The sequence below is a fragment of the Gossypium arboreum genome, chromosome 3 (assembly GCF_025698485.1).
Source record: "Gossypium arboreum isolate Shixiya-1 chromosome 3, ASM2569848v2, whole genome shotgun sequence".
NCBI classification, from domain to species: Eukaryota; Viridiplantae; Streptophyta; class Magnoliopsida; order Malvales; family Malvaceae; genus Gossypium; species Gossypium arboreum.
Genome location: NC_069072.1, coordinates 16,847,703 through 16,919,791, shown reverse-complemented (window position 1 = coordinate 16,919,791; position 72,089 = coordinate 16,847,703). Strand labels below are relative to the sequence as shown.

The 72,089-nt window shown below is 39.0% G+C and overlaps 1 protein-coding gene, 1 long non-coding RNA gene and 2 other non-coding genes across 4 annotated transcripts; 3 read left to right on the top strand and 1 right to left on the bottom strand.

The window, feature by feature from the left end:
- Window positions 1-13,399: 13,399 nt before the first annotated feature.
- Window positions 13,400-13,506, top strand: LOC128291317 (small nucleolar RNA R71). Its single transcript, XR_008281093.1, has one exon. It is a non-coding gene; the product is annotated as a small nucleolar RNA R71 (small nucleolar RNA).
- Window positions 13,507-38,670: 25,164 nt separating this feature from the next.
- Window positions 38,671-40,214, bottom strand: LOC128290350 (uncharacterized). Its single transcript, XR_008280103.1, has 2 exons — window positions 40,166-40,214; window positions 38,671-38,911 (listed from the first exon to the last, which is right to left on the bottom strand). It is a non-coding gene; the product is annotated as an uncharacterized LOC128290350 (long non-coding RNA).
- A 21,779-nt stretch (window positions 40,215-61,993) lies between these two features.
- Window positions 61,994-62,100, top strand: LOC128291312 (small nucleolar RNA R71). The gene has a single exon (XR_008281088.1). It is a non-coding gene; the product is annotated as a small nucleolar RNA R71 (small nucleolar RNA).
- Window positions 62,101-67,483: 5,383 nt separating this feature from the next.
- On the top strand, window positions 67,484-69,019 carry LOC108478480 (uncharacterized). Its single transcript, XM_017780943.1, has 3 exons — window positions 67,484-67,556; window positions 68,070-68,410; window positions 68,648-69,019. Exons 1-3 carry the CDS (start codon window positions 67,484-67,486, stop codon window positions 69,017-69,019), a joined length of 786 nt encoding a protein of 261 aa, XP_017636432.1.
- Window positions 69,020-72,089: the final 3,070 nt, after the last annotated feature.

The following is a 72,089-nucleotide window of genomic DNA, read 5'->3' as shown; positions in this document are numbered from 1 at the left end:
ATGCCGTTTGTTTCTATAGAAACTAGACTCAGAGAGGAATCTACACATATATGGAATGACTCCTAATTATCTCTGGTTAATTTACAATGATTTTCCAAAGTTGGAACAGGGGATCCAGAAACCGTTCTGGCCCTATTTCACAAGAACTTTAAAATCTGTTAACTTATAACTCATATGACCATTTCGTTTCTTCCATATGAAAGTAGATTCATCAAGGTACACTTACATAATTTATTTGCTATTTAATACCATTCCTACTATTTTTAGTGATTTTTCACATCCACGTCACTGCTGCTGTCAGCATCTGCCTTTAGTAGGCTTTACCTATTTCATACTTTCCATGATTCAATTGGCCCTTTTTACATACATAGCACAAAGCGTGATCATGATTAACCATTCCAATGGCTAATCGTTTCAAAATAATTCCATACCTCATAAGGGTCAACATACAAGCGATTATAGTTCTATGCTAAAAGCATTATATAAGCCATTTTCGCATGGCTATCCAAGTTTACACAAGCCGGAAGGTACATGACCTTCAACAAAGGATGGTCCTATACATGCCATTTCAAAGTTCAACCAAAATTTGTACCAAAATGGGGCTTCGATAGTGTGGATGACTTGACTTCTTTGATCCCGAATCCGATAGCTAACGAGCGAAACCTATAAAACAGAGAGCCAAAGCAGCGGGGTAAGCATTTTAATGCTTAGTAAGTCTCAAGCAATGAAATCAGCTTTGACTAAGGTATTTTATTCACATGGCTAATTAAACCACTTTACTAATTCACATTCCCATACTCATACTTATTTCACATCACCGACCCTTATGTTCATACACAAAAGAACAACTTAGCCCAAGGCGGTAGCTCGTTTATCAACTTAGCGCATACTTACTTGTAAGAATTCAATTAGTACAAGCACATACAAACATACCTCATTGCTGGAATTTTCACAAGTGTATAAGCTGAAATTTTCACAGCAAGATTGCTCACTTCGAATCACATACTTTCGGATTTAACGGATATAGCGACTCGCATGATTGCCTTGGTCATAACCGGTTGGTGACTTGCACAAAGGCCTTGGTCTTAGCAGGATATATCAACTTCATACGAATGCCTTGGTCTTAGCGGATATATCAACTCGCATACGAATGCCTTGGTCTTAGCCGGATATATCAACTTCATACGAATGCCTTGGTCTTAGCCGGATATATTTCAATGTTCACTTACATATATATCAATATTCAAGACCGTCCATAGTTCATTTTCGTTACTAAAGCTCTAACACAAAATATCTATCAACCTTTACTATTTGGCTCAATGGCCACACAAACAAGGAGCATAATTTTGATATAATTCAAGTAGGGTCATCACTCGAAGACTTACCTTGGATGTTGTCGGCGATTTAATGGCTATTCAACTACTTTTCCTTCCCTTTATCGGATTTAGCTCCCTTTGCTCTTGAGCTAATTTACACAAATTTAACTTATTAAAATCTCATCATGATAGCTTATGGCGAATATGACAAGGAGTGTAAATGGTCATATGGCCATCCTTTAGCTCAAATACACAATGGTCATGCACATTTTACATCACAACAAGCAATTCAATACATTCAAACATCAACGTGAAGTTCAAAGTACTTGGCCCTTATATACATTAGGCATCAAAGTTGTATATATACGAAATCATAAATCGAACTCAACACATTAGTTAATATTCCTCTTAGCGAATTTTCTAAGCCAAGAATAGGCATCAATATGCTTGCCTCAAACCGAATGCATGCACACTAATTACCCCTCATGTGGCGAATATACACTTAATACCACACAAAAAAACAGCATACATTTTACTACTAACACATTACATATCGTAATTCATTGCACATCTCTTATTTACTTCATAATCAACACATCATCACAAGCAAATATACACTTTGAATTAGTATATATGTCATACCAATCCATCATGTGCAAACATATATTCATGTAGGTGCAAGGGCGAATTCTCAAGTGGCTTATATCCAAATATATACACATTTCCAAAGCTTAAATCTTACTTACCATGCAACATGCATGAATTATACTTATGGATATATCATGGCGAATACCACAACACCACACCATTTCAATTTGGTCATGGTGAAACAAAGAACTTAGTATCTCATTCAAAAAAATGCTAAAAGAAAATCTAAGAATCTTCAATCCTCCATCACATGTATCACTTTCAAGCTTGTTATTTAACATGCAATGGCATTAACACCACATTCACTTTGGCGAATTTCATTCCCATGACATAACAAGGATTTGAACCATGGGCTAACAAGAACATTAAGCTAGCAACTAAAAACATGCATGAACCTCAAACATACCTTAATCTTGATGCAAGTTTAGCCAACCTCTTCCTAATCCTCTTCCAAACCAAGTATGAAGCAAAACTCCTTCCTTAACCTTAGTATTTTTACCAACAAGAGAGTGAAAAGAGATGAACAAAATTTTTCTTTCTTCCTTTAGGACATTCGGCCAAGCTATGGAGGAAGATGGACACTTTTTTTTGTTTCTCATCTACTAACATTAATTGTTTATTCCATAACCCTTATTTTATTCTTTCCATCATAACCCATTTACCAAACATGTTTCATGACATGATTTTTGCCCATAAATCCTTGTCATGGCGGCCACTAACTATGGGGAAATTTGACATGCAAGTCCATTGTTTTGCATGCATCCTTTAATTAGTCATCACACATTTCCCTCATACTTTCAAAGTTTATTACTAGGTCCTTTCTAGTGAAATTCACATCTATAATTCTAAATCAAAGCATAAAAATATCACACATGAGTTAACACACATTATAGGCAATAAAATAAATATTAAATTATTTTTATGCCTTGGTTTTGTGGTCCGAAACCACATTTCGACTAGGGTCGTTTTAAGGTGTCACAACTCTCCCCACTTTAGAAATTTTAGTCCCAGAAAATCTTACCGTAAATAGGTTTGGATATTGCTCTTTCATAGAGTTCTCGGGTTCCCAAGTAGCTTCTTCTATCCGTGTTTGAGCCATAACACTTTCACTAGCGGAACCCTTTTGTTTCGCAACTCTTTCATTTCACGAGCTAGGATACGAATCGGTTCTTCTTCATAACTCATATCGGCTTGAATTTCAACCTCGATGGACTAATTACGTGCGACGGATCAGATCTATAGCGTCGAAGCATTGAAACATGGAAGGCGTTGTGAATCTTTCCAAGTTAGGGGCAAGATCAAGCGATACATGGCCGGGCCAACTCGTTCGGAGATTTAAATGCGGCCCAATGAATCTCGGGCTCAACTTGCCCTTACGGCCGAATCTGAGTATCTTTTTCCACGGCGAAACTTTAAGAAACACTTTATCTCCCACGATACTCAATGTCCTTCGTTTCAAATCCGCATACGATTTACGGACGATCGGAGGCTATCTTGATTTTCACGGATTACTTTTACTTTACATTCAGCATCTTTAATCAAATCCACTCCAAAATTTTGTTCTCACCGAGCTCGGTCCAAAACAATGGTGTACGGCATTTACGCCCGTACAAAGCCTCGTAAGCGCCATCTTAATACTTGATTGAAAACTATTGTTGTAAGCGAATTCAATCAAAGGTAGGTACCGTTCCCACGAACCCTTGAACTCGAGGATGCAACATCTCAACATATCCTCAAGTATCTGAATTATCGCTCGGATTGACCATCGGTTTGGGGTGAAAGGAGGTCTGAAATGCAACTTGGTGCCCAATGCTTCTTGTAATTTCTTCCAAAATCGCGAGGTGAACCTCGGATCTCTATCGACACAAGTAAATCGGTACCCGTGTAATCTCACAATCGAGAAAGCGTACAATTCAGCTAGTTTATCAATGAAAAATCCATACGCACGAGGGATAAAGTGAGCCGACTTAGTCGATCTATCAATAATAACCCAAATTGCATCCTTCTTACTTGTTGACAACGGCGGTCCGGACACAAAGTCCATTGTGACTCGATCCCATTTCCACTCGGGTATCGTGATCGGTGAAGTAACCACGAAGGCACTTGATGCTCGCTTTCACTTGTTGACATATTAAACATCTTGCAACAAAGTCGGAGATGTCTCGTTTCATACCATGCCACCAAAACCAAGCGTTTCAACTCATTGTACATCTTCGTACTCCGGGTGGATTGCCATTCGGCTACAATGAGCTTCGTTCGAATTATCGAAATAAGTTCAATTCTTTGGAACACACAAGCGACTTCGAACCTCAAACAATCGTCATCATCAATTTGAAACTCCGATTCCTTGTTTAGAACACACTCGGCCCATTTTGCGCAACTCCTCATCAATTTTACGAGCTTCACGAATTTGATGAGTCAACAATGGTTTGGCCTTTAATTGGCTACTAACACATTGTCGGGTAGGATGAACAAGTGTACATTCATCGCTCAGTAAAGCAAGCGGTGATTTCGGCTTAAGGCATCCATAACCACATTAGCCTTTCGGGTGATAGTCAATGACCACTCATAATCCTTTAACATTTCGAGCCAACGTCTTTGTCATGATTTAAGTCTCTTTGAGTCATCAAATATTTGAGACTTTTGTGATCCGAATACACATGGCACTTCTCACCAAATAAGTAATGTCGCCATATCTTTAAAGCGAATCGATGGCGACCAATTCGAGATCATGGGTGGGATAATTTTTCTCATGTGGCTTTAATTGTCTCGGCGCATAGGCCACAACTCGACCTTCTTGCATCAATCGCAACCTAACCCAAGTAGGAGGCGTCACTATAGATGACAAACTCTTTGCGATTAAAATTTGTACTAATCTTGGAGCTTAGTCAAATGAGTTTTCAATTGGTCAAAACTTTTCGACACTTTTCCGTCCATTCAAACTTGACATCTTTACGAAGCGGTTTCGTCATGGGTGTGGCTATCATCGAGAATCCTTTTACAAACCGTCGGTAATAGTAAGCAAGTCCCAAAAACTCGAACCTCGGTAATATTTCTTGGAGGTTTCGGTTGAGTATGGCTGAAATTTTGCTTGGGTCGACTCGAATACCGTCTGAGATACCACGTGACCCAAGAAGCTAACCTCTCTTAACGAACTCACACTTGCTAAACTTAGCATATAAGCGCTTATCCGTAAAATTTGCAACACTAATCTCGGGTGCTCGCATGTTCGGTCTCATCTCTTGAATAGACCAAGATGTCGTCGATGAACACAACTACTGAACCGATCCAAATATGATCTGAAGATCCGATTCATCAAATCCATAAATACCGCGAGGGCATTAGTGAGCCCAAGCGGCATCACTAAGAACTCGTAGTGACCATATCTCGATTACGAAGGCGGTTTTGGGTATGTCCGAATCTCGGATTCATGGCGATAATAGCCCGATCTCAAATCTATTTTTGAGAACACCGAGGCTCCTTGAGTTGATCGAACAAATCATCGATCGTGGTAGCGGATACTTGTTCTTTATTGTCACTTTATTAAGGCGGCGATAGTCGATGCACAACCTCATGGTTCCGTCCTTCTTTTCACAAACAACCTTTGGTGCACCCCAAGGTGAAAAACTTCGGCGAGCAAAACCTCTATCCATCAACTCTTGCAAGCGAGCTTTCAACTCCTTTAATTAGTTGGTGCCATACGATATGGAGCTATCGAAATCGGTGTGGTCCGGTACAAGCTCAATGCCAAACTCTATCTCCCGAGCAGGTGGCAAACCGGCAATTCTTGGGAAAAGCGTCCGGTATTCACAAACCACCGCGCAGATTTGGGTTCTATTCTAACTCCTTATCATCAAGTATATCGCAAGGTATGCTTCACACCCTTTTCTTACATATTTACGGGCCAACATTGATGATATTACGGTGGCAACCCTTCAAGTTAAGTAGACTCAACTCGGATCATCTCGTTGTTTGCATCTCAAATCAATAGTCTTGCTTTTGCAATTCACAACCGCATCATGCGGTCAACCAATCCAACCCAAGAATAACATCAAATTCATCGAGCGGCAAAAGCATCAAGTCCGTGGGAAAGCAAGTACCTCGAATTACTAGGGGCATTTCTTACACACTTTGTCGACCCGACACATAACGACCCAAAGGATTTGACACCGAATTACGAACTCGATGAGACTCAATAGGTAAAGTCTTCTTTGGATGCTAAGGTTTCGCATATATAAGAATGAGTAGAACCGGGGTCAATCAAAGCAATCACATTAGTATCAAAGAGAGTGAAAGTACCGTAATAACGTCGGCGAGGAGGCATCCTCGCGTCTTGCGTATAGCATAAGTCCTAGCTGGGCGCGAGCCTCGGATCTGGTCGCGACATCTCTAGATCCTCTCGACCACCACTAGCCTTGCCGTATTTCGGATGGTCTACCTCGGCGGTGGTAGTACCGGTTTCCCACTCCGATCTACATTCATTCGAGACAACCTCGGGCAATCTTTAATGAAGTGGTCAAGCTGATCCACACTTATAACAGAGGCGGTCACGGAATCTCTGACTTCAAAATGCCATTTGCCACAATCTGGCACTCAGTCCTCTCTCGTCGATCATTCCCACTCTGGCGATCGAAGTGATTCGTGTGGTCACGGGGTCGATCGCGATCTCGTCTAGAAAAGCCGAAGTGTCTCTAGATCGGCCTAAGCCATCTCTAAGTTTCTTTGATGATTGTTGGAAGGGCTTCCCGAATACCTCTTCTGAAACTCCCTTGCTCCGCTTCGCTTTCCTTTTCTCCATACTAAACTCCTCGGCTTTGCCGCTCGCTCGACGAGAGTCACAAACTCTCGGATTTCCAAAATGCCAACATACGACTTTATCTCATCATTCGGTCCATCTTGAGCGTTTACACATCACGACTTACGAAGAAATGCATTCTCAGCGTGTCGGCTAAGCCTCACGAATTTTCGTTCATAGTCGATAACCGACATGGAACCTTGTTTAAGTTAGAAATTCCTTTCGTTTTGGTCCATAAATCTCGGTGATATACTTTTCCGAAACTTCGGTTTGGAAGAACTCCCAAGTTACTTGTTCGCGGGGCACTGTGAAGTCGAGTACTCCACCAATAGTAGGCGAATCACGTAGCAAGGAGATGGTACACTTTAGGCATTCATCGGTGTACAAGATAGCTCATCGAGTGCGGATCGTGTTGTCCAACCAAAATTGACTTGCTCGGCATCATCACTATCCGTAGCTTTAAATTCAGTAGCCCCATGTTTTGGATTCTATCAACTGGGGCTTATTCGACCTTATTTGGTCAATTCTAGGAGGCATTGTAGGTCTTGAAATTTGTGTTTGTTGGGAATGGAGGTTGTGGAGCAGTAGTATTAGTTCGAATGTATTGGTTGAACCAATCATTCATCACGCTATAAAAGGCTTGTCTAGCCTCGTCATTTGGATTACTAGCAACAGGTTGAGAGTCATGGCGCTGTCCCTTGTCGGGAGCGGCGCCACACTCTCCACATCATCGCTATCGCTTCGGTTGGGATCGGGATCCATTACTATAAATAAACACAAGTTCAAGCGTCGAAATCACCACACTATCATATAATCACATAAAATGGCATGTATAGCTAGACCCAAGCGCATTACGGTAGTCCTAGAATCGACTAAACCGTAGCTCTGATACCAATAAAATTGTAACACCCGAACCCGAGACCGTCATGGGAGTCGAGCGAGGTGTTAATGAACTTCAACCCACTTATTGACAATTTTCAGACAAGCTGCCAATCTGAGTACTAGTCGCTCTAAAATTCATAACTTGAGTTTTACAACTCGAAAATCAGTTCCGTAAATTTTTCCTGAAACTAGACTCATATGTCCATCTACATATTTTTTCTAGAATTTTGGTCGAGCCAATTAGTACAGTTTATTAGTTAAAGTCTCGCCTGTTGTAGGGATCGACTACACTGACCTTTGTGCGTTACGAATTGGATATCTCCCTGTACAGGGCTTCAATACTAATGCCGTTTGTTTCTATAGAAACTAGACTCAGAGAGGAATCTACACATATATGGAATGACTCCTAATTATCTCTGGTTAATTTACAATGATTTTCCAAAGTTGGAACAGGGGATCCAGAAACCGTTCTGGCCCTATTTCACAAGAACTTTAAAATCTGTTAAACTTATAACTCATATGACCATTTCGTTTCTTCCATATGAAAGTAGATTCATCAAGGTACACTTACATAATTTATTTGCTATTTAATACCATTCCTACTATTTTTAGTGATTTTTCACATCCACGTCACTGCTGCTGTCAGCATCTGCCTTTAGTAGGCTTTACCTATTTCATACTTTCCATGATTCAATTGGCCCTTTTTACATACATAGCACAAAGCGTGATCATGATTAACCATTCCAATGGCTAATCGTTTCAAAATAATTCCATACCTCATAAGGGTCAACATACAAGCGATTATAGTTCTATGCTAAAAGCATTATATAAGCCATTTTCGCATGGCTATCCAAGTTTACACAAACCGGAAGGTACATGACCTTCAACAAAGGATGGTCCTATACATGCCATTTCAAAGTTCAACCAAAATTTGTACCAAAATGGGGCTTCGATAGTGTGGATGACTTGACTTCTTTGATCCCGAATCCGATAGCTAACGGCGAAACCTATAAAACAGAGAGCCAAAGCAGCGGGGTAAGCATTTTAATGCTTAGTAAGTCTCAAGCAATGAAATCAGCTTTGACTAAGGTATTTTATTCACATGGCTAATTAAACCACTTTACTAATTCACATTCCCATACTCATACTTATTTCACATCACCGACCCTTATGTTCATACACAAAAGAACAACTTAGCCCAAGGCGGTAGCTCGTTTATCAACTTAGCGCATACTTACTTGTAAGAATTCAATTAGTACAAGCACATACAAACATACCTCATTGCTGGAATTTTCACAAGTGTATAAGCTGAAATTTTCACAGCAAGATTGCTCACTTCGAATCACATACTTTCGGATTTAACCGGATATAGCGACTTCATACGATTGCCTTGGTCATAACCGGTTGGTGACTTGCACAAAGGCCTTGGTCTTAGCAGGATATATCAACTCATACGAATGCCTTGGTCTTAGCCGGATATATCAACTTCATACGAATGCCTTGGTCTTAGCCGGATATATCAACTTCATACGAATGCCTTGGTCTTAGCAGGATATATTTCCAATGTTCACTTACATATATATCAATATTCAAGACACGTCCATAGTTCATTTTCGTTACTAAAGCTCTAACACAAAATATCTATCAACCTTTACTATTTCGGCTCAATGGCCACACAAACAAGGAGCATAATTTTGATATAATTCAAGTAGGGTCATCACTCGAAGACTTACCTTGGATGTTGTCGAGCGATTTAACGGCTATTCAACTACTTTTCCTTCCCTTTATCGGATTTAGCTCCCTTTGCTCTTGAGCTAATTTACACAAATTTAACTTATTAAAATCTCATCATGATAGCTTATGGCGAATATGACAAGGAGTGTAAATGGTCATATGGCCATCCTTTAGCTCAAATACACAATGGTCATGCACATTTTACATCACAACAAGCAATTCAATACATTCAAACATCAACGTGAAGTTCAAAGTACTTGGCCCTTATATACATTAGGCATCAAAGTTGTATATGTACGAAATCATAAATCGAACTCAACACATTAGTTAATATTCCTCTTAGCGAATTTTCTAAGCCAAGAATAGGCATCAATATGCTTGCCTCAAACCGAATGCATGCACACTAATTACCCCTCATGTGGCGAATATACACTTAATACCACACAAAAAAACAGCATACATTTTACTACTAACACATTACATATCGTAATTCATTGCACATCTCTTATTTACTTCATAATCAACACATCATCACAAGCAAATATACACTTTGAATTAGTATATATGTCATACCAATCCATCATGTGCAAACATATATTCATGTAGGTGCAAGGGCGAATTCTCAAGTGGCTTATATCCAAATATATACACATTTCCAAAGCTTAAATCTTACTTACCATGCAACATGCATGAATTATACTTATGGATATATCATGGCGAATACCACAACACCACACCATTTCAATTTGGTCATGGTGAAACAAAGAACTTAGTATCTCATTCAAAAAAATGCTAAAAGAAAATCTAAGAATCTTCAATCCTCCATCACATGTATCACTTTCAAGCTTGTTATTTAACATGCAATGGCATTAACACCACATTCACTTTGGCGAATTTCATTCCCATGACATAACAAGGATTTGAACCATGGGCTAACAAGAACATTAAGCTAGCAACTAAAAACATGCATGAACCTCAAACATACCTTAATCTTGATGCAAGTTTAGCCAACCTCTTCCTAATCCTCTTCCAAACCAAGTATGAAGCAAAACTCCTTCCTTAACCTTAGTATTTTCGACCAACAAGAGAGTGAAAAGAGATGAACAAAATTTTTCTTTCTTCCTTTAGGACATTCGGCCAAGCTATGGAGGAAGATGGACACTTTTTTTTGTTTCTCATCTACTAACATTAATTGTTTATTCCATAACCCTTATTTTATTCTTTCCATCATAACCCATTTACCAAACATGTTTCATGACATGATTTTTGCCCATAAATCCTTGTCATGGCGGCCACTAACTATGGGGAAATTTGACATGCAAGTCCATTGTTTTGCATGCATCCTTTAATTAGTCATCACACATTTCCCTCATACTTTCAAAGTTTATTACTAGGTCCTTTCTAGTGAAATTCACATCTATAATTCTAAATCAAAGCATAAAAATATCACACATGAGTTAACACACATTATAGGCAATAAAATAAATATTAAATTATTTTTATGCCTTGGTTTTGTGGTCCCGAAACCACATTTCGACTAGGGTCGTTTTAAGGCTGTCACAAACCCTACACACCGTGTGGGGATAAAATCGACCCACCCATCACTATACACCATGCTGTACCGAAATGCGGCACATAATCAGATAATTACAGCTGAGATGCCAAATATCAGGCTCAAAAGCCTTTCAGAATACTTCTTCCAAAACATCGACCCAACCTCGATGCAATGCAACATACAAATATGACATGCTAATATGCATTCTATCAGATCATACCATCAATTCAGATATCACAGTTCATGCTCAGTACAGAAATCAGGCAATCAGAATACTCGTTTAGGGGTCTAAGTAACGCTTATCGATCCTGCAGTAGGTCCACAATCAACTTGCGTGACCCGTGCAAACTTATAAATCATTTCAGAAAAATGGGCTCACACGCCCATGTAGCCTGCAGGCGTGTGGGCCCACACTTCCTAAATTGACCTTGGCCGTGCGGATCACATGGCCTAGCCTAGAATCCTACACGCCCGTGTAGTTCACCCATGTGGCCCACATTGCCCAATAGGTTGAGCTCGAGTGTCACACACGGCCTCATCGGCCATCACACAACTGTGCCATGTGCCCATGTCTTATGCGTACGGCCTGACTCATCAATCACATGCCCGTGTACTGCTATACAGCCTACCACACGGGCGACCACATGCCCTTGTGGCGTTGATAGTTTTGTTTTTTGGCTTTCACCGATTCTTATTTTCTATGTTTTCAGGTACACACCTGTTGTGGTTTTGATGCAATGACACACCCGAGATCACTAGAACCCGAATTTCTTGAGCGCCCCAACTAAGATTCGAGTCCCCTTCTTCACGATTCGCAGTCAACTAAAGAACAGGAAGCCGCAGAACAACAATGAAATGTAGGATTGACGATCCCAAGTTAAAGAATTAAAAGAAAGTTTACCTAAAAAGAAGGGAAGAAGATCCGATGGGAAGAAGAGAAGAATTTTGATGTCAAGAAATTTTGGGGAATTTCTTGAAGACAGAGAAAATTTTGAAAATAAAATCAAACATCCCAATCCTAGCTTTTTATTTTTTTCATATTTATTAAATATTATATCTTGTATATTATACATTTGTGATTGAGTAGAAATAAATTCTTTTACTTTTTCTGGTTTATCTTTTAATGAGGATTTTAATTTCAAAAGGTGTTCTCTTTTAAGTTTTGGGTCTTGAATTTTATCAATAACTTCAATCATAAATTCTTGGTCTTTGGTTAACATATTAATTGAGGGTTTATTTTCATCATCAGAAGATTGGGATGTTGTATGTAATTCGTCTATTTGTAATTCATTTGTTTCGGTAGATGTATCATTTTTAGAAGAAGTTGTTTCTAAGAGAATCTCGTTTATTTTTTGTTCTATTTCTTCATCTAGATTTAAATTATTATTTTCTTTTAATTTTGCAATATGTTAAGATGTGTTCTGGTTTTCCACATCAATAACATTTTATTATTTTATTTATTTTATCTATTTTGTTTTCTATTTTTGTTGTTTCTTTTCTTTTTGTATTTTCTATATTTAGGTTTTTATAATATTCGAAATATTCTTTCTCCTAATTTTTGGTTTTTCTGAGGCAACATGTTTTTGAAGAAGAAGGTTCATTCTTAATGTTAAATTGGTGTTAGAATGATCCTAATTCCTTTCTATATTGATATCTTTCTTTCTTAAGTTGTTTTTGTAATTTTAAATCTTGACAAATTTTTAATACTTCTTTTTGGGTGAAACTAATTAGTTCACCATATGTAAGTTTTTCATATGGAATAATACCTCTGTAATTTTCTCTTATTTGAATTCTAACTTTTTCTCCAAGTAAAGTAGGAAGTCCTGCTAGAAACTTTTCTTTCCAAAATGGTTGTTGGTTATCAGATCTTTGTATAACCCTAGTCATAAAGACATCTTTACGCCATTAAAAATCGATTAATGTTTTGCATTTTAAATTTGATAATAATTCTAAATTTATATCTTTAAGATGGGAAGGATCTCCTATAAAGTGTTTAGAGATTGAGAAAATTAAAGTTGCTACTGCATCTTGGATTTCTCTTCCTTGTTCATCTAAAATAATTCTTCCTTGAACATCTTTTTTTATTGCTTTTAAGATTTCTTCTTGTTGGGCTTTAGTGAGTGCATGGTCCCACCATCCTTTTAATTAACCAGTAAATCCAACTAAAGCAGAAACACATCATTAATGGATGTACCTACGTAGAACCAAGTAAACCATCAATCTTTTTATTGAGAAGTTCTACCTAATTTGACAGCATAGTAACTAAGTCGATGTTATAAACACCAGCTGTTTTTGTTGGCTTAGTCCTCATTACTTGCCACTGATAGTTATTCAGTGACATTTCTTCAATGAATTTATAAGCCTCTTCAGGTGTTTTGTTGTTGATGGTTTCGCTAGTAGTTTCGTCAACCATTTGCCGAGTCGAGGGATTCAGACCATTGTGGAATGTTTACTTGCAGCCAAAGCGGTAACCCATGGTGAGGGCACCTTCTCAGTAAGTCCTTGTATCTCTCCCATGCACCGAAAAGTGTTTCTAAATCCATCTGCACAAAAGAAGAGATATCATTACGTAATTTAGCCGTTTTAGCCGGCAGAAAATATTTTAGTAAAAATTTCACGATCATTTGTTCCCAAGTAGTAATTGACCCTCGTGGTAACGAGTTCAACCACTGTTTAGCTTTGTTCCTCAATGAAAAATGAAATAACCGAAGATGAATGGCATCATCAGAAATGCCATTGATTTTAAATGGATTGCAAAATTCCATAAAATTTGCTAAGTGAGCGTTGGGATCTTCATCCTGCAAACCATCAAATTGAACAAACTGCTATATCATTTGAATAGTGTTAGGTTTTAATTCAAAAGAATTTGCAGCTACAGCAGGTCTAACTATGCTAGATTCAGTTCCTGTTAGAGAAGGTTTAGCATAATCATACATAGTATGTGGAGTAGGATTTTGATTAGCCGCAATTGCAGGAGGTAGCTGATTGCCTTGGTTTTCAGCCATCTTGTCGGTTGGAGGTTGAGTATCGTCTTCTTGCTTGTTTTCTATGTATCTTAAGCTGCGCCTTATTTCTCTTTGGTTTTTATGAACTGTACGATCGATTTCTTCGTCAAAAAGTAATGGTTCCAACGGGTTTCTTCTAGTCATAAACTATAAAAACTTGCCAAGAGAAAGAAAAAGTAAACAAATAATAATAATAAAATTAAATTAAATTGCAAGAAAAATAAATGGCTAAAGTAATAAAAATTGAGAGTTCCTAATATCTTCGTTCCCCGGCAACGGCGCCAAAAACTTGATCGTGTGATTCGTAACAAGTAATAAATATTTATAAAGAAGATCAAACCTAGACTAACTATTATCACGACGAAAAGGAAAACGTACCTATCGAACAATAGTATAGTAATGGCAAGACTGGGATATCGTACCCAAGGGAACCAAAAGTACTAGTAATAACTATATTTTTATTATTTAACCTAGAAATAAAGAAGGGTTGTTTATTAAACTAATTAACTAAACTAATTAACAAATTAAATTAAAGTGAAGAGAAAATTTGGAAAAATACTTGCAGAAAAGTAATTGATAAAGACGACACCCAAGGAGGAATCCACCTAGATTTCATTTGTTATCTGACTCTGAACCAGACGATTTATTCACTTGACTTGATCTGTGAGACTCCCTAACCTATATTATTATCTCTTTCGAGACTAATAACGTCTAACCCTCAGTTGAACTAATCAAAATCTCTTTCTTAAATAAAACCCCTAAGGAAGCAGTAAATCGATCTATGGACTCCCATATTAGGTTTCACCCTAATCCGGCAAAATCTCGTAACACTATTTCTAGGCGTTTGATGAACTCCGTTTAATTATGCCAAATCTACTCTTAGAATGGGACTTTTGCTCCTCTATATAAGCACATCATATCATGAATCAATACTTGGAATACTAACTCAAGCATTAAGAACACATAATTAAGAACAAATTAAGTATTTATCATACAGTTCAAATAATAATAACAAGATCCATCATAGGTTTCAAACCCCTTAGGTATCTAAGGGGTTTAGTTCATAATAAAATAAGAGTACATCTCAAAAGTATGAAAATAGCAAAACATAAAGAAAACTCTAAAACCCCTGAAGGAATTCTGAGAGAGATCTTCAGTCTTGGAGTGGCTCCGGCTTTTGGGATGGATCGTCTGGCTTCCTTCAAGTAATTCCCGGCGTGTGGTTCTGTACTCTGGAAATGTTTCGGAGGAGGGGCTTCTCTCTAAGTCATACGTAGGGTGTTTATATAGGCTTTGGATTGGCTTTCTTCCTCCCTAAGTATCATTTTCCATGTAAAATACAACTCTTTGAAAAAGGGGCACGCTTGTGTGCCACGACCGTGTGATTTGATTGCCAAGCCGTGTTCGATCTGTTAAATTGCACACGGCCGTGTGGGTCAATGGCCAGGCCGTGTGAATCATTAAAGCCTTGGTCGACACCCTCGAAAGACACGGGCGTGTGAGCTGCCCGTGTGGCAAGGCTTAGGCCGTGTCATCTTCTCGATTTGGTCTGTTTTGTCCCTTTTTTGCTCATTTTTGGCTCCTTTTGACACTTCGTGCTCTCCTAAGTACAAAATATGAAATACCCAGATTAAGAGCACCAAAACTGTGACAGCCCAAAATAGACCCTAGCCGGAATGTGGTTTCGGGACCACAAAACCGAGGCATAGCAATAATTTAAAATTTATTTTGATGCCTATAATATGTGAGTATTCATGTATGACATTTTTTGATGATTGATTTAGTGTTATAAAGGTGAATTTCACTAGAAAGGACTTGTGTGAGAAAATTTAGAATTTGAGATAGGCAAATGTGGAAGTGGCCTATTGATGCACACTAGGAAATGTTGTCCTTGCATGTCAAATTCCCAAATTTGACTATAGTGGCCGGCCATGGTGATGAATATGGGCAAAAGAAAACATGTCTTAAACATGTTTTGCTAGTGGTGCATGTTTGAAATAATAAAATAAGAGTATGAAAAAAAAGAAAAAAAATGTTCATCCTTCTCCATAGGCTTGGCCAAATGTACTAAGGAAAGAAAAGAAAATTTGTTCATCTTTTCTCATCTTCTTGGCGAAATTACTAAGGGAAAAGGGGAGGATTTTTGCTTCATGCTTGGGTTGGAAGAGACCTAGAAGGAGATTTGGCTAAGTTTACATCAAGATTAAGGTATGTATGAGGTTGTGTTAGGAGTTTCATGCATGACTTGGTTGCTAACTTGATGTGCATGTTAGCCATGGCTCAAATCTTTGTTATGCCATTGAAATGGTATTTGGGCAAAGTTGTTATGGTGATAAAGCCATTGCATGCTAAGTGTGAAGCTTGATGATGATGCATGCAATGATGGATTTTCTACTCATGAGTAAGATTTTGAGTTTTCTCTTTGTTTTATCATGATTGAAGTTGAAAAGGAACATGATTGTCATATTCGGCCATGATGCATTCTTGAGCATGATTCATGCTTCTTGCATGTTAGTTAAAATTTGTGTTTTGGATGGCTATGGACACCTTGAAAATTCGGCCATACTCTTATATGCATATATATGATTGCACATTATGTTTTGGTCATGAACTAAGTGATGAATATATTGGTTTAAAGAAGAAGATGTGGAAGAATGCTTGTGAAATTGCAAGCACAATTGCCTAGCACACATGTAGGTGCTTGATGCTATATTATAAGTTTTGGGCCACAATGTGCAAAGCATTAATTAGTAAATTGCATGCTGTTTTTGTGAGGTATTAAGTGCAAAATTGACCTCAACATGTACATGAATATTGGCCTTGGGTAACCTATTGAAGGCCTTAGCATTTCCTTGATGCTCAAATAAATTGTATTGAATTGCTTGATGTAGTATAAAATGTGTATGACCATTGTGTATTCAAGTTAAAGAGTGGCCATATGACCATTTAAAATCCTTGTCATATTCGCCATAAGCAAGCACAATGAGGTTTTAATAAATTGAATTTGTTTGAATTAGCTCAAGAGCTAAGAGGGCCACAATTGGACAAAGGGAAGGAAAAGGTGATCGAATAGCCGAAAAAGCCGTTCGACAACATCCGAGGTAAGTCCTCAAGAAGTGACCTTACTTGAATTATGTGAGATGAAATATGGTTGTGTATGATTATTGATTATGTGTGTATGAGTATTTGAATTCTACCGGGCTAAGTCCCGGCGAATATGCTAATGATTATAATTGTGTTTGAGCCTTAGTAACGAAAATGAAATATGTATGTCCAATAATTATTGATGTATGTGTGCATGAGAAATTGAATGATATCCGGGCTAAGCCCGAAGACAATTATGCTGGAAATTTTATCCGGGTTAAGACCCGAAGGCAATTGTGCTAGTGGCTATATCCGGGCTAAGGCCCGAAGGCATTCGTATGCGAGTTATTCTATCGGGCTAAGACCAGAAGGCATTTCGCTTGCGTGACTATATCCGGTTATATTCCGAAGAATCTTGGGCTGGAGGTGAGTGTTGGTTGCTGAAATGAATTCAAATAGTACACTCGGTAAGCCCAAAGGATAAGGTACGTTATATGTGCATTGGAAAGTCGACGTGCTTGAGCAACATTCGCTCAATCGACTAATGAATTTCAGTTATTGAATTGATTGATGCTTTGCGAACTTATGTAATGATGAAGTGTGAAGTAAGAATGTGTATTAATGAAATGATGCATTTGGCTATGTGAATGTATTGCTGTAATTAGAGTTAATTATATTCCTTGAGACTTACTAAGCATAAAATGCTTACCCGTTGCTTTGGCTCTTAGTTTTCTAGATTTCGCTCAAGCAATCGGATTTGGGATCGTTGAAGTCGAAGTCATCCACACTATCAAGCCTCCACTTTGGTATAAATTTTTGATTGAACTTGAGATGGCATGTATAGGACTACCTCTTGTTTGTTAAATACGTTGTAATGTAAGTGTGTATGGCCATGCGAAAATGGCTCGAAAAGGGAGCATGAACTTAGACTAATTGTGGGTTGTATGTATATATTTGGTGTCATGATGTGGCTATGGTTTGGAAATGGGAATGTTGGTCATATGATCAGCCATTGGCATGGTTAAAATGATCATATATGAACCTATGTATGGCAAGACTAGTTGAATCATGGAGACTACCAAATAGGTAAGTCCTACCTTAAAACAGATGCTGCCAGCTGCAGTGGCGTGAATGTGAAAAATCACCAAAATTCATAGGAATGGAATTAAATAGTGAATAAGCTATGTAAATGAACCTTGATGAGTCTATTTTCATGTGGAAGAAACGAAATGGTCATAAGAGTTACAGGTTAAGAGTTATTAAAGCTATTGTGAGACAGGGCCAGAATGGTTTCTGGGTTCCCTGTCGCAACTTTAAAATTCACTATAAATTATCCAAAAGAATTAGGAGACATACCTTACATGTACGGATTTCATTTTGAGTCTAGTTTCATTAGAAACAAACGACACCAGCATTAAATCCCTATACAGAGAGATATTCAAGTTATACCGCGCGAAGGTCAGAACAGTCGATCCCTGTAACATGGGTAACTTTAACTAATAAACTGTATCAATTGGCCCGACCAAAAACCCTAGAAATAAATCCATGGATGGATATATGAGTCTAAATTCAGGAAAAATTTACGAAACCAGTTTCCGAGTTTTGAAACTCGAGATATGATTTTTAAGGCGACAGTGACGCAGTTTTCCAGCCTGACTGGAAATGTCAAATTGGTGGGCAAAAACATGTGAACTTGGCTTGTTAACCCTTCGGGTCCGACACCAGCGATGGTCTCGGGCTTGGGGTGTTACAATTTTATTGGTATCAGAGCCACGGTTTAGTCGATTCTAGGACTACCGTGATGTGTTTGGGGTCTAGCTATACATGCCATTAAATGATGAATCGATAGTGTGGTGATTTCGACAATTTGACTTTGTGTTTGTTTATAGCAATGGATCCGATCCCAACCGAAGCGATAGCTGATGGCGTGGAGAGCGTGGCGCTGCTCCCGCGCAAGGGACAGCGCCGGCGGACTCTCAACCTATGGCCAGCAATCCTAATGACGAGGCTAAGCAAGCCTTTTATAGTGTGATGAGCGAATGGTTTAATCAATACATTCGAACCAACACTACTGTTCCACAACCTCCATTCCGACAAATGCAACCCCGCACCTACAATACCTCCGATGACTGACCAAATAAGGTCAAGTAAGCCCCAATCGATAGGATTCGAAAACATGGGGCCACTGAATTTAAGGCTACGGATGATGATGATGCCGAAAGCTGAATTTTGGTTAGATAACACTATCCGGTGCTTGATGAGCTATCCTGTACACCCGATGAGTGCTTAAAGTGTACCATCTCCTTGCTACGCGAGTCCGCCTACTATTGGTGGAGTACTCGACTTCTGTGGTGCCTAGAGAGCAAGTGACTTGGGAATTCTTTCAAACCGAGTTAGAAAAAAGTATATCGATCGAGATTCATCGACCAAAAGCGAGGGAATTTCTTGATCTTAAGCAAGGTTCTATGTCCGTTACCGACTACTGAGCGAAAGTTTGTGAGGCTTAGCCGATGCGCGAGAATGCATTTCGTCCGAAGCTATTATGTAAACGCTTGAGGATGGGCTGAATGATGATATAAGGATGTTTGTTGGCATTCTCGAGATCGAGAGTTCGTAGTACTTGTTGAGCGAGCTTGTAAAGCGAAGAGCTTAGAAAGGAGAAACAAAAAGCGATATGGGGATTGGAGAATTCGAAAGAGGTCCTCGGAAAGTCTCTTCAACAAGCATCGAAGAGATTTCGAGATGATGCGAGCCGGTCTAGAGGCGTTTGGGCTTTTCTAGACGAGGACGCGATCGACCCCTGTGACCACACGAGTCACCTCGATCGCCGATGGCGGAATTGATCGCCGAGAGGGCGGAGTGTCCACATTGTGGCAAATGGCATTCGGGAGCTGTTGGTTTCGTGATCGCTCCTGCTATAAGTGTGGATCGGTGACCACTTTATGAAGGATTGCCCGAGGATGCATGAGCAGAATGCAAGTCGGCGCAAACCCGGGTGCTACCATTGCCGAGGTAGGCCACCTAGAAATATGGGCAATGTCGTTGGCGGTCGAGAGGATCTAGAGATGCTACCATCAGATCTGAGGCTCGTGCTCCTGCTAGGACTTATGCCATACGCGCACGCGAGGATGCTGCCTCTCCAGATGTTATTACCGGTACTTTCACTCTTTTCAATACAAATGTAATTGCTTTGATTGACCCTGGTTCTACTCATTCATATATATGTGAAACCTTAGCATCCAGTAAGACTTTGCCCATTGAGTCTACTGAGTTTGTAATTCGGGTGTCAAACCCTTTGGGTCATTACGTGCTTGTTAACAAAGTGTGCAAGAAAAGTCCCTAGTGTTCCGAGGTTCTTGTTTTCCGCGGACTTAATGCTTTTGCCATTCGATGAGTTCGATGTTATTCTTGGTTTGGATTGGTTGACCATGCACGATGCGGTTGTAAATTGCAAGAGCAAAACTATCGATTTGAGGTGCGCGAATAATGAAATAATTCGGGTTGAGTCCACGGACTTAAAAGGGTTGCCGGTGTAATATCGCCGATGTTGGCCCGAAATATGCAAGAAAAGGGTGCGGCGTACCTTGCGTCGTGCTTCGATGACAAGGAACCGGAGAAGAAACCGAATCTGTGCGCGTGGTTTGTGAATACCGGATGTTTTCCCAGAAGAATTGCCGGGTTTACCACTGTTAGGAAATAGAATTTGGCATCGAATTGGTACCGGTACCACTCCAATTCGATAGCTCCGTATCGTATGGCACCAACGGAATTGAAGGAGTTAAGCTCGGTTGCAAGAATTGGTGGATAGAGGTTTTGCTCGCCCGAGTTTTTCGCCTTGGGGTGCTTGCGGTGTTGTTCGTGAAGAAGAAGGATGGAACCATGCGATCGTGCATCGACTATCGTCGACTTAACAAAGCGACGATAAAGAACAAATATCCGTTGCCACGTATTGATGACTTGTTCGATCAATGAAGGGAGCTTCGGTGTTCTCGAAAATAGATTTGAGATCGGGCTACTATCAATTGCGAATCCGAGATTGAGGCGTGCCCAAGGCGCCTTGAGAACAAGATATGGTCACTATGAGTTCTGGTGATGCCGTTTGGGCTCACTAATGCCCTGCGGTATTTATGGATTTAATGAATCGAATCTTTAGACCATATTTGGATCGATTCGTAGTCGTGTTCATTGATGACATCTTGGTCTATTCAAGAAATGAGACCGAACATCTTTGAACACTGCGGTTAGTCTTTGCAAATCTTACGGGACAAGCAATTATATGCTAAGTTCAGCAAGTGTGAGTTACGGTTAGAGAGGTTAGCTTCTTGGGTCATGTGGTATCTGCATCGGGTTTTCGAGTCGACAGAATAAAATTTCAGCCATACTAAATTGGAAGCCTCAGAAATATTCTCGAGGTTCAAGCTTTTGGGGCTTCTTAGGTTATTACCGACGATTTGTAAAAGGCTTCTCAACGATAGCCACGCCGATGACGGCTTACTCCAAAAGGATGTTAAGTTGAATGGACGGAGAAATGCCAAAAAGCTTCGATCAACTGAAAACTTATTTGGTGAAGCCCCAATTCTAGTGCAACCCGAGTCCGCAAGGAGTTTGTCATCTATAGCGACGCCTCTCTACTTGGGTTAGGTTGCGTATTAATGCAAGAAGGTCGAGTTGTAGCCTATCGTCGAGGCAATTAAAGCCACATGAGAAAAATTATCCGACTCATGATCTCGAATTGGCGCCATCGTATTCGCTTTAAAGATTTGGCGACATTACTTATTTGGTGAAAGGTGCCATGTATACTCGGATCACAAAAGTCTCAAGTATTTGATGACCCAACGAGACTTAAATCTGCGACAAAGACGTTGGCTCGGTACATTAAAGGATTATGAGTGATCATTGACTATCACCGGAAAGGCGAATGTGGTTGCGGATGCCTTGAGTCGTAAATCGTTATTCACTTCTGACGATGAATGTGCACTTGTCTATCCGATCCGACGGTGTGTTAGTGGCTGAAATGAAAGCCAAACCATTATTGACACACCAAATTCGAGAAGCTCGGAAAGTCGATGACGAGTTGGTTGCAAAAGCGGACTGCGTGTGTTCGAACAAGGACTCGAGTTTCAAATCGGCGATGACGATTGTTTGAGGTTCAAAAGTCGTCTGTGTCCCAAAGAATTGAACTCATTTCGATAATTCGAATGAAGCCCATTGTAGCGAATGGCAATCCACCCGGGAGTCTGAAGATGTACAATGATTTGAAGCGTCGATTTTGGTGGCATGGTATGAAGCGAGACATTTCGACTTTGTTTGAGATGTTTAATATGTCAACAAGTGAAAGCGGAACATCGGTGCCTTGAGATTACTTGACCAATCACGATACCCGAGTGGAAATGGGATCGAGTCACAATGGACTTTGTATCCGGACCGCCATTGTCGACAAGTAAGAAGGATGCGTTTGGGTCGTGGTAGATCGATTGACTAAGTCGGCCCACTTTGTCCCCGTACATACGGATTTTTCAATGGACAAATTAAGCGGAATTATCGTTTCTCAGTTGTGAAATTACACGGGTGCCTATTTCCATCGTGTCGGATAGAGATCCGAGATTTACCTCGCGATTTTGGAAAAAGTTGCAAGAAGTTTTGGTACCAAGTTGCATTTCAAAGACCGCCTTTCACCCCCAAACCGATGGTCAATCCGGCGGATAATTCGGATACTCGAGGATATGTTAAGATGTTGCGTCCTCGAGTTTAGTGGTTCATGGGAGCGGTATTTGCCGTTGATTGAATTCGCTTACAACAATAGCTTTCAATCGAGTATTAAGATGGCACCTACGAGGCTTTATGCGAGGCGTAAATGCCGTACACCATTGTTTTGGTGAGCTTGGTGAAAGCAAGATTTTGAGGTGGATTTGATTAGGGATGCTGAGCAGAAAGTGAAAGTAATCCGTGAAAGTTTGAAGATAGCCTTCGATCGTCGAGAAGTCGACGCGGATATGAAGCGTAAGGATATCGAGTATCGGTGGGTGATAAAGTGTTTCTCAAGGTATCGCCTTGGAAAAAGATACTCGATTCGGTAGTAAGGGCAAGTTGAGCCGAGGTTCATTGGGCCATATGAGATATCGAGCGAGTCGGTCCGGTGGCATATCGTTTGATTTTGCCCCCGAACTCAAAAGGTTCACGATGTCTTCCACGTTTGATGCTTGACGTTATAGATCCGACCCATCGCACATGATTAGTCCATCGAGAATTGAAATTCAAGCTAATATGAGTTATGAAGAAGAACCGATTCAGTATCCTATCACGAGAAGTGAAAGAGTTGCGAAACAAGCGGGTTCCGCTAGTGAAAGTGTTATGGCTCAAGCACGGGATAGAAGAAGCTACTTGGGAGACCGAGAACTCTATGAGAGAGCGATATCCGAACCTATTTACGGTAAGATTTTCGGGACGAAAATTCCTTAAGAGGGGGTTGTGACAGCCCAAAATAGACCCTAGCAGGAATGTGGTTTGGGACCACAAAACCGAGGCATAGCAATAATTTAAAATTTATTTTGATGCCTATAATATGTGAGTATTCATGTATGACATTTTTGATGATTGATTTAGTGTTATAAAGGTGAATTTCACTAGAAAGGACTTGTGTGAGAAAATTTAGAATTTGAGATAGGCAAATGTGGAAGTGGCCTATTGATGCACACTAGAAATGTTGTCCTTGCATGTCAAATTCCCCAAATTTGACTATAGTGGCGGCCATGGTGATGAATATGGGCAAAAGAAAACATGTCTTAAACATGTTTTGCTAGTGGTGCATGTTTGAAATAATAAAATAAGAGTATGAAAAAAAAAGAAAAAAAATGTTCATCCTTCTCCATAGGCTTGGCGAATGTACTAAGGAAAGAAAAGAAAAATTTGTTCATCTTTTCTCATCTTCTTGGCGAAATTACTAAGGGAAAAGGGGAGGATTTTTGCTTCATGCTTGGGTTGGAAGAGACCTAGAAGGAGATTTGGCTAAGTTTACATCAAGATTAAGGTATGTATGAGGTTGTGTTAGGAGTTTCATGCATGACTTGGTTGCTAACTTGATGTGCATGTTAGCCATGGCTCAAATCTTTGTTATGCCATGGAAATGGTATTTGGGCAAAGTTGTTATGGTGATAAAGCCATTGCATGCTAAGTGTGAAGCTTGATGATGATGCATGCAATGATGGATTTTCTACTCATGAGTAAGATTTTGAGTTTTCTCTTTGTTTTATCATGATTGAAGTTGAAAAGGAACATGATTGTCATATTCGCCATGATGCATTCTTGAGCATGATTCATGCTTCTTGCATGTTAGTTAAAATTTGTGTTTTGGATGGCTATGGACACCTTGAAAATTCGCCATACTCTTATATGCATATATATGATTGCACATTATGTTTTGGTCATGAACTAAGTGATGAATATATTGGTTTAAAGAAGAAGATGTGGAAGAATGCTTGTGAAATTGCAAGCACAATTGCCTAGCACACATGTAGGTGCTTGATGCTATATTATAAGTTTTGGGCCACAATGTGCAAAGCATTAATTAGTAAATTGCATGCTGTTTTTGTAAGGTATTAAGTGCAAAATTGACCTCAACATGTACATGAATATTAGGCCTTGGGTAACCTATTGAAGGCCTTAGCATTTCCTTGATGCTCAAATAAATTGTATTGAATTGCTTGATGTAGTATAAAATGTGTATGACCATTGTGTATTCAAGTTAAAGAGTGGCCATATGACCATTTAAAATCCTTGTCATATTCGCCATAAGCAAGCACAATGAGGTTTTAATAAATTGAATTTGTTTGAATTAGCTCAAGAGCTAAGGGGCCACAATTGGACAAAGGGAAGGAAAAGGTGATCGAATAGCCGAAAAAGCCGTTCGACAACATCCGAGGTAAGTCCTCAAGAAGTGACCTTACTTGAATTATGTGAGATGAAATATGGTTGTGTATGATTATTGATTATGTGTGTATGAGTATTTGAATTCTACCGGGCTAAGTCCGAAGGCGAATATGCTAATGATTATAATTGTGTTTGAGCCTTAGTAACTGAAAATGAAATATGTATGTCCAATAATTATTGATGTATGTGTGCATGAGAAATTGAATGATATCGGGCTAAGCCGAAGACAATTATGCTGGAAATTTTATCCGGTTAAGACCGAAGGCAATTGTGCTAGTGGCTATATCAGGGCTAAGGCCGAAGGCATTCGTATGAGTTATTCTATCCGGGCTAAGACCGAAGGCATTTGCGCGTGACTATATCCGGTTATATTCGAAGAATCTTGGGCTGGAGGTGAGTGTTGGTTGCTGAAATGAATTCAAATAGTACACTCGGTAAGCCCAAAGGATAAAATACGTTATATGTGCATTGGAAAGTCGGCGTGCTTGAGCAACATTCGCTCAATCGACTAATGAATTTCAGTTATTGAATTGATTGATGCTTTGTGAACTTATGTAATGATGAAGTGTGAAGTAAGAATGTGTATTAATGAAATGATGCATTTGGCTATGTGAATGTATTGCTGTAATTAGAGTTAATTATATTCCTTGAGACTTACTAAGCATAAAAATGCTTACCCGTTGCTTTGGCTCTTAGTTTTCTAGATTTCGCTCAAGCAATCGGATTTGGGATCGTTGAAGTCGAAGTCATCCACACTATCAAGCCTCCACTTTGGTATAAATTTTTGATTGAACTTGAGATGGCATGTATAGGACTACCTCTTGTTTGTTAAATACGTTGTAATGTAAGTGTGTATGGCCATGCGAAAATGGCTCGAAAAGGGAGCATGAACTTAGACTAATTGTGGGTTGTATGTATATATTTGGTGTCATGATGTGGCTATGGTTTGGAAATGGGAATGTTGGTCATATGATCAGCCATTGGCATGGTTAAAATGATCATATATGAACCTATGTATGGCAAGACTAGTTGAATCATGGAGACTACCAAATAGGTAAGTCCTACCTTAAAACAGATGCTGCCAGCTGCAGTGGCGTGAATGTGAAAAATCACCAAAATTCATAGGAATGGAATTAAATAGTGAATAAGCTATGTAAATGAACCTTGATGAGTCTATTTTCATGTGGAAGAAACGAAATGGTCATAAGAGTTACAGGTTAAGAGTTATTAAAGCTATTGTGAGACAGGGCCAGAATGGTTTCTGGGTTCCCTGTCGCAACTTTAAAAATTCACTATAAATTATCCAAAAAGAATTAGGAGACATACCTTACATGTACGGATTTCATTTTGAGTCTAGTTTCATTAGAAACAAACGACACCAGCATTAAATCCCTATACAGAGAGATATTCAAGTTATACCGCGCGAAGGTCAGAACAGTCGATCCCTGTAACATGGGTAATTTTAACTAATAAACTGTACCAATTGGCCCGACCAAAAATCCTAGAAATAAATCCATGGATGGATATATGAGTCTAAATTCAGGGAAAATTTACGAAACCAGTTTCCGAGTTTTGAAACTCGAGATATGATTTTTAAGGCGACAGTGACGCAGTTTTCCAGCCTGACTGGAAATGTCAAATTGGTGGGCAAAAACATGTGAACTTGGCTTGTTAACCCCTCGGGTCCAACACCAGCGATGGTCTCGGGCTTGGGGTGTTACAAAAACCCACAAATCTAGTAATAAACATCCATAAATATGCTAAGTATTTGGGGTAAAAATATGTATAATTTGGCATTTATCAAATACCCCCATACTTAAGCATTTGCTTGTCCTCAAGTAAAACTCTCATTTACTGCTAGGACTCCTTCCATTCAATCACATAATCATTACTAATAATGTTACAAACTATTCCACGAAAAATCATACAGTGAGAATTCAACTATAGGGGCATTAAAAGCCTCAAACAATCTAAATCGAATATTTTGATAATAAAATTATAGGTAATCCCCTTCCTCCAAGTAATTAACTTTAGTCCTAAATATACACGAGATGACATCCTCACTAAAGATTCACTCAAATCACTCAAAATGTTTAAGGTTCAAGATTAAGTACTCGATTGTCTAACATGAGAAGTTATTACCATAGGCTTACATGAAAATCAAATCTCCACCACTTGTAAATGGTATGATACACAAATCAAAAGGTCTTTGCATGGTTGTAACGAGGTTTAGGTTACGGGTATGGATACAAGCTGAAAAGAAAAAGGTTAGAATCCAGATAATTTCAATATATTACCCCACTATCAAAAACTTAATTACTAAATCACAAATAAATACCTAGAACTATATTACATGAGCTCTTTTTTTTTTTAGAACAAATCAAGTCAATACAATATAGAAATCATACTTCATGATTCAGTAACAAAAAATGGTGAACATAGTGAGGTAACAATATTAAATTTAATCTCGATAAAAAAAAGGGTAATTTAAGTAAGAGGATTTCAACAATAATGGGTTAATGGGTTAATGATGAGGGTTAATCAACAAAAAAGGTTAGTAGACTCAAAGTGGGTTCATTAAGGGTTTAATTATGCGGGAAGGCCTTTTATGGAGTAAGTGGATTAAATTCTAAGTGCCTTTATCATCTCAGTATATCAAATCATACGTGTGATCTCAACATGTATAATCGAAGCAAGTTCTAGAATAACAGTTCAATGTTGACGTATTCAAACCACAAAATAAGTGAGCAAGAAAGAAAGCTATATGCTCAAAAGGCTCAAAAATCTCACCAAAAAATTGGTTTGTGATGTAATTCTTGTATACTTAAGATTTCAAGAGAATACCTCAATTTAGGAAAATAGTCTAAAAATTTTAGTTCTCAAAATATCAACTTATCATGCTCGATTCTTTAATGTCCTATAATCAAATAATCATGCATAATTCCCATGGTCTAATTCATGACATATCAACAATAATTATAGATTACTCAAAATTCATTCGATCAATATTATGAGAAAATAACTTAAGCACAAGACCAAATTCAGGGATTTGAGAATAATGCAAAAAGTTAGGCATCATGTTCATGTTCACCCCCCACAGTTTGGAGTGTTAGGGGAAAGTGGTAGCTGCCACTGTTCTTGGCTAGATGAAGAAATTGGGTCGTTGAGCATGGCACTCATTGGGTATTTTTCCCTATTTGTTTCCTCATTCCGTAAAATATTCCTAGCAGCTTTGCTTGGAAGTCTGTCGAATCATGAAGAGCTTATTAAGAGTTGGTATGGAAGAGAGCGTAGTGGGATTATTTGTTAGAAATACCAGAAAAATGAAGAAAGTAAAATTTACTAATACAGATATCTATTTCAAAAGAAAATAATAAAATTGAAATGAAAATAAAAATAAAAATAAAAATAAAAATAAAAATAAAAATAAAAATAAAAAGATAGGAGGATTCAATGATCCTCGTCAGTAGGGCCCTCAGGTGGTGGCGCTAGAGTGGCGATGTGAAAGTGCTGGCACAGTTGCTGCATCATGGCCTGCATGTCATACATCTTTCTGTCACGTCGCCGATCTCGCTCGTGAATCATCTCAAACTGTGTAGTTGAATATTGCTCGAAGTGAGCGAGTCGGTCGGAAAGGTGTGCCAATGAAGCTGCCGCATGAACTGGTCATTCCCTAGATGGCATGGTAGAAGGCTCCTCGTGCTATGGGGGGACATCATTAGGAATGTCCTCAAGATCCTCCTTGTCAATGGCATGAGTGAGACGGTACTGAGAAGGATTGGTCCCACGTCGGCGCTAGATCATCCTCATGTGTAACATAGTCGTGATGCCCTGTGGGGACATCTGACCTATCAGTGTAAGCGCTGATGACTAGGCTACGGTGTTGAGGAGGTCGAAGTGTTTGGCAAGGCACGTCACGTAGGGGCCGATAAAGATTACTCCCTTCCGCTGCCGCTCGGTCTGGTGACGAATAGCGAAAGCAATGAAATATGCCAAGTCAATCACGTGTGCATTCGTCATACACCATAAATAGTAGGCATCGTGGATGTTGACGATGTCGGTGCTCTCTTTCCTTCCTATCAAGGTGTGTGCTAATATGGTATGGAGATATCGTAGGGAAGGGGCGAGAGCTAAGGCCTTCGAGCGGCTAGGTTCGTAGGTGGAAGAAAGTGGTGCCAAAGCCTTCCAGCACAAGAAAGGAGAAATATGGATATTGCGTGGTAGTACATTCATGTCCTCCTCCTCCATATACTCATTAGTGTAAAGTCCCAGAGTGACTCCAAACTAGACCGCCTAATCGGAAGTGAATGGTGCCGGGGTCGTCATTGTTCGTCATCACCACCTGTATATGAAAAGTAGAGCATAATTCTAAAGTTAGCTCTAAATAAGTGGGTTGGGTAATAGCGAAGAACCGTTCCCATAGGTCTGTGGACAGCAGGGCGTGGAGGGCATCAGCTAGCTGGACTTGCTCTATGGTAGCTCAGTCGATGCAGCGACCTGTAGTGAGGGGTCGCATGTGTAGTATCTAAAATAGCTCCTCCTGCGAAGCTTCCAGAAACTCAAGGAATGGGTATCGAACTTCAGCTGTAGCATGTACCGAGGAAGAACCCAGTCCCCGATGTCTCTTTGGGGATGGGACCATGGCCTTCTTGCCTCTCGATGATGACATAATGTACCTGAAAATGTATGAGCATTTATATAGTACGTCCAAGATGTGTTAACATTTAACGATATCAAGCGAGAAGTGAAAAATTTATATGATTATTCAGAAGCATTTACTGGAATAAAAGATGCATCATCAGTTAAGCAAGAATCCTAAAACTAGCATATGCTATTTAGTAGATTTAACAGTTCAAATGTAGAAAATACTAAAGAAAATTACTAAATTATTCAGAACAGATTGGTAACAGTAACAATATCTGTGTAAGTTATATAGAATACCAATGCAGTAATGCAAATTGGAAAAACAAGGTTGAGAAAGTGAACCAAAAGCTACTGTAGGGTGGCGCACGTGCGTGTTAGAGGCGAGCACGGGCATGTGCCGTGGGGATACTACCTGTGGAGGAAAAATAGAGGGGAAAGTGAGGATTAATGCAGGGGGAGTGGAGTTTAGGGTGGTTTGGGGGTTAAGGAAGCGAGAATCTAGGGAATGGTGGCTGGAATAGGGATTAGGGAGTGGAGAAGGAGAGATTTCGGGTAGGGTTTTGAAAGGAAGAAGAAAATGAACAGTGATTTGCTTATATAGGGGAGGTGCACATGGCCTATGTCCACGCTCGTGTACCCTGAAGGTGAGCCTGTATTTTTCGAATTTTGCAATTTAGGTCGTGCCCGGCTACTATCCCACGCCTGTGTGTCTTGGGCGTGTATGGCACATGGCCATGTCGCACGGTCGTGCCTAACTTTGTTCGCTTATCCCACGCCCGTGTGTTAGGGTACCTAGCCCGTGTATTGTTGTCCATAGCTTAACGGCTCGAGCGTGTCTCACGCCTGTGTCAAAAAAATAGAATCGAGCCTTGCCCTTGGCACGCCCGTGTTTTTCCATTCCCAGACCCATATTCACCTATCAAGTTCACCCACGGCCATGTCGCACGGTCATGGGGATTTATCACATCCCGTGTTTTAGGGAAATCATGTCCTGCTTCCACACGGCCGTATCGTACGGTCGTGTCTCTTCCCCTATTTGGCCATGGATTTAGGCATGCCCGTGTGCCTGGCCGTGTGTGCTGAAAAACTTTGCAATTCAAAGTTAAAGTTAATGATTCAAAGTGTTAGAAATTAAAAATAAAGAAATCAAAATATGTTAGTGCTCGGTTTGCCTCCCGAGAAACGCTTATTTATAGTCTAATCTCAACTTACCTCTCGAGTGAATGGTCAAGGTGGTTCGAGGAGTTTATACTCCTTATTCCTGCTATCAATCTCATCAAAATAGGGTTTTAATCGGGTGTCGTTTACCTTAAAAGTGCTGAACTTGGGGTGACTCACCTCTGCTGTACCGAATGGAAAAATATTGAGTACCGTAAGAGAGATTTCCTCATTAGGTGTGGTAGTGACAATGTAGGGATCTGCAGCATCTAGTAAGACTTTATCACCAACCTTAAGTTGATTAGGAGAGGTATCGGGCTTGTTTTGGCGTAGTTTCAGTTTATTATGTACTCTCGATTTGTGTGCTCACCATTCATCTAGCTCCTCTATCCGTAGCCTTCTTTCTTCATGAATGTGTCCTCTATCATTTCTGGAACATGGCTTATGAACTTCTTTAAGCTTAATTTCTGCAAAGTCATATTGTCAGTTTTAGTAGATTGGTGTGGACTATTACCTTCAATGTTTGATGTGATGCCAGAATTACCAGCTTGAAGGGTGATTGTTTCGTCTCCCACACGAAGTGTAAGCTCACCTGTGCCAACATCAATAATTGTTTTAGCAGTTGCAAGAAAAGACCTTCCTAAAATAAAAGGGGTGTTATTATCCTCTTCTATGTCTAGAACAATGAAATCAACGGGGAATATGAACTTATCTACTTTCATGAGTACATCTTCAATAATACCCCTAGGGAATCTTATAGTTTTATCTGGCAATTGAATGCTCATTCTAGTTTGTTTAGGTTTCCCAAGACCTAGTTGTTTAAACATTTTGTAAGGCATAACGTTAATACTAGCCCCTAAATCAGCTAATGCTTGACTTATATCTAAACTACCAATTAAACAAGGAATTTTAAAACTCCCTAGATCTTTCATTTTGTGGGGTAGCTTATTCAGTAGAATAGCTGAGCAGACTGCATTTAGCTCTACATATGTTGCTTCGTCCAACTTCCGCTTATTTACTAAAAGCTCTTTCAAAAATTTCATTGCATTTTCCATCTACGACAAAGCTTCATTAAACGGTAAGTTAATATGTAATTTTTTTAAAAGTTTAAGGAATTTACCGAATTGTTCGTCTGAGCGGTCTTTCCTCGTCGCGTTAGGGTATGGGACACGAGGTTTATATTCATCATTCACCATTTTGTTATGACTTACCTCACTTTTACCTTTACTCACTACAGTTCCTTGCATCAATTCTGGCTCAGGCGCAATGAATCCTTCCTTATCATGAGTACTAATTGCGTTGAGGTGTTCCCTTGGGTTAGGTTCAGCATTACTTGGTAAGCTACCTTGTGGTTGTTCGGAGATTAGTTTGGATAGCTGGCCTATCTGAGTTTCGAGTCCTTGGATCGATACTTGTCGATTTTTAAGTGCTGCCTCGGTATTTTGGAAACGGGTTTCTGACATTGATATGAATTTTGAGAGCATCTCTTCAATGTTAAGTTTCTTCTCTTGTTGATAAGGTGGCTATTGAAAACCCTGAGGATTTTGTGGCTTTTGACTTCCTTGGCCACCCAGGAGAAATTTGGGTGGTTCCTCCAACCTGCATTATAAGTACTACTGTATGGGTTATTTTGAGATCTAAAGTTATTGTTACCCATATAGTTGACTTGATCCTCTTTGGTTGTGGGATTGAAGGATTGATATTCTGTATGCACACCTCATCCGCTTGAGTCACACTTCATTACTGGATGTACCTGCATAGAACCAAGTAAACCATCAATCTTTTTATTGAGAAGTTCTACCTGATTTGATAGCATAGTAACTGAGTCGACGTTATAAACACCGGCTGTTTTTGTTGGCTTAGTCCTCATTACTTGCCACTGATAGTTATTCAGTGACATTTCTTCAATGAATTCATAAGCCTCTTCAGGTGTTTTGTTGTTGATGGTTCCACCAGCAGTTGCGTCAACCATTTGCTGAGTCGAGGGATTTAGACCATTGTGGAATGTTTGTACTTGCAGCCAAATCGGTAACCTATAGTGAGGGGACCTTCTTAGTAAGTCTTTGTATCTCTCTCATGCATCGTAAAGTATTTCTAATCCATCTGCACAAAAGAAGAGATATCATTATGTAATTTAGTCATTTTAGCCGGTGGAAAATATTTTAGTAAAAATTTCTCGGTCATTTGTTCCCAAGTAGTAAATGACCCTTATGGTAACGAACTCAACCACTATTTAGCTTTGTTCCTCAATGAAAAAGGAAATAACTGAAGACGAATGGCATCATCAGAAACGCCATTGATTTTAAATGTATCGCAAAATTCCATAAAATTTGCTAAGTGAGCGTTGGGATCTTCATCCTGCAAACCATCAAACTGAACAAACTATTGTATCATCTGAATAGTGTTAGGTTTTAATTCAAAAGTATTTGCAGTTACAGCAGGTCTAACAATGCTAGGTTCAGTTCCTATTAGAGAAGGTTTAGCATAGTCATACATAGTATGTGGAGCAGGATTTTGATTAGCCGCAATTGCAGGAGGTAGCTGATTGCCTTGGTTTTCAGACATCTTGTTGGTTGGAGGTTGAGTATCGTCTTCTTGTTCGTTCTCTATGTATCTTAAGCTGTGCCTTATTTCTCTTTGGTTTCTACGAACTGTGCGATAGATTTCTTCGTCAAAAAGTAATGGTCCCAACGGGTTTCTTCTAGTCATAAACTATAAAAACCTACCAAGAGAAAGAAAAAGTAAATAAATAATAATAATAAAATTAAATTAAATTGCAAGAAAAATAAATGGCTAAAGTAATAAAAATTGAGCATTCCTAATATCTTAGTTCCCCAGCAACAGCGCCAAAAAACTTGATCGCGTGATTCATAACAAGTAATAAATATTTATAATGAAGATCAAACCTAGACTAACTATTATCACGACGAAAAGGCAAGCGCACCTATCGAACAATAGTATAGTAATGGCAAGATCGGGATATCGTACCCAAGGGAACAAATAGTACTAGTAATAACTATCTTTTTATTATTTAACCTAGAAATAAAGAGGGGTTGTTTATTAAACTAATTAACTAAACTAATTAACAAATTAAATTAAAGTGAAGAGAAAATTTGGAAAAATACTTATAGAAAAGTAATTGATAAAGATGACACCCAAAGAGGAATCCACCTAGATTTCACTTGTTATCTGACCCTGAACCAGACGATTTATTCACTTGACTTGATCTGTGAGACTCCCTAACCTATATTATTATCTCTTTCGAGACTAATAACGTCTAACCCTCAGTTGAATTAATCAAAATCTCTTTCTTAAATAAAACCCCTAGGGAAGCAGTAAATCGATCCATGGACTCCCATATTAGGTTTCACCCTAATCAGGCAAAATCTCGTAACCCTATTTCTAGGCGTTCGATCAACTCCGCTTAATTATGCCAAATCTACTCTTAGACAGGGACTTTTGCTCCTCTGTATAAGTACATCATATCATGAATCAATACCCGGAATATTAACTCAAGCATTAAGAACACATAATTAAGAACAAATCAAGTATTTATCATACAGTTCAGATAATAATAACAAGATCCATCATAGGTTTCAACCCCCTTAGGTATCTAAGGGGTTTAGTTCATAATAAAATAAGAGTACATCTCAAAAGTATGAAAATAACAAAACATAAAGAAAACTCTAAAAACCCTGAAGGAATTCTGAGAGAGATATTCAGTCTTGGAATAGCTCCAGCTTTTGGGATGGATCATCTGGCTTCCTTCAAGTAATTCCCGGCGTGTGGTTCTATACTCTAGAAAAGTTATGGAGGAGAGGCCCCTCTCTAAGTCATACGTTGGGTGTTTCTATAGGCTTTGGATGTGACAGTCCTAATGTGACCCTAGTTGGAAAGTGGTTTCGAGACCACAAAACCGAGTCATAAAAATAATTAACCGTCATATTTGATGCTTATTTTATATATATGTGCATGTGTGAAAATTTCATGTTTGAATTTTGTTAATTGTAAGTGAATTTTATTAAATAGGACTTGTGTGAGAAAATTTAGAAATGTGCTAGGCAAATGTTAAAGTGGCTTATTGATGCATGTTAGAAAATGCTTGTCCTTGCATGTCAAATTACCCAAAACTTTAGGTAGTGGCCGGCCATGCAATGGGTTAAACATATTATAAACATTTTATGTTAATGTGTTATGTTAAAAATAATAAAATAAAAGGTTGGTATTAAAGTAATGAAAAGGGAGGGGTGATGAAAACAAAGTTGTTTCATCCATGCTCCTCTATTGCCGTGAATTGAAGGAAGAAAGAAGAGGAGGTTTGGTCACTTGGAGCTTAAGGGAGGTTAGTCATTTATGTTAGATTTTCTTTAAACTTTAAGCTTGTTTCTAGTTAATTAGCTAGTTTTTTACATAACCTATGTCAAAATTATGAAAATCTTGGTGATGGTTTGAGCATTCGGTTTTAGTTATTAAAGGATGAGATTGGGTTATGGTTTTTATGTTTTATGAAGAATTGTTGAAGAGAAGGGTTTTAGTTAGTCAAATGATAAATTCTAATGTTCATGAGTACAATGGCCAAACATAGATTTGTCTAATGAATTGAACAAATGCCGTGTGAGTGATTGAAATGAATGAGTTGGAGGTTGGATCATATTAAGATTCAGCTTTGCACATAAATATTAAGAGTTTGATATTTTTATGATTTTTGGAAGGTAAATAAGGTTATGCTCAAGTTAAATACAAGATTATGGCTGATTTGTGTTTAGTGAGTTTCGGCCAAGGACTTTATGTGCATTCGGTTCAAGTAGAGTAAACGTGGCGGGTAGAAAATGGTTGTTAATTGAGATAGTTTAAGGTATTTGTAAGTAGTTTTATAAATGTGATATGAGTATTTTGTTTTGTAAATGAGTAGTAAGTATGTTAAGAATGGTTCTAAAATGTATATGGATGCCGTATGATTGTGTTTGATTGGGAAGTAAATTGTTTGATTTAGCTCAAGAGCTTAGAGGATCAAAGTTGGATAAGGGAAAGGAAAAAGTGGTCGAATAGCCGTTGAAATCGTTCGACAAGATCCGAGGTAAGTTTTCGAGTAATGGAACTTAGTTTATGATTTGTTTAAGTCATGACATATAAGCATAACAAATAAACGGTGATATAATGATTCTATTTGAGTTATATATATTGAGGTAATTAGTTCATACTTATGACGGGCAGCCGAATGCGTATAGAGATTATGTTATAAAGCAAATCAAAATCATGCTCTTTGTATGTGGCTATTAAGCCGAAAATGGTAATGGTTGATAAGTGTCTTGTGTTTGAATTCTAGTTATGAAAATGAAATATAGATGTGTCATGATTTATTGATATATGTGCTTGATTATTAAGACGATATCCGGGCTAAGTCCTGAAGGCATTTGTGCGAGTTCCTATATCCGGGCTAAGTCCCGAAGGCATTTGTGCTAGTGACTATATCCGGGCGAAGTCCTGAAGGCATTTGTGCGAGTAGTTGCTATACCCGGGCCAAGTCCCGAAGGCATTTGTGCTAGTGACTATATCCGGGCTAAGACCCGAAGGCATTTGTGCGGGTTGCTATATCCGGCTAAATCCCGAAGGTGCTTGGGTTTGGAAGTGAGCGATCTTGCTGTAATAATTTCAATTAATATGCTCATAAAATCCAAACGATAAGGTATGTTTCGTATATGCAGCGGAAAGGTTGATTCCTTTTAAATAGTATTCGCACAATTGATTAACGAACTTCGGGCCTCTAGTTAGGTTTGATTTCCTGTGTATGAATATAATGGTTGAAGCACGAAGTAAGTGTGATTTTGAGAACATGCTTATATGCAATTATTCATATAGTCATATGAACGCTATACTTTAGTCGTAAATAATTTCATTACTCAAAACTTACTAAGCATTAAATGCTTATTCTGTTTCCTTAATTCTTTGTTTTATAGATTTTGTTCGTTAGCTATCGGACTCGGGAGTGTCAAAGTCGAAGTCGTCCACACTATCTAAGCCCTTTTGGTACTCCTTTAGTTGAACTTTGATAGAGGCATGTATAGGACTGACCTTGTTGTCAATTAAGTACCTTTTTGGTAATGTATATATTCGGTTGGCCATGCGAAAAATGGCTTATATATTTTGAGCATAGCGTTATAATCATTTTGTATATATATGGTTATTGAGAAGTGTGGAATTGCTTGGCAATGATTAGCCATTGGAATGGTTAATCACGATCGTATTTGGTGTTATGCATGTCAAATGGCTAGTTGAATCATGGAAACTATGAAATAGGTGAAATTTGCTTAAAATAGATGCTGACAGCAGCAGTGATGTGAGTTTGAAAAATCACTACAAATAGTAGAAATGTAAATAATGATGAATAAATTATGTAATCGAATCTTGATGAGTCTATTTTCATATGGAAGAAGCGAAACGACCATATGAGCCGTATTTTATGAGAGGTTTAAGTTTTCGTGAAACAGGGCCAGAGCGATTACTGGATCCCCTTTTCTTACTTTGGAAATTCACTATAAATTAACTAGAGATAATTAGAAGTCATGCCTTATATGTAAAGATTCCTTTTTGAGTCTAGTTTCATTAGAAATAAACGGCATATGTATTGGAGCCCTGTACAGGGAGATATCTAAGTCATAATGCATGAAGGTCAGAGTAGTCGAACCCTAAAACAGGGGAGACTTTAACTAATAAACTGTACTAATTGGCATGACCAAAAATTCTAGAAAACAATTTGTAGATGGATATATGAGTCTAGTTTCAGGAAAAATTTATGGAATCAGTTTTCGAGTTTTGGAACTCGAGATATGATTTTGAGGTGATGTGACGCAGATTAGCCACTTTTGTCTGGAAATTTTAAAATGAACTGTGTAAACAAATGAATTAGGTCCGTTAAAACCTCGTGTTCGACTCCGGCAACAGTCTCGGGTACGGGGCGTTACATTGGATTTGCTTTATTTCTCCCTAAGTATACTTTTTCATGTAAAAGACAACTTCTTGAAAAAGGGACACGCCCGTGTGCCACGACCGTGTGACGTGATTGCGAAGCTGTGTTTGATCCGTTAAATTGCTCATGACCGTGTGGGTTAATGGCTAGGCTGTGTGAATCGTGAAAGCCTTGGTCGACACCCTCAAAAGACATGAGCGTGTGAGCTGCCCGTGCGGCAAGGCATAGGCCGTGTCATCTTCTCGATTTGGTCTGTTTTGTCCCTTTTTTTGCTCGTTTTTGGCTCCTTTTGGCTCTTGGTGCTCTCCTGAGTACAAAACGTGAAATACCCGGATTAAGAGCACCAAAATCCACAAATCTAGTAATAAACATCCATAAATATGCTAAGTATTTGAGGTAAAAATATGAATAATTTGGCGTTTATCAAAAACCCCTACACTTAAGCATTTGCTTGTCCTCAAGCAAAAATCTCATTTACTACTAGGATTCCTTCCTTTCAATCATATAATCATTACTGATAATGTTACAAACTATTCCATGGAAAATCATACAGTGAGAATTCAACTATAGGGGCATTAAAAGCCTCAAACAATCTAAATCGAATATTTTGATAATAAAATTATAGGTTGTAACACCCCAAACCCGGCCCAGGCGTTATGGCCGAATCTGACGTGCCACATTGGAGTTGAAAACCCACGTTTCGTTTTTAGTGTTTTAAAACCATATATTTTGTTGAGTTAACAAAGTGTATGGAAGCTGGGCACCAGGTAGGTATCCGAGATAGAGGAGGTGAGCCATGAAGGCTGCTTAAGTACCAAGCTCTTTAATTGGATCCAATCCTAGACATGCCCACAACCATAGCCACACTTTGTCATATCGAGTTTAAATTTGTTTAAGTGGACGTCTTTGATAAATCGATTAATCGTGGTGTTGAGATATTTTGAAAACAAGTATCATTTTGAAAACACGTCCTAAGTCTAGCCCATTTGAATAATTATCAACCAGGTTTAAAGTTATTAAAATTAAAGTAATCCCGAAAAGAAATAAAAGGAAAGTTAAAATGGCCTTATTACAACCCAAAAATAAATAATATTTAAAGGAAATTTAAAGAAAACCTACGCTTATTTAAAAGTCCAAAGACAATCACCGTGGCCACTCTGAATCCCCTCCGGCCCAAGTCCCCACATCAAGGCTCACCTGCAAGGTTAAGGAAAGGGGGTGAGTTTGGAAACTCAGTGTGCAACAAGCCCCTTTCAGAGCCCAAAACAATAATAAACTGTTGGGTCTAAGCCCAAATCCAATCTCAAACATGTCTTGGGCCATAGCCCTTTTCATATTTCATATTTCATAACCTTTGGGCAAGCCTTTTCAAATTTCATATTCTTGGGCAAGCCTTTACAGTAAACGGTATGGCCCATAGGCCCATTTCAATATCACATATAATGTCAATGAAAGAATGCAAACCCATCTGGGGAGACTACTCAACCCACCATCCGCTACTCTCCACCCGTACCAACCAACACACCATGTGGGGATTAACTCGACCCACCCCGCCATAACTCTCTCTTGGCGACTTATTTGTTTTATCATATAATTGGAGGCCTAGCCTCTTTTAATAATCGGGCAAAAGCCCTTTTTATAAGCGGGGCATAAGCCCTTTGATAAGCTGGGCGTAAGCCCTTCGATAATCGGGCATAAGCCCTTTTGATAATCAGGGCATAAGCCCTTTTGATAATCGGGCATAAGCCCTTTAATAATCGGGGCATAAGCCCTTTTCACTTCCTCCATTCATATAAAAACCCAACCCAATGCATTTATGAACATCTCGTGTACATATCATACATATCATGTGCATATCATACATGTCATGTGCATATCATACATATCATGTTTATCAAAATCCCATGCATTAAGTTCATATATAAACCCTAGGGGTATAATGGTTATTTTTACCTAGGGGCAAACGGTCATTTTCATATTATAAGGGTAATCTTGTAATTTTACCAAAATTAGGGTTTCCATGTTCATTAACGGTTACAAACAATTCATGGGTGCATCTGGTGATTACGGCCCACTTTTTAAAACGAGTTATTGGGCCAAAAACCCCGATGGGCCCTACTCAATTTGATTTTGTCATCTAGGCCCATTTAGCCTATATCCATAACAAGATAATAGTCTTAACATGCAATTTAACATATTTCCGTTTTCTACCAATTTTACCCAAATGGGCCCGAAAGCCCAATGGGCCCCACTTGACCCCTCGAGGCCCAACTTACCAAGAACGCCAAAAATCACATTCTTACCATTTCCATCGTTCTCGATCATCGTCTCATCGATTCTAATCGACTAGTGAGCGTTAAGCTTGCTCACAAGTCCTCGAAATGCCGTAATTTGGCATTTCGCTTTTCGACATTTTATCGCTTTAAGCTATGAAAAGGGTTCGTTACACACCTGATTTGTGATATTCCTTGACGAGATCTCCTATGCGATTTCTCCTATAATCAACCACTTATAGATTAGACCATGTTAATATTAAACCAAATCGAAAACTACCTATTATCATCACTTACACATTCGGCCACCATCCACAATGGCCCTTGGGTTCATACCTTTGCCAAAGTTGATGACTAGATTTAGTCACTCCGATGATCCAAGCTTTTCACACACTCCTCGATCGGTAGCCTTTAATCCTCACTAGTACCAACAAACCAAATAACACCAAAAACCCTTTTAGCCTTAGTCGACAGAGGGGTTTTCAGCTTTTCTTAAACCACAAGATACAAATGGAAAGAAGGTTCGAATACTTACCAAGAGATCTACTCATTGAAGAACGTTCCAAATACCTTCCTAACCCATATCCATTGTGAATCCAACTTAAACGTGCGTAGAAAATAGATCTAAATATTAATTCCCGAATCACTAAAATATGAAGCTTTGACTTTTCAAAGAAATATTAATCTAAGCTATTTAGAGGTTAGTACACACTGTTATGGGTTGAAGTTGAAACGTTTCCAAAATCAATCGCCTACGATAACCACCACCTGTCACTCAAACTTAACTAATCCAAAATCAATATATGTAAATCCTAAGCGCATCAGTCATACGGAACATAAGGGCATATTCGTCATTTTACCATACAGGGGTATTTTGGTAGTTTTACAAATTGAGGGTACTGCGGTAATTTCACAAACCAAGGGTATTTTAGTAATTTTGTAAATCGAGGGTAAAACAGTAATTTTGTAAATCAAGGGTGAAACAGTAATTCTATAAATCGAGGGTAAAATGGTAATTCTGTAAATTGAGGGTAAAACGGTAATTCTGTAAATCGAGGGTAAAACAGTAATTATGTAAATTGGGGTAAAGCGGTAATTCTATAAATCGAGGTAAAATAGTAATTACGTAAACCGAGGGTAAAACGGTAATTTCAGTAAATCGAGGGTAAAACGGTAATTTTACAAATCGAGGTAAAGCAGTAATTCTATAACCCGAGGGTAAAACGGTAATTTTGTAAATCGGAGTACTTTGGTAATTTTACAAGTCGAGGGCATTTCAAGAATTGGTAAACTAAAGTATTCTAAACATGGATAACAATACGAATGGGCCTAAAGCCTATTCTCGGCCCAAATGGGCCCACACTCGTGTGGCCCTTTTAGCCCAAACCTAGCCACAGATATGCGATTCACCTAGCCTAGTCCAATATTTACTACTCAATCAAACAACTTATCCAATTGGGCTCAGAGGCCCATTGGGCCCACATGGCCCTTTCGACCCATCGCGACCAAGTAGCCATCCAACAACAAGAGTAGTGATAAATACACACGATAGGAGACTAGAGTTAATCCACGCCCGAGCACTCTTAGCCGACGCCCAACCCAAACGAGCACACCATACAAATGAAGGGATCACCAAGAAAGGTACATTTACTCTCTTCATGGTTCCTCTATTTAAAGCCGACTTCACAACCACTCTTATATTAGCTTCCTAATGTGGGATCCCTCCAACATTAGAGTTTAAATTCAACACCAACTCTTGCCGCCCCCTGTTAGCAAAATAAATGCTCTTTGCTTGCCATGGGATTCGAACCTATGCCTCCCCTTAAATGCTCCACACGCTACTTGCCACTAAGGCACAAGGCTTTTTGTGTCATATTTTATCCCCAATTAATTATAAGGTCTAAAGGCCAAAGTCCAGGTTCCCTTTAAAAAAAACAAAATAAATTGCAATAGCCAAGGCTTGAACCCAGGCTCCTATACAACCTTAATGACGCCACAACCACTAGACTACAAGCTTCCTTGTGTCATTTATTTAACACAATAATTTAAAAACCCTCATCCAAGCATCCAGGTTTTTTTCACTTAATACCAAAATTTTGCTAAAGCCCAAGTTTGAACCCAAGATTTCTCTAACACTTCTCGGGCCATTAACCACTAAAGCGGACATTTAATTGTGTCATTTCATTGCACAATTAAATACCTATATCTAACCTCCTTACGGACCCCCACTCAAGGCCCAATACTTTAGGCCCAAATTGGGTGTTACAATTCTACTTCCTTAAAGAAATTTCGTCCTCGAAATTTCCAACTATCAACTAACAGTATTACTCAAGTCAAACCTCTATGCTTCCGCCACGCACTCTAATTAAAAATAATTCTTAGTACGACCCGAACATCTAATTACCAAAGTAAAGAAACATTTATCAAGCACGCATACAATTCATAACACATATTTAAATAAAATAAACTTGGCGATCCCGAGCTCGATGCTCCTTGGACCCACATCTAAGACATGCTCCTGTCTTCCTATGGCATTCACCGGATGACGTCGCTGCGATCTTTCTTGATTGGATAGTTTGGTCATGCCTTAACATGTTTAATGAACGAGGCTTGGTTTTCTAAGAACTAGAATCCTTCCTTTTCTTACACTCCAAGCACCCTACTTGAAGCGTTTCCCTAATTTCCTTAATTTTGGTATCCAATACTTCCTCTACCACTTTCCTTACTAACTCGGCCAGTGCCTCGTAACCAAGCTCCGAGTTACCGCAACCCGAAGTTGGTAGACTTTGCTTACCCTCAGAATCCATATCAATATCTACATTACCCAGTACACATATCAATTAACTACAAAGATCTCAAAAATTTTACTATTTATTCATATGTCTTATGCGAGATAGTATTTTAAAGTTTCTATTTTCACAGAATCATAGCCTAGCTGCAGTCTCGATATTCTAGAGTTTTTAGGGTTGCCCTAGTCATAATGTCATGATATGGTCTCAGTTCTATCTACAGTAATATCTTAATATAGAGTAATATGAGGAACAAAAATACTTACAGACTTGGTGCCGGGGATTCAGTGCGCCACTTCTTTCTCAATCCATTTAAAACTCGAAAACCATATTTTTGATCACGAAAATAGAAATTTAAAACTTTGATTTGAAAACACCCTTTATTTTGAAACTCTTGATTTAAAACAAAAAACTTTGACCATTTTAACATATATACTCATAAAACATCTTTAAAATGAACTTTTCAAAACCATTTCCAAAATACCCTTCTTAGGCCTAAATTTTGAAAAATTTTGGACCACCCACGTACCGAGAGTTGTTGTAACTTCGCTCGATACCACTAAATGTAACACCCCAAACCCGCCCAGACGTTATGGCGAATCGGCGTGCCACATTGGAGTTGAAAACCCACGTTCCGCTTTTTAGTGTTTTAAAACCATATATTTTGTTGAGTTAACAAAGTGTATGGAAGTTGGGCACAGTAGGTATCCGAGATAGAGGAGGTGAGCCATGAAGGCGCTTAAGTACCAAGCTCTTTAATTGGATCCAATCCTAGACATGCCCACAACCATAGCCACACTTTATCATATCGAGTTTAAATTTGTTTAAGTGGACGTCTTTGATAAATCGATTAATCGTGGTGTTGAGATATTTTGAAAACAAGTATCATTTTGAAAACACGTCCTAAGTCTAGCCCATTTGAATAATTATCAACCAGGTTTAAAGTTATTAAAATTAAAGTAATCCGAAAAGAAATAAAAGGAAAGTTAAAATGGCCTTATTACAACCCAAAATAAATAATATTTAAAGGAAATTTAAAGAAAACCTACGCTTATTTAAAAGTCCAAAGACAATCACCGTGGCCACTCTGAATCCCCTCACCAAGTCCCCACATCAAGGCTCACTGCAAGGTTAAGGAAAGGGGTGAGTTTGGAAACTCGATGTGCAACAAGCCCCTTCGAGCCCAAAACAATAATGACTGTTGGGTCTAAGCCCAAATCCAATCTCAAACATGTCTTGGGCCATAGCCCTTTTCATATTTCATATTTCATAACACCGGGTCAAGCCTTTTCAAATTTCATATTATGGGCAAGCCTTTACTGATGGCGGTATGGCCCATAGGCGCATTTCAATATCACATATAATGTCAATGAAAGAATGCAAACCCATCTGGGAGACTACTCAACCCACCATCCGCTACTCTCCACCGTACCAACCAACACACCATGTGGGATTAACTCGACCCACCCCGCCATAACTCTCTCTGGCGGCTTATTTGTTTTATCATATAACTGGAGGCCTAGCCTCTTTTAATAATCGGGCAAAAGCCCTTTTTATAATCGGGGCATAAGCCCTTTGATAATTGGGGCGTAAGCCCTTCGATCTTGGGGCATAAGCCCTTTTGATAATCAGGGCATAAGCCCTTTTGATAATCGGGCATAAGCCCTTTAATAAGCGGGGCATAAGCCCTTTTCACTTCCTCCATTCATATAAAAACCCAACCCAATGCATTTATGAACATCTCGTACATATCATACATATCATGTGCATATCATACATGTCATGTGCATATCATACATATCATGTTTATCAAAATCCCATGCATTAAGTTCATATATAAACCCTAGGGGTATAATGGTTATTTTTACCTAGGGGCAAAGCGGTCATTTTCATATTATAAGGGTAATCTTGTAATTTTACCAAAATTAGGGTTTCCATGTTCATTAACGGTTACAAACAATTCATGGGTGCATACTGTGATTACGCCCACTTTTAGCTTAAAACGAGTTATTGGGCCAAAAACCCCGATGGGCCCTACTCAATTGATTTTGTCATCTAGGCCCATTTAGCCTATATCCATAACAAGATAATAGTCTTAACATGCAATTTAACATATTTCCGTTTTCTACCAATTTTACCCAAATGGGCCCGAAAGCCCAATGGGCCCCACTTCGGCCCCTCAAGGCCCAACTTACCAAGAACGCCAAAAATCACATTCTTACCATTTCCATCGTTCTCGATCATCGTCTCATCGATTCTAACTGACTAGTGAGCGTTCATTGCTCACAAGTCCTCGAAATGCCGAAATTTGGCATTTGACTTTTCAACATTTTATCGCTTTAAGCTATGAAAAGGGTTAGTTACACACGATTTGCGATATTCCTTGACGAGATCTCCTATGCGATTTCTCCTATAATCAACCACTTATATATTAGACCATGTTAATATTAAACCAAATCGAAAACTACCTATTATCATCACTTACACATTCGCCACCATCCACAATGGCCCTTGGGTTCATACCTTTGCCAAAGTTGATGACTAGATTTAGTCACTCGATGATCCAAGCTTTTCACACACTCCTCGATCGGTAGCCTTTAATCCTCACTAGTACCAACAAACCAAATAACACCAAAACCCTTTTAGCCTTAGTCGACGGAGGGTTTTCACTTTTCTTAAACCACAAGATACAAATGGAAAGAAGGTTCGAATACTTACCAAGAGATCTACTCATTGAAGAACGTTCCAAATACCTTCCTAACCCATATCCATTGTGAATCCAACTTAAACGCATGCGAGAAACTAGATCTAAATATTAATTCCGAATCACTAAAATATGAAGCTTTGACTTTTCAAAGAAATATTAATCTAAGCTATTTAGAGGTTAGTACACACGTTATGGGTTGAAGTTGAAACGTTTCCAAAATCAATCGCCACGATAACCACCACATCACTCAAACTTAACTAATCCAAAATCAATATATGTAAATCCTAAGCGCATCAGGTCATACTGGAACATAAGGGCATATTCGTCATTTTACCATACAGGGGTATTTTGGTAGTTTTACAAATTGAGGGTATTGCGGTAATTTCACAAACCAAGGGTATTTTAGTAATTTTGTAAATCGAGGGTAAAACAGTAATTCTGTAAATCAAGGGTGAAACAGTAATTCTATAAATCGAGGGTAAAATGGTAATTCTATAAATTGAGGGTAAAACGGTAATTCTGTAAATCGAGGGTAAAACGATAATTATGTAAATCGGGGGTAAAACAGTAATTATGTAAATTGGGGGTAAAACGGTAATTCTATAAATCGAGGTCAAATAGTAATTACAGAACCGAGGGTAAAGCAGTAATTACGTAAATCGAGGGTAAAAGCGGTAATTTTACAAATCGAGGGTAAAGCGGTAATTCTATAACCCGAGGGTAAAGCAGTAATTCGTAAATCGGAGTACTTTGGTAATTTTACAAGTCGAGGGCATTTCAAGAATTGGTAAACTAAAGTATTCTAAACATGGATAACAATACGAATGGGCCTAAAGCCTATTCTCTACCCAAATGGGCCCACACGCTCGTGTGGCCCTTTTAACCCAAACCTAGCCACAGATATGCGATTCACCTAGCCTAGTCCAATATTTACTACACAATCAAACAACTTATCCAATTGGGCCCGTAGGCCCATTGGGCCCACATGGCCCTTTTCTACCATCGCGCTCAAGTAGCCATCCAACAACAAGAGTAGTGATAAATACACACCGATAGGAGACTAGAGTTAATCCACGCTCCGAGCACTCTTAGCCGACGCCCAACCCAAACGAAAGCACGCCATACAATGAAAGGGATCGACCAAGAAAGGTACATTTACTCTCTTCATGGTTCCTCTATTTAAAGCCGACTTCACAACCACTCTTATATTAGCTTCACGATGTGGGATCCTCCAACATTAGAGTTTAAATTCAACACCAACTCTTGCCGCCTGTTAGCAAAATAAATGCTCTTTGCTTGCCATGGGATTGAACCTATGCCTCCCCTTAAATGCTCCACACGCTACTTGCCACTAAGGCACAAGGCTTTTTGTGTCATATTTTATCCCCAATTAATTATAAGGTCTAAAGGCCAAAGTCCGTGTTCCCTTTAAAAAAACAAAATAAATTGCAATAGCCAAGGCTTGAACCCGTGCTCCTATACAACCTTAATGACGCCACAACCACTAGACTACAAGCTTCCTTGTGTCATTTATTTAACACAATAATTTAAAAACCCTCATCCAAGCATCCAGGTTTTTTTCACTTAATACCAAAATTTTTGCTAAAGCCCAAGTTTGAACCCAAGATTTCTCTAACACTTCTCAGGGCCATTAACCACCAAAGTGGACATTTAATTGTGTCATTTCATTGCACAATTAAATACCTATATACAACCTCCTTACGGACCCCCACTCAAGGCCCAATACTTCTAGGCCCAAATTCGGGGTGTTACATAGGTAATCTCATTCCTCCAAGTAATTAACTTTAGTCCTAAATATATAAGAGATGACATCCTCACTAAAGATTCGCTCAAATAACTCAAAGTGTTTAAGGTTCAAGATTAAGCATTCGATTGTCTAACCTGAGAAGTTATTACCATAGGCTTGCATGAAAATCAAATCTCCACCACTTATGAATGATATGATACACAAATCAAAAGGTCTTTGCATGGTTGTAACGAGGTTTAGGTTACGGGTACGGATACAAGCTGAAAAGAAAAAGGTTAGAATCGAGATAATTTCAATATATTACCCCACAATCAAAAACTTAATTACTGAATCGCAAACAAATATCTAGAACTATATTACATGAGCTCTTTTTTATTTTTTGAACAAATCAAGTCAATACAATATAGAAATCATACTTTATGATTCGGTAAAAAAAATGGTGAACATAGTGAGGTAACAATATTAAATTTAATCTCGATAAAAAAAAGGTAATTTAAGTTAGAGGATTTCAATAATAATGGGTTAATGGGTTAATGATGAAGGTTAATCAATAAAAAAGGTTAGTAGGCTTAAAGGGGGTTCACTAAGGGTTTAATTATGTGGGAAGGCATTTTATGGAGTAAGTGGGTTAAATCCTATGTACCTTTATCATCTCATTATATCAAATCATACGTGTGATCTCGACATGTATAATCGAAGCAAGTTCTAGAATAACAGTTCAATGTTGACGTACTCAATCCACAAAATAAGTGAGTAAGAAAGAAAGCTATCTGCTCAAAAGGCTTAAAAATCTCACCAAAAATTTGGGTTTGTGATGTGATTCCTGTATACTTAAGATTTCAGGATAATACCTCAATTTAGGAAAATAGTCTAAAAATTTTAGTTCTCAAAATATTAACTTATCATGCTCGATTCTCTAATGTCCTATAATCAAATAATCATGCATAATTCCCATGGTCTAATTCATGACATATCAACAATAATTATAGATTACTCAGAATTCATTCGATCAATATTATGAGAAAATCATTTAAGCACAATACCAAATTCAGGGATTTGAGAATAATACAAAAAGTTAGGCATCATGTTCATGTTCACCCCCCCACACTTATGATGTACATTGCCTTAAATGTACAATGATGGCATAATGTACCTGAAAATGTATGAGCATTGATATAGTACGTCCAAGATGTGTTAACATTTAACGATATCAAGAGAGAAGTGAAAAATTTATATGATTATTCAGAAGCATTTACTGGAATCAAAGATACATCATCAGTTAAGCAAGAATCTTAAAACTAGCATATGCTATTTAGTAGCTTTAACAGTTCAAATGTAGAAAATACTAAAGAAAATTACTAAATTATTCAGAACAAATTGGTAACAGTAACAATATCTGTGTAAGGCATATAGAATACCAATGTAGTAATGTAAATTGGAAAAACAAGGTTGAGAAAGTGAACCAAAAGTTGCTGTATGGTTGTGCATGGGTATGTTGAGGTGAGCCCCGGGCGTGTGCTGTGGGGATACAGCCGTGTAGAGGAAAAACAGAGGAAAAAGAGAGGGGAAAGTGAGGATTAATGCAGGAGGAGTAGAGTTTAGGGTGGTTTGAGGGTTGATGAAGTGAGAATCTGGGGAATGGTGGCCGGAATAGGGATTAGGGAGTGGAGAAGGGGAGATTTCGACTAGCGTTTTGATAAGAAGAATAAAATGAACAGTGATTTACTTATATAGGAGAGGTGAACACGGCCTAGGGCCACGCCCTTTGCTCTGAAGGTTAGCCTGTGTTTTTCAAATTTTTCAATTTATGTCGTGCCCAGCTCCTATCCCACGCCCGAGTGTCTTGGGTGTGTGTGGCATACGGCCATGTCGCACGGTCGTGTCTAGCTTTGTTTGCTTCACCCATGCCCATGTGTTAGGGTACCATGCTCATGTATTGTTGTCCACAGCTTAACAGCACGAGCGTGTCTCACGTCCGTGTCGAAGAAATAGAATCGAGTCTTACCCCTGGCATGCCCGTGTTTTTCCATTCCCACGCCCGTGTTCACCTATCAAGTTCACCCACAGCCATGTCGTACAGCTATGGGGATTTATCACATCTAGTATTTTGGGGAAATCATGTCCTGCTTCCACACGGCCGTATCGCACGGCCGTGTCTCTTCCCTTGTTTGGCCACGGCTTTAGGGACGCCCATGCGCCTGGCCATGTGTGCTGAAAAACTTTACAATTCAAAGTTAAAGTTAATGATTCAAAGTGTTAGAAGTTAAAAATAAAGAAATCAAAATATGTTAGTGCTCGGATTTATAGTCTAAGCCCGACTTACCTCTCAAGTGAATGGTCAGGGTGGTTCGAGGAGTTTATACTCCTCATTCTTACTATTAATCTCATCAAAATAGGGTTTTAATTGGGTGATGTTTATCTTAAAAGTGCCGAACTTGGGGTGACTCATCTCCACCGTACCGAATGGAACAATACTGAATACCGTAAGAGGGATTCCCTCATTCGGTGTGGTAGTGACAATGTGGGGATCTGCAGCATCTAGTAAGACTTTATCACCAACCTTAAGTTGATTAGGAGAGGTATCGGGCTTATTTTTGCGCAATTTCGGTTTATCATGTGTTCTCGATTTGTGTGCTCACCATTCGTCTAACTACCAATTAAACAAGGAATTTTAAAACTCCCTAGATCTTTCATTTTGTGGGGTAGCTTATTCAGTAGAATAGCTGAGCAGACTGCATTTACCTCCACATATGTTGCTTCGTCCAACTTCCGCTTATTTACTAAAAGCTCTTTCAAAAATTTCATTGCATTTTCCATCTACGACAAAGCTTCATTAAACGGTAAGTTAATATGTAATTTTTTCAAAATTTTGAGGAATTTACCGAATTGTTCGTCTGAGCGGTCTTTCCGCGTCGCGTTAGGGTATGGGACATGAGGTTTATATTCATCATTTACCGTTTTGTTATGACTTACCTCACTTTTACATTTGCTCACCACAGTTCCTTGCATCAATTCTGGCTCAGGCACAATGAATCCTTCCTTATCAGGAGTACTAATTGCGTTGAGGTATTCCCTTGGGTTAGGTTCAGCATTACTTGGTAATCTACCTTGTGGCCATTCGGAGATTAGTTTGGATAGCTGACCTATCTAAGTTTTGAGTCCTTGGATAGATGCTTGTCGATTTTTAAGTGCTGTCTTGGTATTTTGCAAACGAGTTTCTAACATTGATATGAATTTTGAGAGCATCTCTTTAACGTTCAGTTTCTTCTCTTGCTGATAAGGTGGCTGTTGAAAACCCTGAGGATTTTGTGGCTTTTGATTTCCTTGACCACCTCAGGAGAAATTTGGGTGGTTCCTCCGACCTGCATTATAAGTATTACTGTAAGGGTTATTTTGAGATCTGAAGTTATTTTTACCCATATAGTTGACTTGTTCCTCTTCGGTTTTGGGATTCAAGGATTGATATTCTGTATGAACACTTCCTCCACTTGAGTCACACCTCATTACTGGATGTACCTGCGTAGAACCAAGTAAACCATCAATCTTTTTATTGAGAAGTTCTACCTGATTTGACAGCATACTGACTGAGTCAACGTTATAAAGGCCTGCTGTTTTTGTTGGCTTAGTCCTCATGACTTGCCACTGATAGTTATTCAGTGACATTTCTTCAATGAATTCATAAGCCTCTTTAGGTGTTTTGTTGTTGGTGGTTCCGCCAGCAGCTGCGTCAACCATTTGTCGAGTCGAGGGATTAAGACCATGGTGGAATGTTTGTACTTGCGGCCAAAGCGGTAACCCATGGTGAGGGCACCTTCTTAATTAAAACCCTTAGGGAAGCAGTAAATCGATCTATGGACTCCCATATTAGGTTTCACACTAATCCGACAAAATCTCGTAACCCTATTTCTAGGCACTCGATCAACTCCGCTTAATTATGCCAAATCTACTCTTAGATAGGGACTTTTACTCCTCTGCATAAGCACATCAAATCGTGAATCAATACCCAGAATATTAACTAAAGCATTAAGAACATATAATTAAGAACAAATCAAGTATTTATCATACAGTTCAAATAATAATAACAAGATCCATCATAGGTTTCAACCCCCTTAGGTATCCTAGGGTTTTAGCTCATAATAAAATAAGAGTACATCTCAAAAGTATGAAAATAACAAAACATAAAGAAAACTCTAAAACCCCTGAAGGAATTCTCAGAGAGATATTCAATCTTGGAGTAGCTCCGGCTTTTGGGATGGATCGCCTGGCTTCCTTCAAGTAATTCCCGACGTGTGGTTCTATAATCCAGAAATGTTCTGGAGGAGAGGCCCCTCTCTAAGTCATACGTAGGGTGTTTATATAGGATTTGCATTGGCTTTCTTCCTCCCTAAGTATCATTTTCCGTGTAAAATACAACTCTTTAAAAAAGGGACACGCCCATGTGCCACGGCCGTGTGACGTGATTGCCAGGCCGTGTTTGATCCGTTAAATTGCACATGGCCGTGTGGGTTAATGGCCAGGCCGTGTGAATCGTGAAAGCCTTGGTCGACACTAAAGTGCACACTAGAAAGGGCTTTAGAAAGGCAACGGCTCCTTTCTTACTGACAGCACAGCTACCTGCTGGCACTCAATTAGTAGCGCTGGCTCGTCACTCGGCTCCTCTGCTCACTTCAGTTGCAAAGACTTTCTCCTTATGCGCATGTCTCAGCAACACAAAACGAGGGTTTCGCTCTTTATAGGACTTGACCAAACATCTCACGACACGAGCTGATGACAGCCATGCAGCACCTGTGTGAAAGTCAGTACCATAGGGACTTTATATTTCATCTTCGGTGCCATTGCTGGAGTGATGGGCACATGCTTCTCAGTACTGATTCGTATGGAATTAGCACGACCTGGCAATCAATTTCTTTGTGGAAATCATCAACTTTATAAGATAAGGTTTCCCATCCGAAGTCTTTGCTACTGTTAAAGGATTTGTTGCTTTCGCTACGCCCCTTTTTCAACAAGTTCAGATAGGGTGCCATGGATACCCAAGCCCGAAATGTATTTCTCTGATGAATTGGTACACGTGCCCTTTCTGATGATAAAAGTGATCTTCAAGCCATGCTTTGGTTGAGTTGAGGTTTTGACTCCTTTTTTATCCCCAATAGGAGATATCACTCGTGCCACTTTTCTTCCCCTCGGGATTGATATCCTAAATGCTTTTTCCTTTATTAGGTTTCTTTTTATTTTCAGATTAGCCAATCAAATCAAGCTATAGAACTTCCTGAAGTAGATAGTGTGACGGCGTAACTTCAGCGGAGATGGAATCTGTCGAGGAGCACTTCTCGGGGTAGCATCGCCCAGGTTGAGAAGGAATCGCTTAGGTTTCTTCGGAACAAGAAGAATAGGAATTCTTACTTGACGTAATCTCAATATCAGAAAAAGGGCTATGCTATATATCTATATATATAATTATTAGAGAAGCTGCGTCTCTATCTCTTAGTGAGCTAGCCGCTACTATAGTTTTAAGGGATTTGTGCAATGAATTCTTTGAGCTGCCCGTGTGCCAAGGCTTAAGCCGTGTCATCTTCTCGATTTGGTCTGTTTTGTCCCTTTTTTGCTCATTTTTGGCTCCTTTTGACTCTTGGTGCTCTCCTGAGTACAAAACATGAAATACCCAGATTAAGAGCATCAAAATCCACAAATCTAGTAATAAACATCCATAAATATGCTAAGTATTTGAGGTAAAAATATGTATAATTTGGCGTTTATAAAATACCCTTACACTTAAGCATTTGCTTGTCCATAAGAAAAACTCTCATTTATTGCTAGGATTCCTTCCTTTCAATCACATAATCATTACTAATAATGTTACAAACTATTCCACGAAAAATCATACAGCTAGAATTCAACTATAGGGGCATTAAAAGCCTCAAACAATCTAAATCGAATATTTTGATAATAAAATTATAGGTAATCTCCTTCCTCTGGGTAATTAACCTAAATATACAAGAGATGACATCCTCACTAAAGATTCACTCAAATCACTTAAAGTGTTTAAAGTTCAAGATTAAGCACTCGATTGTCTAACATGAAAAGTTATTACCATAGGCTTGCATGAAAATCAAATCTCCACCACTTGTGAATGATATGATACACAAATCAAAAAGTGTTTGCATGGTTGTAATGAGGTTTAGGTTACGGGTATGGATACAAGCTGAAAAGAAAAAGGTTAGAATCGAGATAATTTCAATATATTAACCCACAATTAAAAACTTAATTACTGAATCACAAACAAATATCTAGAACTATATTACATGAGCTCTTTTTTATTTTTTGAACAAATCAAGTCAATACAATATAGAAATCATACTTCATGATTCAGTAACAAAAAATGGTGAACATAGTGAGGTAACAATATTAAATATAATCTCGATAAAAAAAGGGTAATTTAAGTAAGAGGATTTCAACAATAATGTGTTAATGGGTTAATGATGAGGGTTAATCAATAAAAAAGGTTAGTAGGCTCAAAGGGGGTTCACTAAGGGTTTAATTATGTGGGAAGGCTTTTTATGGAGTAAGTGGGTTAAATCCTAAGTGCCTTTATCGTCTCAGTATTTCAAATCATACGTGTGATCTCGATATGTATAATCGAAGCAAGTTCTAGAATAATACTTCAATGTTGACATACTCAAACCACAAAATAAATGAGTAAGAAACAAAGCTATATGCTCAAAAGGCTCAAAAATCTCACCAAAAATTTGGGTTTGTGATATCATTCCTGTATACTTAAGATTTCAAGATAATACCTCAATTTAGGAAAATAGTCTAAAAATTTTAGTTCTCAAAATATCAACTTATCATGCTCGATTCTCTAATGTCCTATAATCAAATAATCATGCATAATTCCCATGGTCTAATTCATGACATATCAACAATAATTATAGATTACTCAAAATTCATTCGATCAATATTATGAGAAAATCACTTAAGCACAATACCAAATTCAGGGATTTGAGAATAATACAAAAAGTTAGGCATCATGTTCATGTTCACCCCCCACAGTTAAGATGTACATTGCCCTCAATGTACAAAGATACAATATTCAGAATAAAGAAAATCATAAGAGGGAAAGAGGTGAAACTCCCTGTTATATGGATGCGGAGCTTAATTCTGAGGCTGGAATGTTTGACGAAAGTGGTAGCTGCCACTGTTCTTGGCTAGATGAAGAAATTGGATCGTTGAACATGGCATTCGTTGGGTATTGTTCCCTATTTGCTTCCTCATTCTGTAAAATATTCCTAGCAGCTTTGCTTGGAAGTCTATAGAATCATGAAGAGCTTATTAAGAGTTGGTGTGGAAGAGAGCGTAGTGGGATTAATTGTTAGAAATACCAAAAAAATGAATAATGTAAAATTTACTAATATAGATATGTCTTTCAAAAGAAAATAATAAAATTGAACTGAAAATAAAAATAAAAATAAAAAGATAGAAGGATTCAATGATCCTCGTCAATGAGGCCCTCAGGTGGTGGCGCTGAAGTGAAGATGTGAAAGTGCTGGCACAGCTGCAGCATCATGGCCTACATGTCGTCCATCTTTCTGTCACGTTACCGATCTCGCTCATGAATTATCTCAAACTGTGTAGTGCAATACTGCTCGAAGTGAGCGAGTCGGTCGAAAAGGTGTGCTAATGAAGCAGCCGCATGAACTGGTCGTTCCCTAGGTGGCATGGTAGAAGGCTTCTCATGTTGTTGGGGGACATCATCAGGAATGTCCTCAAGACCCTCCTCGTCAATGGCATGAGTGAGATGGTACTGAGGAGGATCTATCCCACTTCGGCGCTCGATCATCCTCATGTGTAGCATAGTCGTGATTCCCTGTCGGGACATCTGACCTATCAGTGTAAGTGCTGATGACTGGGCCACGGTGTTGAGGAGGCTAAAGTGTCTGGTAAGGCGCGTCACATAGGGACCGATAGAGATTACTCCTTTCTGATGCCGCTCGGACTGATGGCGAATGGCGAAATCGATAAAATATGCCAAGTCAGTCACGTATGCATTCGCCATGCACCATAAATAGTAAGCGTCGTGGATGTTTACGACACCGGTGCTCTCCGTCCTTCCGGTCAAGGTGTGTGCTAATATGGCATGGAGATATCATAAGGAAGGGGCGAGAGCTGAGGCCTTCAAGCGGCTGGGGTCGTAGGTGGAAGAGAGTGGTGCCAAAGCCTTCCAACTCAAGGAGGGAGAAATGTGGATATTGAGTGGTAGTGCATTCATGTCCTACTCCTCCATAAACTCATTGGTGTAAAGTCCTAGAGCGACTCCAAACTCTAGGACACTCATCGCGAGAACTAGACCGTCTAATCAGAAGTGAATGGTGCCGGGGTCGTCATTATTCGTCATCACCACCTGTAAATGAAAAGTAGAGCATAATTCTAAAGTTAGCTCTAAATAAGTGGGTTCGGTAATAACGAATAATCGTTCCCATGGGTCTGTGGATAGGAGGGCACGGAGGGCATCAGCTAGCTGGACTTGCTCTACGGCAGCTCAGTCGATGCAGCGACCTTTAGTGAGGGGTCGCTAATGTCTGGAATAGCTCCCCTTGCGAAGCTTGCTAAAACTCAAGGAATGGGTATTGAACTTCGGCTATAGTACGTACCGAGGAAGAACCCGGTCTCTGACGTCTCTTTGAGGATGGGACCGCGGCCTTCTTGCCTCTCAATGATGACATAATGTACCTGAAAATGTATGAGCATTGATATAGTAAGTCCAAGATGTGTTAACATTTAACTATATCAAGCGAGAAGTGAAAATTTTATATGATTATTTAGAAGCATTTACTGGAATCAAAGATGCATCATCAGTTAAGCAAGAATCCTAAAACTAGCATATGCTATTTAGTAGCTTTAACAGTTCAATTGTAGAAAATACTAAAGCAAATTACTAAATTATTCAGAACAAATTGGTAACAATAACAATATCTGTAACACCCCGAACCCGAGACCGTCGCCGGAGTCGAACACAAGGTGTTAACAGACTTCAACCCACTTATTGAGAGTTTCCAGACAAGCTGCCAATCTGTGTACTAGTCGCTCCAAAATTCATAACTTGAGTTTTACAACTCGAAAATCAGTTTCGTAAATTTTCCATGAAACTAGACTCATATTTCCATCTACATATTTTTTTCTAGAATTTTTGGTCGAGCCAATTGGTACAGTTTAATAGTTAAAGTCTCCCCTGTTGCAGGGATCGACTACACTGACCTTTGAGCATTACGAATTGGATATCTCCCTGTACAGGGCTTCAATACTGATTCCGTTTGTTTCTATAGAAAGTAAACTCAGAGAGGAATCTACACATATATGGCATGACTCCTAATTATCTCTGGTTAATTTACAATGATTTTCCAAAGTCGGGACAGGGGATCCAGAAACCGTTCTGGCCCTGTTTCACAAGAACTTTAATATCTGTTAACTTATAACTCATATGACCATTTCGTTTCTTCTATATAAAAGTAGATTCATCAAGGTACATTTACATAATTTATTTACTATTTAATACCATTCCTACTATTTTTAGTGATTTTCAATCTCACGTTACTGCTGCTGCCAGCACCTGTCACTAAAGCAACTATGCCTATTTCATGATTTCCCTTTGATCTAACTAGTGATTCATCATACATGTCACAAATCATGATCATGACTAGCCATACCAGAGGCTAATCATTATCCACATCTCCCTACTACACTATTGCCATAACATGCATTTTAATACCAAAATAATCAACCATGGCATAAGACATGGAAATCGAATTACCAAGACTTGTGACTTAACATTGGAGAACTAAATCCAACCGAGCATTTATGCCATTTTCGCATGGCTAAAAGTTTACATACCAAAGTTCAACAAAGCATATTAGCCTATACATGCCAAAATGTTCTCCTAAACCGACTACACAAAAAGATACCAAAAGTTGATAGCGGTGTGATGACTTCAATGACGATCACGAGCACGCAAAAAAGGACGAGTCCAGAAACCTAAAATGGCGACAAGCAAACACCGGGTGAGTATATAACTCAGTAAGCCATAAGCATTATATTGCCGTTCAGTAATAATATACCATAAAAGAAAATAATTAAGGCGGATTAAAATCCTCCATCCACACCCCAAACGGTACTATAATTCTTTAGGCATTTCGGTTTGGTCACATACCAAGCCCTACTTGATATTTCATACATTACGCCATATGACATTGCATGCATTTATTTTCGAGCAATATCACCACATAGATCAAGACTTACCAAACCAAAATTCCAAATATAAATAAAATGTCCATTCCTCATAAGCTCAAGGTGTTTACTCGCATCGCTGTCCATGATTGACTTCGGTAAGGCGCGCGACGTAGAACGTGTGCGTTTATTAGAGGATGTGCCATAAGCCCGCACACTTAGTGCTTAATAGTCGAACTCGCACACTTAGTGCTATATAATCAAACTTGCACACTTAGTGCTGTATAATTTGAACCCGCACACTTAGTGCCAATTTGTGATTATAAATGTTTACACCGCACACTTAGTGCCGAACCGATCATTCAATACATCTCACCTCTTTTCTTTCAATTCAATATTTTATCACCACATACATACATGTTTATATATATATTCTACCATTCCATTCAGCAACATTACTTAGACATTACGACCCTTTAAATTAGTACAAATAAGTGCTTAATGACTTACCTTATATCGGATGAAATGATTCCCAATCTACTACTCGATTATCTTCGCTTTGCCTTTGCTTGGTTCTCCTCTTTGATGTCTTGATCTAAAATGAATACATTTAGTAGTTTAATCTTCTTGCTGGATTTTTATGTGTATAACTTAATGGTTTTCACCCCATTTCACAACTATCTTTGTTCAAAATATCAAAATCTCAACCAACCTTTGTTTAATGCTTCAAGGTCGAATGCATGGTCACCATTAAGCTAATCTAGTCTCAAGTATTTTAATCCTAACATACAACATCATGAATCAACTCAACCTTATAAGCCAATATTACTCCTACAACCGATTGTAAGGAGTTAACAAAGAAAATATATTTTACAAACATATACACCCATGTGGCCGATTTTACCAAATCAAATTTAACCTTACTTATCTCAAATTTTCATTTCATACTATCATCCCCATGACATAGCAAGGTTTTGAATCATGGACTAATTAGAACTAAAACTAGCAACTAAGAACATGCATGAATCTCATGGCACCATATTAAACATACCTTAATCTAGCTACAAGGATGGCCAACCTATTCCAAACCAACCATGAGCAAGGACCCTTTCTTCTCCCTTGAGATTTCGGCCAAAGGATGGAAAAAAAAGATGAACAAAGCTTTTTTTTTTTTTTTCTTCTCACTTGCGGCAATGGGGAGGGAGGGAAAGCCTTCACACACACACTTTTTTTTTTTACTCATGCACCTTATTTTATTTATTTCAACATAAACCACTCACCCAACATGTTTCATGACATGTCTTGCCCATGCTTCCTTGTCATGGCCGGCCACTAGCACTTGGGGGAATTTTGACATGCAAGTCCTCCTCTTGACTACATGTACTATTAGGTCCTTATAGATTAGCCTATCATTTTCAAAAGTGACATACAAGTCCTACTAACTGAATTCACATGCAATCGACTAAACCGAAGCTTGAAATTTTTACACATTCGTAAATACATATTCTAGACAATAAATATTATGTTCAAACATTTCGGTGACTCGGTTTAGTGGTCCCGAAACCACTTCCCGACTAGGGTCAATTTTGGGCTGTCACAATATCTGTGTAAGGCATATAGAATACCAATGCAGTAATGCAAATTGGAAAAACAATGTTGAGAAAGTGAACCAAAAGCTGCTATAGGGTGGCGCACGGGCGTGTTGGAGGCGAGCAAGGGCGTGTGCAGTGATGATACAGCCATGTGGAGGAAAATTGGAGGGAAAAAGAGGGGAAAGTGAGGATTAATGCAAGGGGAGTGGAGTTCAGGATGGTTTGGGTGTTGAGGAAGTGAGAACCTAGGGAATGGTGGCTGGAATAGGGATTAGAGAGTGGAGAAAGGGAGATTTCAGCTAGGGTTTTAAAAAGAAGGAGAAAATGAACAGTGATTTACTTATATAGGAGAGGTGCACACAGCCTAGGGCCATGCCCATGTACTCTGAAGGTGAGCCTGTGTTTTTCAAAATTTTCAATTTAGGTCGCCCCCGGCTCCTATCCCACGCCTGTGTGTCTTGGGCGTGTGTGGCACACGGCCATGTCGCACGGTCGTGCCTAGCTTTTTTTGCTTCTCCCACGCCCATGTGTTAGGGTACCACGCTCGTGTATTGTTGTCCACGGCTTAACGGCACGGACGTGCCTCACGTCTATGTTGAAGAAACAAAATCGAGTCTTACCCCTGACACGCCCGTGTTTTTCCATTCTCACGCCCGTGTTCACCTATCAAGTTCACCCACGGCCATGTCGTACAGCCATGGGGATTTATCACATCCAGTTTTTTGGGGAAATCATGTCCTGCTTCCACATGACCGTATCACACGGTCGTGTCTCTTCCCCTATTTGGTGACAGCTTTAGGCAAACTCGTGTGCCTGGCCGTGTGTGTTGAAAAATTTTGCAATTTAAAGATAAAGTTAATGATTCAAAGTGTTAGAAATTAAAAATAAAGAAATCAAAATATGTTAGTGCACGGGTTTCCTCCCGAGAAGCGCTTATTTATAGTCTAAACTCGACTTACCTCTCGAGTAAATGGTCAGGGTGGTTCGAGGAGTTTATACTCCTCATTCTTGCTATCAATCTCATCAAAATAGGGTTTTAATCAGGTGATGTTTACCTTAAAAGTGCCGGATTTGGGGTGACTCACCTCCACCGTACCGAATGGAAAAATACTGAGTACCGTAAGAGGGATTTCCTCATTCGGTGTGGTAGTGACAATGTGGGGATCTGCAGCATCTAGTAAGACTTTATCACCAACCTTAAGTTGATTAGGGGAGGAATCGAGCTTATTTTGGTGTAATTTCAGTTTATCAAGTGTTCTCGATTTGTGTGCTAGCCATTTGTCTAGCTCCTCTATCCGTAGCCTTCGTTCTTCATGAATGTGTCCTCTATCATTTCTGGAACATGGCTCGTGAACTTCTTTATGCTTAATTTCTGCAAAGTCATATTGTCAGTTTTAGTAGATTGGTGTGGACTATTACCTTCAATATTCGATGTGATGCCAGAATTACGAACTTGAAGGGTGATTGTTTCGTCTCGCACATGAAGTGTAAGCTCACCTGTGCCAACATCAATAATTGTTATAGCAGTTGCAAGAAAGGGCCTTCCTAAAGTCATAGGGGTGTTATTATCCTCCTCTATGTCTAGAACAACGAAATCAACGGGGAATATGAACTTATCTACTTTCATGAGTACATCTTCAATAATACCCCTAGGGAATCTTATAGTTTTATCTGCCAATTGAATGCTCATTCTAGTTTGTTTAGGTTTCCCAAGACCTAGTTACTTAAATATTTTGTAAGGCATAACGTTAATACTAGCCCCTAAATCAACTAATGCATGACTTATATCTAAACTACCAATTAAACAAGGAATTGTAAAACTTCCTGAATCTTTCAATTTGTGGGGTAGCTTATTCAGTAGAATAGCTGAGCAGACTACATTTAGCTCTACATGCGATGCCTCATCCAATTTTCACTTATTTACTAAAAGCTCTTTTAAAAATTTTATTGCATTTGCCATCTGCGACAAAGCTTCATTAAATGGTAAGTTAATATGTAATTTTTTCAAAAGTTTGAGGAATTTACCGAATTATTCATCTTAGCAGTCTTTCCTCGTCACGTTAGGGTATGGGACACGAGGTTTATATTCATCATTCATGATTTTTTTATGACTTGCCTCACTTTTACATTTGCTCACCACAGTTCCTTGCATCAATTCTGGCTCAGGTGCAATGAATCCTTCCTTATCATGAGTACTAATTGCGTTGAGGTGTTCCCTTAGGTTAGGTTCAGCATTACTTGGTAAGATACGTTGTGGTCATTCGGAGATTAGTTTGGATAGCTGGCCTATCTGAGTTTCGAGTCCTCAGATCGATGCTTGTTGATTTTTAAGTGCTGTCTCGGTATTTTGGGAACGAGTTTCTAACATTGATATGAATTTTGAGAGCATCTCTTCAACATTCAGTTTCTTCTCTTGTTGATAAGGTGGCTGTTGAAAACCCTGAGGATTTTGTGGCTTTTGATTTCCTTTACCTCCCCAGGAGAAATTTGGGTGGTTCCTCCAACCTGCATTATAAGTATTACTGTATGGGTTATTTTGAGATCTAAAGTTATTGTTACCCATATAGTTGACTTGTTCCTCTTCATTTGTAGGATTGAAGGATTGATATTCTATATGCACACCTCCTCTTCTTGAGTTACACCTCATTACTGATGTACCTGCGTAGAACCAAGTAAACCATCAATCTTTTTATTGAGAAGTTCTACCTGATTTGACAGCATAGTAACTAAGTCGACGTTATAAACGCCAGTTGTTTTTGTTGGCTTAGTCCTCATGACTTTCCACTGATACCTATTCAATGACATTTCTTAAATGAATTCATAAGCCTCTTCAGGTGTTTTGTTGTTGATGGTTCTGCTAACAGCTCCGTCAACCATTTGCTGAGTTGACGGATTCTGACCATTGTGGAATGTTTGTACTTGCAGCCAAAGTGGTAACCCATGGTGAGGGCACCTTCTCAGTAAGTCCTTGTATCTCTCTCATGCATCGTGAAGTGTTTCTAAATCCATCTGCACAAAAGAAGAGATATCATTACGTAATTTAGTCATTTTAGCCGGCGAAAAATATTTTAGTAAAAAATTCTCAATCATTTGTTCCCAAGTAGTAATTGACCCTCGTGGTAACGAGTTCAACCACTGTTTAGCTTTGTTCCTCAATGAAAAAGGAAATAACCGAAGATGAATGGCATCATCAGAAATGCCATTGATTTTAAATGTATCGCAAAATTCTAGAAAATTTGCTAAGTGGACTTTGGGATCTTCATCCTGCAAACCAACAAACTGAACAAACTGCTGTATCATCTAAATAGTGTTTGGTTTTATTTCAAAAGTATTTGCAGTTACAGTAGGTCTAACTATGCTAGATTCAGTTCCTGTTAGAGAAAGTTTAGCATAATCATACATAGTATGTGGAGCAGGATTTTGATTAGCCGCAATTGTAGGAGGTAGCTAATTGCCTTGGTTTTCAGCGATCTTGTCGGTTTGAGGTTCAGTATCGTCTTTTCTCTCGTTCTCTATGTATCTTAAGCTACGCCTTATTTCTCTTTGGTTTCTACGAACTGTGCGATCGATTTCTTCATTAAAAAGTAATGGTCCCAACGGGTTTCTTCGAGTCATAAACTATAGAAACCTGTCAAGAGAAAGAAAAAGTAAATAAATAATAATAATAAAATTAAATTAAATTGCAAGAAAAGTAAATGGCTAAAGCAATAAAAATTGAGCGTTCCTAATATCTTAGTTCCCTGGCAACGGCGCCAAAAACTTTATCCCGTGATTCGTAACAAGTAATAAATATTTATAATGAAGATCAAACCTAGACTAACTATTATCACGACAAAAAGGCAAGCACACCTATCGAACAATAGTATAGTAACGGCAAGATCGGGATATCGTACCCAAGGGAACCAAAAGTACTAGTAATAACTATCTTTTTATTATTTAACCTAGAAATAAAGAGGGGTTGTTTATTAAACTAATTAACTAAACTAATTAACTAATTAAACTAAAGTGAAGAGAAAATTTGGAAAAATACTTGCAGAAAAGTAATTGATAAAGACGACACCCAATGAGGAATCCACCTAGATTTCACTTGTTATCTGACTCTGAACCAGATGATTTATTCACTTGACTTGATCCGTAAGGCTCCCTAACCTATATTATTATCTCTTTCGAGACTAATAACGTCTAACCCTCGGTTGAATTAATCGAAATCTCTTTCTTAATTAAAACCCCTAGGGAAGTAGTAAATCGATCTATGGACTCCCATATTAGGTTTCACCCTAATCCGGTAAAATCTCGTAACCCTATTTCTAGGCGTTCGATCAACTCCGCTTAATTATGCCAAATCTACTCTTAGACAGGGATTTTTTCTCCTCTGCATAAGCACATCAAATCATGAATCAATACCCGGAATATTAACTCAAGCATTAAGAACACATAATTAAGAACAAATCAAGTATTTATCATACAGTTCAGATAATAATAACAAGATCCATCATAGGTTTCAACCCCCTTAGGTATCTAAGGGGTTTAGTTCATAATAAAATAAGATTACATCTCAAAAGTATGAAAATAACAAAACATAAAGAAAACTCTAAAACCCCTGAAGGAATTCTGAGAGAGATCTTCAGTCTTGGAGTAGCTCTGGCTTTTGGGATGGATCTTCTGGCTTCCTTCAAGTAATTCCCGGCGTGTGGTTCTGTGACAGCCCAAAATTGACCCTAGTCGGAAGGTGGTCTCGGGACCACAAAATCGAGGCATAAAAATAATTTAAAATTTATTTCGATGCCTATAATATGTGTGTATTCATGTATGACATTTTTTGATGATTGGTTTAGTGTTATAAAGGTGAATTTCACTAGAAAGGACCTAGTAGTGAACTTTGAAAGTATGATGGGGAAATGTGTGATGACTAATTAAAGCATGCATGCAAAATAAAGGACTTGCATGTCAAATTCCCCCTTTTATAGGTGGTGGCCGGCCATGACAAGGGAGGATGGGCTAAACATGTCATGAAACATGTTTTGTTGGTGCATTAGGGTGAAATAATAAACAAAGGTGTATGGGTGATAAAAAATGAAAAAAAAATGTGTGTGAGTGTGGTAATCCCCCTTGCCGTGAGTTGAGAAAGAGGAAGAAAAAATTTTGTTGTGTTCATCCTTTCTCATCCTTTTGGCCGAAAATCATAAGGGAAGAAAGAGGATTTTTGCTTCATGCTTGGTTTAGAAGAGATCTAGAAGGTGATTTGGCTAAATTGGCATCAAGATTAAGGTATGTATGAGGTTGTGTTAGGAGTTTCATGCATGTTTTGGTTGCTAACTTGATGTGCATGTTAGCCATGGCTCAAATCTTTGTTATGCCATGGAAATGGTATTTGGCCAAAGTTGTTATGGTGATAAAGCCATTGCATGCTAAGTGTGAAGCTTGATGATGATGCATGCAATGATGGATTGTCTACTCTTGAGTAAGATTTTGAGTTTTCTTTTGTGTTTAACCATGATTGAAGTTGAATGGAGCATGATTGTCATATTCGCCATGATGCATTCATGAGCATGGTTCATGCTTCTTGCATGTTAGTTAAAATTTGTATTTTGGATGGCTATGGACACCTTGAAATTGCCATGCTCATATTGTATATATATGTTTACACATGATGTTTTGGCTATGAAGTAAGTGATGAATATATTGGTTTAAAGAAGAAGATGTGGAAGAATGCTTGTGAAATTGCAAGCACAATTCGCCTAGCACACATATAAGTGCTTGATGCTATATTATAAGTTTTGGGCCACAATGTGCAAAGCATTAACTAGTAAAATGCATGCTGTTTTTGTGAGGTATTAAGTGCAAAATTGGCCTCAACATGTACATGAATATTCGGCCTTGGGTAGCCTATTGAAGGCCTTAGCCTTTCCTTGATGCTCAAATAAATTGTATTGAATTGCTTGATGTAGTATAAAATGTGCATGACCATTGTGTATTCAAGCTAAAGAGTGGCCATATGACCATTTAAACTCCTTGTCATATTCGCCATAAGCAAGCACAATGAGGTTTTAATAAATTGAATTTGTTTGAATTAGCTCAAGAGCTAAGAGGGCCACAATTGGACAAGGGGAAGGAAAAGGTGATCGAGTAGCCGAAAAAGCCGTTCGACAACATCCGAGGTAAGTCCTCAAGAAGTGACCTTACTTGAATTATGTGAGATGAAGTATGGATGTGTATGATTATTGATTTATGTGTGTATGAGAAATTGAATGATACCCGGGCTAAGTCCCGAAGGCGAATATGCTTGTGAATATATGTGCGTTTGAGCCTTAGTAACGAAAATGAAATATGTATGTCCAATGATTATTGATGTATGTGTGCATGAGAAATTGAATGATATCCGGGCTAAGCCTCGAAGACAATTATGCTGGAAATTATATCCGGGTTAAGACCCGAAGGCAATTGTGCTAGTGGCTATATCCGGGCTAAGACCAAGGCATTCGTATGCGAGTTATTCTATCCGGGCTAAGACCCGAAGGCATTTGTGCACGTGATTATATCCGGTTATATTCAAGAATCTTGGGCTGGAGGTGAGTGTTGGTTGCTGTAATGAATTCAATTAGTACACTCGAAAAGCCCAAAGGATAAGGTACGTTATATGTGCATTGGAAAGTCGACATGTTTGAGCAACATTCGCTCAATCGACTAATGAATTTCAGTTATTGAATTGATTGATACTTTGTGAAAGTATATAATGATGAAGTGTGAAATAAGAATGTGTATTAATGAAATGATGCATTTGGCTATGTGAATGTATTACTGTAATTAGAGTTGATTATATTCCTTGAGACTTACTAAGCATAAAAAAAATGCTTACCCCGTTACTTTGGCTCTCTGTTTTATAGATTTCGCTCGATAGCAATCGGATTCGGGATCAATAAAGTCGAAGTCATCCACACTATCCACGCCTCTATTTTGGTATAAATTTTGGTTGAACTTTGAAATGGCATGTATAGGACTACCCTTGTTGGTTGAATATGTTGTGATGTATATATGTACGGCCATGCGAAAATGGCTCGTAAAAGTGAAGTATCGACTTAGTCTAATTGTGGGTTGTATGTATATATTTGGTGTCATGATGTGGCTATGGCTTGGAAATGGGAATGTTGGTCATATGATCAGCCATTGGCATGGTTAAAATGATCATATATGAACCTATGTATGGCAAGACTAGTTGGTTCATGGAGTCCACCAAAAAGGTAAGACCTACCTTAAAAACAGATGCTGCCAGCTGCAGTGACGTGAATGTGAAAAATCACCAAAATTCGTAGGAATGGAATTAAATAGTGAATAAGCTATGTAAATGAACCTTGATGAGTCTATTTTCATATGGAAGAAACTAAATGGTCATAGGAGTTACATGTTAAGAGATATTAAAGCTATTGTGAGACAGGGCCAGAACGGTTTCTGGGTTCCCTGTTGCAACTTTAAAAATTTACTATAAATTATCCAAAAATAATTAGGAGACATACCTTATATGTACAGATTCCATTTTGAGTCTAGTTTCATTAGAAACAAACGGCACCAGCATTAAATCCCTGTACAGAGAGATATTAAAGTTATACCGCGCGAAGGTCAGAGCAGTCGATCCCTGTAACATGGGTGACTTTAACCAATAAACTGTACCAATTGGCCCAACCAAAAATTCTAGAAATAAATCCATGGATGGATATATGAGTCTAAATTCAGGGAAAATTTACAAAACCAGTTTCCGAATTTTGAAACTCGATATATGATTTTTAAGGCGACAGTGACGCAGTTTTCCAGCCTGACTGGAAATGTCAAATGGATGGGCAAAACAAGTGAACTTGGCTTGTTAACCCCTCGTGTCCGACACCGGCGATGGTCTCGGGTTCGGGGTGTTACAGGTTCTATACTCTAGAAAAGTTCTGGAGGAGAAGTCCCTCTCTAAGTCATACGTAGGGTGTTTATATAGGCTTTGGATTGGCTTTCTTCCTCCCTAAGTATCCTTTTCTGTGTAAAATACAACTCCTTGAAAAACGGATACACCCGTGTGCCACGGCCATGTGACATGATTGCCAGGCCGTGTTCGATCTGTTAAATTACACACGGCCGTGTGGGTCAATGATCAGGCCGTGTTAATCGTGAAAGCCTTGGTCGACACCCTCGAAAGATACGGGCATGTGAGCTTTCCGTGTGGCAAGGCGTAGGCCGTGTTTTCTTCTCGATTTGGTCTATTTTTTCTATTTTTTGCTCATTTTTGGCTCCTTTTGACTCTTGGTGCTCTCCTGAGTACAAAACATGAAATACCCAGATTAAGAGCACCAAAATCCACAAATCTAGTAATAAACATCCATTAATATGCTAAGTATTTGGGGTAAAAATATGTATAATTTGGTGTTTATCATATATCGCCCCTTACCAAATGGCACCGAATGAGCTAGCGGAACTGAAGACTGAAATTCAAGAGTTGTTGGATCGAGGGCTTATTTATCCCAGTATGTCTCCGTGGGGAGCACCTGTTCTATTTGTAAAGAAGAAAGACGGTACAATGAGGATGTGTATCGACTACCGTCAATTGAACAAGTTGACGATTAAGAATAAGTACCCACTTCCGAGGATTGATGACCTATTCGATCAGTTTAGAGGGGCTTCAGTGTTTTCTAAAATTGATCTGCGGTCAGGTTATTATCAGTTAAGGGTAAAGGAGGCTGATGTGCATAAGACAACATTTAGGATTCATTATGGGCATTACGAGTTTCTAGTCATGCCTTTTGGATTGACTAATGCACCAATAGCATTCATGGACTTGATGAACCGTGTGTTTCAGTCCTACTTGGATCGATTTGTGGTGGTGTTCATCGACTACATTTTGAAGTATTCTAAGTCTGAGGCCAAGCACGACGAGCATTTAAGAGTAGTTCTGCCAATCCTTCGTAAGAAATAGTTATATCTGAAGTTCAGTAAGTGTGAGTTCTGGCTTCGAGAAGTGACATTTCTGGGTCATGTAGTTTCTGTGAAGGGGATTCAAGTGGATCCTCGTAAGATTGAGGCAGTATTGGATTGGAAACAGTCGAAGAGTGTGTCAAAAATCTGTAATTTTCTGGGACTGATAAGGTATTACCGACATTTTGTAGAGGGGTTCTCGTTGATCGTAGTGCAGTTGACTAAGTTGTTGCATAAAGGAGTTTCTTTCATTTGGACTGACACGCAGCAGGAGAGCTTCGTGAAGCTCAAGACAGTTTTAACTCTGGCTCCAGTTCTGATACAGCCTGAGCCTGGTAGGGACTTCATGGTCTACAATGATGAGTCACGTGTGGGTTTGGGTTGCGCCTTGATGCAAGACAATAAGGTAGTTGCTTATGCGTCTCGATAGCTTAAGACTAACAAGGCTAATTATCCGACGCATGATTTGGAGTTGGCTACAGTAGTCTTTACATTGAAGATTTGGAGGTATCATCTGTATGGAGAGAAGTGTACCATCTACACTGATCACAAGAGCCTCAAATATCTCCTCAATCAGAAGGAGTTAAAGCTTAGGCAACATTGATGGGTTGAGCTGCTCAAGAACTATGACTGCAGTATTTAGTATCACCCTGGAAAGGCCAATGTGGTGGTCGATGCACTAAGCCATAGGGTTGTGACCAATCTGAGAGAAATGTTCGCTCGATTAAGTCTTTATGACAAAAGAAGTCTTCTGGTAGAGCTACAAGTGAAGCCGACATGGATTGAACAGATTAGAGCTAAGCACTTAGATGATAAGACTCTTGAGATGCGATTTCGTCAGGTTGAGACTGGGACTACTACAGATTTTGGGCTAAATAATGATAGGGTATTGTGCTTCCGAGATAGGATTTGTTTACCTAATAATGAGGATTTGAGGCTGTCAATTTTGAGGGAAGCACATCGTAGTCCTTACGCTATGCATCCTGGTGGAAATAAGATGTATAAAGATCTTTGAAAGTTGTATTGGTGGCCAGGGTTGAAACGTGAGGTTACCGACTTTGTTGCTTGCTGTTTGACATGTCAGTAGGTTAAGACTGAGCATCAGTTACTGTTGGGTTTGCTACAGCCAGTTAAAAATACCGATGTGGAAATGGGAGTGGGTAATGAAGGACTTTGTTAGTGGGTTGCCCCTAACACCCACTAAGAAGGACTCTGTTTGGTTCATTGTAGACCAATTAACCAAGACCTCACATTTCATTCCTGTTAGGACAGACTTCTTTCTACAGAAGTTGGTCAAGCTATACATTTTTGAGACAATGAGGCTGCATGGGGTACCTGTCTCGATCATTTCTGATAGGGATCCTCATTTTATGTCTCGGTTCTGGGGAAAGCTTCATGAGGCTTTGGGTTCGAGGCTAGACTTCAATACTGCTTTCCATCCTCAGACAGACGGTCAGTTAGAGAGTGTGATCCAGATACTAGAAGACATGTTGAGGGGCTGCATTATCGATTTTCGAGACAGTTGGTAGGAGTACTTGCCTCTAACAGAGTTCACTTACAACAACAGTTATCAGTCTAGTATACAAATGGCACCATACGAGGCACTTTATGGTCGTAAATGTCGTACACCTTTGTGCTGGACTGAGTTGGGTGAGCGACGTGTTCTGGGTCCAAAATTAGTATCAGAAACTGAGGATAAAGTCCATTTGATTCGATAACGTCTGAAAGCGACTTCTGATAGAAAAAAGTACTATGTTGATCTAAAGAGGAAGGACATCAAGTATTCTGTGGGGGACATGATTTTCCTTAGGGTCTTGCCATGGAAAAAGGTTCTGAGGTTCGGTCGCAAAGGTAAGCTGAGCCCTCGGTTTATTGGGTCGTATTGGATTCTGAAGCGAGTAGGGCCAGTCACATATCAATTAGAGCTACCTTCAGAGTTAGACTACATACATGATGTGTTTCATGTCTCGATGTTGAGATGCTACTGCTCTGGTCCTACACACGTTGTGCCCGTAGAGGGGATTGAGATTAGATAGGATCTGACGTTCGAGGAGGAGCCTGTTCAGATTCTAGATCATGACGTTAAAGTCATACGTAGGAAGTCTATTCCATTAGTGAAGGCACTATGGCAGAATCATAGCACTGAGGAGCTACTTAGGAGCTAGAGGATTTGATGCGATAGCAGTATCCTTACCTTTTTTGATCAGGTAAAATTCGAGGACAAATTTTCTTTTAGGGGGTAGAATTGTAACGCCCTAATTTTTTGTAATTTTAGCTTTTGTGATTGTTGAGCATGGAAATATTGAAACTTTTGATTTGATTCTATTTAGCATATATATATATATATATGTAGTTTAAGAGGTTATGTGCTTTGGGGTGTGTTTGGGAGGTCCCAAGTTCAAGTTTTAACATGGGCTAATTTTGGTCTTATTTGAGTAAAGCCTGACTTTAGGTCAGTTGGCTTATAAGGAATTGATGGTAAAAACCTAAGAATGGGCCTGCTGGTCTGGTGGATAAGTGGAGTGTTGGTATGTTGGAGGTCTGGAGTTTGATTCCCTGCAGTAGCTATGGGATTATTTTTGCTGCAAGTCTTAGTAAAGTGTTGGGTTTTATTAAAATTCTGAGTTAAGGGTTTTAGGAAAAATTAGGGCTTTTCTTATTTCTTTCTTTTTGGCAAAATATTTTCTCTGTCGTTCTTCCTCTTCCAAACCCTAGCTGCCGAACTTCTCTTCTTCTTTTTTCCTTCTTCTCCATTTCTCTTCTCCTTCATTTTCTTCTTTTTCGATTAGTTGTGGCATGTTGCTAGTGATTTCGTCGGTTCGGTAAGTTTGGTTTTGAATAAAAGTTAAAGGATTTCCTTGGAGATTGTTTAAAAGGGATTTTGGTTGCTGTTTAGGGAATATTCTAGGGTCTGTGGATCATTAATCGAGCTCTTAACAGCGAGGAATCGCCGTTATTTGTTAAAGACTTTGGAGTGCTCATGGTTGGATTAGCAGCGAAAACGAACCAGGTGTGAACTCCGATTACGCAAAAAATGAGTTTCGATGAAAGCCAAAAAGTGGCTTGTCGACGCCACACGGGTGTGTGGTCTGCCCGTGAGGTAGCCTGCGTCGTGAGACACGGGAGTGTCACTGACAGCCAGGCTGTGCGCGTGCCACACTGGCCCGACGGACAATAGCGTGTGATGGCTTGTAGGCCGCGTGCAAGGCACGGGCTCAGAATAAATGGGCCGTTAGGGTCACACGGGTGTGTGGGCCTACACGCGTGAACCACACGACTGTGTGGGAATTTGGGCTAAGCCTTGTGATCCACACGAGCAAGGACAATTTGGGCCCTGTGACCCACACGGGTATGTGAGCCCTTTTAATCTGAAATGTTCTGTAAGGTTGCACGGGTTGCCCAAGTCGACTATGACCTATAGTAGGGTCGGTAAGCCTTATCTAGACTCTTAATTCTATGATGTATGGGTATGCATGACATACTTAGCATGATTATCTAATCTGTTCTGTTCTGTAAATAAAGGTATGATCTGTTTGTCTGCATTATAGAATGCCATGCTTGTATGATGCATTGCATCGGGGTGGGTTTGACGAAGTGAAGGGAGTACCTGAAGGGCTTCATAAGCCCATTATTTGGCCGCTAAGCTGCATACTTATGATATGTTCTACGATGCGGTACTTTATGGTGTATAGGGTTGGATGGGTCGATTATATCCCCATATATGGTATGCAGGGATGGGTGGGTCGATTTTATCCCCACATGGTGTGTTAGGTTGGACGAAGATGGTGTGTAGGGTTGGTGGGCATGATATTTCTAATATCTAATCTGTTATGCATGCTATATCTGTATGGCTGAGGCCGAATAACTGTATTTTGTTATCTGTTTGTATGCATGATGTTTGTGGGGATGTACACACAGAGTTGTGAAAACTCACCCCTTTATTTATTTATCTGTATAGGTAATCCCTAGTAGTATATGAATCGGTGTGATGGAGTGCTCGATGGTGACCACTGGTAGACATTTACGAATTTTTGAGTAACAATTTATTTTGTCTGCTTTATTTAAATATTTATTTTAGGTTTATT

Coding starts and splice junctions, on each gene's coding strand:
- LOC108478480 (XM_017780943.1), top strand. CDS start 67,484: ATGGCACCGAATGAGCTAGCGGAACTGAAGACTGAAATTCAAGAGTTG. Junction 67,557..68,069: donor TCGAGGGCTTATTTATCCCA/GTATGTCTCCGT, acceptor TGGGTCATGTAG/TTTCTGTGAAGGGGATTCAA. Junction 68,411..68,647: donor CCTTGATGCAAGACAATAAG/GTAGTTGCTTAT, acceptor TGCAGTATTTAG/TATCACCCTGGAAAGGCCAA.